Source organism: Anomaloglossus baeobatrachus, unplaced genomic scaffold, assembly GCF_048569485.1.
Source record: "Anomaloglossus baeobatrachus isolate aAnoBae1 unplaced genomic scaffold, aAnoBae1.hap1 Scaffold_3397, whole genome shotgun sequence".
Lineage (NCBI taxonomy): Eukaryota > Metazoa > Chordata > Amphibia > Anura > Aromobatidae > Anomaloglossus > Anomaloglossus baeobatrachus.
Window position 1 is genome coordinate 1 of NW_027442769.1, and position 72,089 is coordinate 72,089.

Here is a 72,089-nt window from a genome sequence, read left to right on the forward strand (position 1 = left end):
ACTGCCTGTATACAGGAGACCCCTGCAGGAGGAGATCAGGTGCTGCAGACACTATATTACTACCTGTATACAGGAGCCCCCTGCAGGAGGAGATCAGGTGCTGCAGACACTATATTACTACCTGTATACAGGAGCCCCCTGCAGGAGGAGATCAGGTGCTGCAGACACTATATTACTACCTGTATACAGGAGCCCCCTGCAGGAGGAGATCAGGTACTGCAGACACTATATTACTGCCTGTATACAGGAGACCCCTGCAGGAGGAGATCAGGTGCTGCAGACACTATATTACTACCTGTATACAGGAGACCCCTGCAGGAGGAGATCAGGTGCTGCAGACACTATATTACTGCCTGTATACAGGAGCCCCCTGCAGGAGGAGATCAGGTGCTGCAGACACTATATTACTACCTGTATACAGGAGACCCCTGCAGGAGGAGATCAGGTGCTGCAGACACTATATTACTGCCTGTATACAGGAGACCCCTGCAGGAGGAGATCAGGTGCTGCAGACACTATATTACTGCCTGTATACAGGAGCCCCCTGCAGGAGGAGATCAGGTGCTGCAGACACTATATTACTGCTTGTATACAGGAGCCCCCTGCAGGAGGAGATCAGGTGCTGCAGACACTATATTACTGCCTTGTATACAGGAGACCCCTGCAGGAGGAGATCAGGTGCTGCAGACACTATATTACTGCCTGTATACAGGAGACCCCTGCAGGAGGAGATCAGGTGCTGCAGTCACTATATTACTACCTGTATACAGGAGACCCCTGCAGGGGGAGATCAGGTGCTGCAGACACTATATTACTACCTGTATACAGGAGACCCCTGCAGGAGGAGATCAGGTGCTGCAGACACTATATTACTGCCTGTATACAGGAGCCCCCTGCAGGAGGAGATCAGGTACTGCAGACACTATATTACTACCTGTATACAGGAGCCCCCTGCAGGAGGAGATCAGGTGCTGCAGACACTATATTACTACCTGTATACAGGAGCCCCCTGCAGGAGGAGATCAGGTGCTGCAGACACTATATTACTACCTGTATACAGGAGCCCCCTGCAGGAGGAGATCAGGTGCTGCAGACACTATATTACTACCTGTATACAGGAGCCCCCTGCAGGAGGAGATCAGGTGCTGCAGATACTATATTACTACCTGTATACAGGAGCCCCCTGCAGGAGGAGATCAGGTGCTGCAGACACTATATTACTACCTGTATACAGGAGACCCCTGCAGGAGGAGATCAGGTGCTGCAGACACTATATTACTGCCTGTATACAGGAGCCCCCTGCAGGAGGAGATCAGGTGCTGCAGACACTATATTACTGCCTGTATACAGGAGACCCCTGCAGGAGGAGATCAGGTGCTGCAGACACTATATTACTGCCTGTATACAGGAGACCCCTGCAGGAGGAGATCAGGTGCTGCAGACACTATATTACTACCTGTATACAGGAGACCCCTGCAGGAGGAGATCAGGTGCTGCAGACACTATATTACTGCCTGTATACAGGAGCCCCCTGCAGGAGGAGATCAGGTGCTGCAGACACTATATTACTGCCTGTATACAGGAGCCCCCTGCAGGAGGAGATCAGGTGCTGCAGACACTATATTACTGCCTGTATACAGGAGCCCCCTGCAGGAGGAGATCAGGTGCTGCAGACACTATATTACTACCTGTATACAGGAGCCCCCTGCAGGAGGAGATCAGGTGCTGCAGACACTATATTACTGCCTGTATACAGGAGCCCCCTGCAGGAGGAGATCAGGTACTGCAGACACTATATTACTGCCTGTATACAGGAGCCCCCTGCAGGAGGAGATCAGGTGCTGCAGACACTATATTACTGCCTGTATACAGGAGCCCCCTGCAGGAGGAGATCAGGTACTGCAGACACTATATTACTGCCTGTATACAGGAGCCCCCTGCAGGAGGAGATCAGGTACTGCAGACACTATATTACTGCCTGTATACAGGAGCCCCCTGCAGGAGGAGATCAGGTGCTGCAGACACTATATTACTACCTGTATACAGGAGACCCCCCCTGCAGGAGGAGATCAGGTGCTGCAGACACTATATTACTGCCTGTATACAGGAGACCCCTGCAGGAGGAGATCAGGTGCTGCAGACACTATATTACTGCCTGTATACAGGAGCCCCCTGCAGGAGGAGATCAGGTGCTGCAGACACTATATTACTACCTGTATACAGGAGCCCCCTGCAGGAGGAGATCAGGTGCTGCAGACACTATATTACTGCCTGTATACAGGAGCCCCCTGCAGGAGGAGATCAGGTGCTGCAGACACTATATTACTACCTGTATACAGGAGACTCCTGCAGGAGGAGATCAGGTGCTGCAGACACTATATTACTGCCTGTATACAGGAGACCCCTGCAGGAGGAGATCAGGTACTGCAGACACTATATTACTACCTGTATACAGGAGACCCCTGCAGGAGGAGATCAGGTGCTGCAGACACTATATTACTGCCTGTATACAGGAGCCCCCTGCAGGAGGAGATCAGGTGCTGCAGACACTATATTACTACCTGTATACAGGAGCCCCCTGCAGGAGGAGATCAGGTGCTGCAGACACTATATTACTGCCTGTATACAGGAGACCCCTGCAGGAGGAGATCAGGTACTGCAGACACTGTATTACTACCTGTATACAGGAGCCCCCTGCAGGGGGAGATCAGGTGCTGCAGACACTATATTACTGCCTGTATACAGGAGCCCCCTGCAGGAGGAGATCAGGTGCTGCAGACACTATATTACTACCTGTATACAGGAGCCCCCTGCAGGAGGAGATCAGGTGCTGCAGACACTATATTACTGCCTGTATACAGGAGACCCCTGCAGGAGGAGATCAGGTGCTGCAGACACTATATTACTGCCTGTATACAGGAGCCCCCTGCAGGAGGAGATCAGGTGCTGCAGACACTATATTACTGCCTGTATACAGGAGACCCCTGCAGGAGGAGATCAGGTGCTGCAGACACTATATTACTACCTGTATACAGGAGACCCCTGCAGGAGGAGATCAGGTGCTGCAGACACTATATTACTACCTGTATACAGGAGCCCCCTGCAGGAGGAGATCAGGTACTGCAGACACTATATTACTGCCTGTATACAGGAGCCCCCTGCAGGAGGAGATCAGGTGCTGCAGACACTATATTACTACCTGTATACAGGAGCCCCCTGCAGGAGGAGATCAGGTGCTGCAGACACTATATTACTGCCTGTATACAGGAGACCCCTGCAGGAGGAGATCAGGTGCTGCAGACACTATATTACTGCCTGTATACAGGAGCCCCCTGCAGGAGGAGATCAGGTGCTGCAGACACTATATTACTGCCTGTATACAGGAGACCCCTGCAGGAGGAGATCAGGTGCTGCAGACACTATATTACTGCCTGTATACAGGAGCCCCCTGCAGGAGGAGATCAGGTGCTGCAGACACTATATTACTGCCTGTATACAGGAGCCCCCTGCAGGAGGAGATGAGGTGCTGCAGACACTATATTACTGCCTGTATACAGGAGCCCCCTGCAGGAGGAGATCAGGTGCTGCAGACACTATATTACTACCTGTATACAGGAGCCCCCCTGCAGGAGGAGATCAGGTACTGCAGACACTATATTACTGCCTGTATACAGGAGCCCCCTGCAGGAGGAGATCAGGTGCTGCAGACACTATATTACTACCTGTATACAGGAGACCCCTGCAGGAGGAGATCAGGTGCTGCAGACACTATATTACTGCCTGTATACAGGAGACCCCTGCAGGAGGAGATCAGGTACTGCAGACACTATATTACTGCCTGTATACAGGAGCCCCCTGCAGGAGGAGATCAGGTGCTGCAGACACTATATTACTGCCTGTATACAGGAGCCCCCTGCAGGAGGAGATCAGGTGCTGCAGACACTATATTACTACCTGTATACAGGAGCCCCCTGCAGGAGGAGATCAGGTACTGCAGACACTATATTACTGCCTGTATACAGGAGCCCCCTGCAGGAGGAGATCAGGTGCTGCAGACACTATATTACTACCTGTATACAGGAGACCCCTGCAGGAGGAGATCAGGTGCTGCAGACACTATATTACTGCCTGTATACAGGAGCCCCCTGCAGGAGGAGATCAGGTACTGCAGACACTATATTACTGCCTGTATACAGGAGACCCCTGCAGGAGGAGATCAGGTGCTGCAGACACTATATTACTACCTGTATACAGGAGACCCCTGCAGGAGGAGATCAGGTGCTGCAGACACTATATTACTACCTGTATACAGGAGCCCCCTGCAGGAGGAGATCAGGTGCTGCAGACACTATATTACTGCCTGTATACAGGAGACCCCTGCAGGAGGAGATCAGGTACTGCAGACACTATATTACTACCTGTATACAGGAGCCCCCTGCAGGAGGAGATCAGGTGCTGCAGACACTATATTACTGCCTGTATACAGGAGCCCCCTGCAGGAGGAGATCAGGTGCTGCAGACACTATATTACTGCCTGTATACAGGAGACCCCTGCAGGAGGAGATCAGGTGCTGCAGACACTATATTACTACCTGTATACAGGAGACCCCTGCAGGGGGAGATCAGGTACTGCAGACACTATATTACTGCCTGTATACAGGAGCCCCCTGCAGGAGGAGATCAGGTGCTGCAGACACTATATTACTACCTGTATACAGGAGACCCCTGCAGGAGGAGATCAGGTGCTGCAGACACTATATTACTACCTGTATACAGGAGCCCCCTGCAGGAGGAGATCAGGTGCTGCAGACACTATATTACTGCCTGTATACAGGAGCCCCCTGCAGGGGGAGATCAGGTACTGCAGACACTATATTACTGCCTGTATACAGGAGACCCCTGCAGGAGGAGATCAGGTGCTGCAGACACTATATTACTGCCTGTATACAGGAGCCCCCTGCAGGAGGAGATCAGGTGCTGCAGACACTATATTACTACCTGTATACAGGAGACCCCTGCAGGAGGAGATCAGGTGCTGCAGACACTATATTACTACCTGTATACAGGAGCCCCCTGCAGGAGGAGATCAGGTACTGCAGACACTATATTACTACCTGTATACAGGAGCCCCCTGCAGGAGGAGATCAGGTACTGCAGACACTATATTACTGCCTGTATACAGGAGACCCCTGCAGGAGGAGATCAGGTGCTGCAGACACTATATTACTACCTGTATACAGGAGCCCCCTGCAGGAGGAGATCAGGTGCTGCAGACACTATATTACTGCCTGTATACAGGAGACCCCTGCAGGAGGAGATCAGGTGCTGCAGACACTATATTACTACCTGTATACAGGAGACCCCTGCAGGAGGAGATCAGGTGCTGCAGACACTATATTACTGCCTGTATACAGGAGCCCCCTGCAGGAGGAGATCAGGTACTGCAGACACTATATTACTACCTGTATACAGGAGACCCCTGCAGGAGGAGATCAGGTGCTGCAGACACTATATTACTACCTGTATACAGGAGACCCCTGCAGGAGGAGATCAGGTACTGCAGACACTATATTACTGCCTGTATACAGGAGACCCCTGCAGGAGGAGATCAGGTGCTGCAGACACTATATTACTGCCTGTATACAGGAGACCCCTGCAGGGGGAGATCAGGTGCTGCAGACACTATATTACTACCTGTATACAGGAGCCCCATGCAGGAGGAGATCAGGTGCTGCAGACACTATATTACTACCTGTATACAGGAGCCCCCTGCAGGAGGAGATCAGGTACTGCAGACACTATATTACTACCTGTATACAGGAGACCCCTGCAGGAGGAGATCAGGTACTGCAGACACTATATTACTGCCTGTATACAGGAGCCCCCTGCAGGAGGAGATCAGGTGCTGCAGACACTATATTACTACCTGTATACAGGAGACCCCTGCAGGAGGAGATCAGGTGCTGCAGACACTATATTACTACCTGTATACAGGAGCCCCCTGCAGGAGGAGATCAGGTACTGCAGACACTATATTACTACCTGTATACAGGAGACCCCTGCAGGGGGAGATCAGGTGCTGCAGACACTATATTACTGCCTGTATACAGGAGACCCCTGCAGGAGGAGATCAGGTACTGCAGACACTATATTACTGCCTGTATACAGGAGACCCCTGCAGGAGGAGATCAGGTGCTGCAGACACTATATTACTACCTGTATACAGGAGCCCCCTGCAGGAGGAGATCAGGTGCTGCAGACACTATATTACTACCTGTATACAGGAGACCCCTGCAGGGGGAGATCAGGTGCTGCAGACACTATATTACTGCCTGTATACAGGAGACCCCTGCAGGAGGAGATCAGGTACTGCAGACACTATATTACTGCCTGTATACAGGAGACCCCTGCAGGAGGAGATCAGGTGCTGCAGACACTATATTACTACCTGTATACAGGAGCCCCCTGCAGGAGGAGATCAGGTGCTGCAGACACTATATTACTACCTGTATACAGGAGACCCCTGCAGGGGGAGATCAGGTGCTGCAGACACTATATTACTGCCTGTATACAGGAGACCCCTGCAGGAGGAGATCAGGTACTGCAGACACTATATTACTGCCTGTATACAGGAGACCCCTGCAGGAGGAGATCAGGTGCTGCAGACACTATATTACTACCTGTATACAGGAGCCCCCTGCAGGAGGAGATCAGGTACTGCAGACACTATATTACTACCTGTATACAGGAGACCCCTGCAGGAGGAGATCAGGTGCTGCAGACACTATATTACTGCCTGTATACAGGAGCCCCCTGCAGGAGGAGATCAGGTACTGCAGACACTATATTACTACCTGTATACAGGAGACCCCTGCAGGAGGAGATCAGGTGCTGCAGACACTATATTACTACCTGTATACAGGAGACCCCTGCAGGAGGAGATCAGGTGCTGCAGACACTATATTACTACCTGTATACAGGAGCCCCCTGCAGGAGGAGATCAGGTGCTGCAGACACTATATTACTACCTGTATACAGGAGACCCCTGCAGGGGGAGATCAGGTGCTGCAGACACTATATTACTGCCTGTATACAGGAGACCCCTGCAGGAGGAGATCAGGTGCGGCAGACACTATATTACTGCCTGTATACAGGAGACCCCTGCAGGAGGAGATCAGGTACTGCAGACACTATATTACTACCTGTATACAGGAGCCCCCTGCAGGAGGAGATCAGGTGCTGCAGACACTATATTACTGCCTGTATACAGGAGCCCCCTGCAGGAGGAGATCAGGTGCTGCAGACACTATATTACTACCTGTATACAGGAGCCCCCTGCAGGAGGAGATCAGGTGCTGCAGACACTATATTACTACCTGTATACAGGAGACCCCTGCAGGAGGAGATCAGGTACTGCAGACACTATATTACTACCTGTATACAGGAGCCCCCTGCAGGAGGAGATCAGGTGCTGCAGACACTATATTACTACCTGTATACAGGAGTCCCCTGCAGGAGGAGATCAGGTGCTGCAGACACTATATTACTACCTGTATACAGGAGACCCCTGCAGGAGGAGATCAGGTGCTGCAGACACTATATTACTGCCTGTATACAGGAGACCCCTGCAGGAGGAGATCAGGTGCTGCAGACACTATATTACTACCTGTATACAGGAGCCCCCTGCAGGAGGAGATCAGGTACTGCAGACACTATATTACTACCTGTATACAGGAGCCCCCTGCAGGAGGAGATCAGGTGCTGCAGACACTATATTACTGCCTGTATACAGGAGACCCCTGCAGGAGGAGATCAGGTGCTGCAGACACTATATTACTACCTGTATACAGGAGCCCCCTGCAGGAGGAGATCAGGTGCTGCAGACACTATATTACTACCTGTATACAGGAGACCCCTGCAGGAGGAGATCAGGTGCTGCAGACACTATATTACTGCCTGTATACAGGAGCCCCCTGCAGGAGGAGATCAGGTGCTGCAGACACTATATTACTACCTGTATACAGGAGACCCCTGCAGGAGGAGATCAGGTGCTGCAGACACTATATTACTACCTGTATACAGGAGCCCCCTGCAGGAGGAGATCAGGTACTGCAGACACTATATTACTGCCTGTATACAGGAGACCCCTGCAGGAGGAGATCAGGTGCTGCAGACACTATATTACTACCTGTATACAGGAGCCCCTGCAGGAGGAGATCAGGTACTGCAGACACTATATTACTACCTGTATACAGGAGCCCCCTGCAGGAGGAGATCAGGTGCTGCAGACACTATATTACTACCTGTATACAGGAGCCCCCTGCAGGAGGAGATCAGGTGCTGCAGACACTATATTACTACCTGTATACAGGAGCCCCTGCAGGAGGAGATCAGGTACTGCAGACACTATATTACTGCCTGTATACAGGAGCCCCCTGCAGGAGGAGATCAGGTGCTGCAGACACTATATTACTGCCTGTATACAGGAGCCCCCTGCAGGAGGAGATCAGGTGCTGCAGACACTATATTACTGCCTGTATACAGGAGCCCCCTGCAGGAGGAGATCAGGTGCTGCAGACACTATATTACTGCCTGTATACAGGAGCCCCCTGCAGGAGGAGATCAGGTACTGCAGACACTATATTACTACCTGTATACAGGAGCCCCCTGCAGGAGGAGATCAGGTGCTGCAGACACTATATTACTACCTGTATACAGGAGCCCCCTGCAGGAGGAGATCAGGTGCTGCAGACACTATATTACTACCTGTATACAGGAGACCCCTGCAGGAGGAGATCAGGTGCTGCAGACACTATATTACTGCCTGTATACAGGAGACCCCTGCAGGAGGAGATCAGGTGCTGCAGACACTATATTACTACCTGTATACAGGAGCCCCCTGCAGGAGGAGATCAGGTGCTGCAGACACTATATTACTACCTGTATACAGGAGACCCCTGCAGGAGGAGATCAGGTGCTGCAGACACTATATTACTACCTGTATACAGGAGCCCCCTGCAGGAGGAGATCAGGTACTACAGACACTATATTACTACCTGTATACAGGAGCCCCCTGCAGGAGGAGATCAGGTGCTGCAGACACTATATTACTGCCTGTATACAGGAGACCCCTGCAGGAGGAGATCAGGTGCTGCAGACACTATATTACTGCCTGTATACAGGAGACCCCTGCAGGAGGAGATCAGGTACTGCAGACACTATATTACTGCCTGTATACAGGAGACCCCTGCAGGAGGAGATCAGGTGCTGCAGACACTATATTACTGCCTGTATACAGGAGCCCCCTGCAGGAGGAGATCAGGTACTGCAGACACTATATTACTACCTGTATACAGGAGCCCCCTGCAGGAGGAGATCAGGTGCTGCAGACACTATATTACTACCTGTATACAGGAGCCCCCTGCAGGAGGAGATCAGGTGCTGCAGACACTATATTACTACCTGTATACAGGAGCCCCCTGCAGGAGGAGATCAGGTGCTGCAGACACTATATTACTACCTGTATACAGGAGCCCCCTGCAGGAGGAGATCAGGTGCTGCAGACACTATATTACTACCTGTATACAGGAGCCCCCTGCAGGAGGAGATCAGGTGCTGCAGACACTATATTACTGCCTGTATACAGGAGCCCCCTGCAGGAGGAGATCAGGTGCTGCAGACACTATATTACTACCTGTATACAGGAGCCCCCTGCAGGAGGAGATCAGGTGCTGCAGACACTATATTACTGCCTGTATACAGGAGACCCCTGCAGGAGGAGATCAGGTGCTGCAGACACTATATTACTACCTGTATACAGGAGCCCCCTGCAGGAGGAGATCAGGTGCTGCAGACACTATATTACTACCTGTATACAGGAGCCCCCTGCAGGAGGAGATCAGGTGCTGCAGACACTATATTACTACCTGTATACAGGAGCCCCCTGCAGGAGGAGATCAGGTGCTGCAGTCACTATATTACTACCTGTATACAGGAGCCCCCTGCAGGAGGAGATCAGGTGCTGCAGACACTATATTACTACCTGTATACAGGAGCCCCCTGCAGGAGGAGATCAGGTGCTGCAGACACTATATTACTGCCTGTATACAGGAGCCCCCTGCAGGAGGAGATCAGGTGCTGCAGACACTATATTACTGCCTGTATACAGGAGCCCCCTGCAGGAGTACCATGGTAAGAGAATAACAGGGGAAACCATCAGTAATGTGACCGAATATTCACATAAAGGAGTACATGACCTCCAATGGTAGATGGAAGGAGTACCATGGTAAGAGGATAACAGAGGAAACCATCAGTAATGTGACCGAGTATACACATAAAGGAGTACATGACCTCCAATGGTAGATGGAAGGAGTACCATGGTAAGAGAATAACAGGGGAAACCATCAGTAATGTGACCGAGTATACACATAAAGGAGTACATGACCTCCAATGGTAGATGGAAGGAGTACCATGGTAAGAGAATAACAGGGGAAACATCAGTAATGTGACCGAGTATACACATAAAGGAGTACATGACCTCCAATGGTAGATGGAAGGAGTACCATGGTAAGAGAATAACAGAGGAAACCATCAGTAATGTGACCGAGTATACACATAAAGGAGTACATGACCTCCAATGGTAGATGGAAGGAGTACCATGGTAAGAGGATAACAGGGGAAACCATCAGTAATGTGACCGAGTATACACATAAAGGAGTACATGACCTCCAATGGTAGATGGAAGGAGTACCATGGTAAGAGAATAACAGGGGAAACATCAGTAATGTGACCGAGTATACACATAAAGGAGTACATGACCTCCAATGGTAGATGGAAGGAGTACCATGGTAAGAGAATAACAGGGGAAACCATCAGTAATGTGACCGAGTATACACATAAAGGAGTACATGACCTCCAATGGTAGATGGAAGGAGTACCATGGTAAGAGAATAACAGGGGAAACATCAGTAATGTGACCGAGTATACACATAAAGGAGTACATGACCTCCAATGGTAGATGGAAGGAGTACCATGGTAAGAGAATAACAGGGGAAACCATCAGTAATGTGACCGAGTATACACATAAAGGAGTACATGACCTCCAATGGTAGATGGAAGGAGTACCATGGTAAGAGAATAACAGGGGAAACCATCAGTAATGTGACCGAGTATACACATAAAGGAGTACATGACCTCCAATGGTAGATGGAAGGAGTACCATGGTAAGAGGATAACAGGGGAAACCATCAGTAATGTGACCGAGTATACACATAAAGGAGTACATGACCTCCAATGGTAGATGGAAGGAGTACCATGGTAAGAGAATAACAGGGGAAACATCAGTAATGTGACCGAGTATACACATAAAGGAGTACATGACCTCCAATGGTAGATGGAAGGAGTACCATGGTAAGAGAATAACAGGGGAAACATCAGTAATGTGACCGAGTATACACATAAAGGAGTACATGACCTCCAATGGTAGATGGAAGGAGTACCATGGTAAGAGAATAACAGGGGAAACATCAGTAATGTGACCGAGTATACACATAAAGGAGTACATGACCTCCAATGGTAGATGGAAGGAGTACCATGGTAAGAGAATAACAGGGGAAACCATCAGTAATGTGACCGAGTATACACATAAAGGAGCACATGACCTCCAATGGTAGATGGAAGGAGTACCATGGTAAGAGAATAACAGGGGAAACATCAGTAATGTGACCGGGAATACACATAAAGGAGTACATGACCTCCAATGGTAGATGGAAGGAGTACCATGGTAAGAGAATAACAGGGAAAACCATCAGTAATGTGACTGAGTATACACATAAAGGAGTACATGACCTCCAATGGTAGATGGAAGGAGTACCATGGTAAGAGAATAACAGGGGAAACCATCAGTAATGTGACCGAGTATACACATAAAGGAGTACATGACCTCCAATGGTAGATGGAAGGAGTACCATGGTAAGAGGATAACAGGGGAAACCATCAGTAATGTGACCGAGTATACACATAAAGGAGTACATGACCTCCAATGGTAGATGGAAGGAGTACCATGGTAAGAGAATAACAGGGGAAACCATCAGTAATGTGACCGAGTATACACATAAAGGAGTACATGACCTCCATTGGTAGATGGAAGGAGTACCATGGTAAGAGGATAACAGGGGAAACCATCAGTAATGTGACCGAGTATACACATAAAGGAGTACATGACCTCCAATGGTAGATGGAAGGAGTACCATGGTAAGAGAATAACAGGGGAAACCATCAGTAATGTGACCGAGTATACACATAAAGGAGTACATGACCTCCAATGGTAGATGGAAGGAGTACCATGGTAAGAGAATAACAGGGGAAACATCAGTAATGTGACCGAGTATACACATAAAGGAGTACATGACCTCCAATGGTAGATGGAAGGAGTACCATGGTAAGAGAATAACAGGGGAAACCATCAGTAATGTGACCGAGTATACACATAAAGGAGTACATGACCTCCAATGGTAGATGGAAGGAGTACCATGGTAAGAGGATAACAGAGGAAACCATCAGTAATGTGACCGAGTATACACATAAAGGAGTACATGACCTCCAATGGTAGATGGAAGGAGTACCATGGTAAGAGAATAACAGGGGAAACCATCAGTAATGTGACCGAGTATACACATAAAGGAGTACATGACCTCCAATGGTAGATGGAAGGAGTACCATGGTAAGAGAATAACAGGGGAAACCATCAGTAATGTGACCGAGTATACACATAAAGGAGTACATGACCTCCAATGGTAGATGGAAGGAGTACCATGGTAAGAGAATAACAGGGGAAACCATCAGTAATGTGACCGAGTATACACATAAAGGAGTACATGACCTCCAATGGTAGATGGAAGGAGTACCATGGTAAGAGAATAACAGGGGAAACCATCAGTAATGTGACCGAGTATACACATAAAGGAGTACATGACCTCCAATGGTAGATGGAAGGAGTACCATGGTAAGAGAATAACAGGGGAAACATCAGTAATGTGACCGAGTATACACATAAAGGAGTACATGACCTCCAATGGTAGATGGAAGGAGTACCATGGTAAGAGAATAACAGGGGAAACCATCAGTAATGTGACCGAGTATACACATAAAGGAGTACATGACCTCCAATGGTAGATGGAAGGAGTACCATGGTAAGAGAATAACAGGGGAAACATCAGTAATGTGACCGAGTATACACATAAAGGAGTACATGACCTCCAATGGTAGATGGAAGGAGTACCATGGTAAGAGAATAACAGGGGAAACCATCAGTAATGTGACCGAGTATACACATAAAGGAGTACATGACCTCCAATGGTAGATGGAAGGAGTACCATGGTAAGAGGATAACAGGGGAAACCATCAGTAATGTGACCGAGTATACACATAAAGGAGTACATGACCTCCAATGGTAGATGGAAGGAGTACCATGGTAAGAGAATAACAGGGGAAACCATCAGTAATGTGACCGAGTATACACATAAAGGAGTACATGACCTCCAATGGTAGATGGAAGGAGTACCATGGTAAGAGGATAACAGGGGAAACCATCAGTAATGTGACCGAGTATACACATAAAGGAGTACATGACCTCCAATGGTAGATGGAAGGAGTACCATGGTAAGAGAATAACAGGGGAAACATCAGTAATGTGACCGAGTATACACATAAAGGAGTACATGACCTCCAATGGTAGATGGAAGGAGTACCATGGTAAGAGAATAACAGGGGAAACATCAGTAATGTGACCGAGTATACACATAAAGGAGTACATGACCTCCAATGGTAGATGGAAGGAGTACCATGGTAAGAGAATAACAGGGGAAACATCAGTAATGTGACCGAGTATACACATAAAGGAGTACATGACCTCCAATGGTAGATGGAAGGAGTACCATGGTAAGAGAATAACAGGGGAAACCATCAGTAATGTGACCGAGTATACACATAAAGGAGTACATGACCTCCAATGGTAGATGGAAGGAGTACCATGGTAAGAGGATAACAGGGGAAACCATCAGTAATGTGACCGAGTATACACATAAAGGAGTACATGACCTCCAATGGTAGATGGAAGGAGTACCATGGTAAGAGAATAACAGGGGAAACATCAGTAATGTGACCGAGTATACACATAAAGGAGTACATGACCTCCAATGGTAGATGGAAGGAGTACCATGGTAAGAGAATAACAGGGGAAACATCAGTAATGTGACCGGGAATACACATAAAGGAGTACATGACCTCCAATGGTAGATGGAAGGAGTACCATGGTAAGAGAATAACAGGGGAAACATCAGTAATGTGACCGGGAATACACATAAAGGAGCACATGACCTCCAATGGTAGATGGAAGGAGTACCATGGTAAGAGAATAACAGGGGAAACATCAGTAATGTGACCGGGAATACACATAAAGGAGTACATGACCTTCAATGGTAGATGGAAGGAGTACCATGGTAAGAGAATAACAGGGAAAACCATCAGTAATGTGACTGAGTATACACATAAAGGAGTACATGACCTCCAATGGTAGATGGAAGGAGTACCATGGTAAGAGAATAACAGGGGAAACCATCAGTAATGTGACTGAGTATACACATAAAGGAGTACATGACCTCCAATGGTAGATGGAAGGAGTACCATGGTAAGAGAATAACAGGGGAAACCATCAGTAATGTGACCGAGTGTACACATAAAGGAGTACATGACCTCCAATGGAAGATGGAAGGAGTACCATGGTAAGAGAATAACAGGGGAAACCATCAGTAATGTGACCGAGTATACACATAAAGGAGTACATGACCTCCAATGGTAGATGGAAGGAGTACCATGGTAAGAGAATAACAGGGGAAACATCAGTAATGTGACTGAGTATACACATAAAGGAGTACATGAAGGACGTTAAGGGCGGCTTCTCACTTGTGAGTTTCTCGCAGTAGAGCAATGTGAGACAATGTCGCACTGGAATCGGACACATGTCAGTGAATGATTCAGTCTCATCTGTGATTTTTTCTCAGTCCGGATCGGATGCTGTTTTTTTGCGAGTTTCTCCAATGCAAGTCTATGGGAGCGTGTAAATAATGGGATGTCACGGGGCGGCACTCACCATCCTAGTGACATGCGATTTTCTAAATACATTTCTCGCATGTTTCCTAAAACACTGTAAACGAGCGATGTCTCACAATGTCTGTCAATCACTATTCTCTGTCACTCGGTCTCTCCCTCTCGGTCTCTATTCTCTCTCTGTCGGTCCGTCACTATCTCTGTCCCTCTCTCACAGTCTGTCGGTCAGTTTCCCCTCCTCTCTCATACTCACCGATCCCCGATCCCCGGCGCTGCACGGCGTTCACACTGCTTCGGCTGCTTTTACTATTTTGAAAAAGCCGGCCGCTCATTAAACAATCTCCTATTCCCTGCTTTCCCCGCCCACCGGCGCCTATGATTGGTTACAGTGAGACACGCCCCCACGCTGAGTGACAGGTGTCACACTGCACCCAATCACAGCAGCCGGTGGGCGTGTCTATACTGTGCAGTAAAATAAATAAATAAATAATTAAAAAAAATGGCGTGCGGTTCCCCCCAATTTTAATACCAGCCAGATAAAGCCATACAGCTGAAGGCTGGTATTCTCAGGATGGGGAGCTTCACGTTATGGGGAGCCCCGCACCCTAACAATATCAGCCAGCAGCCGTCCAGAATTGCCGCATACATTAGATGCGACAGTTCTGGGACTGTACCCGGCTCTTCCCGATTTGCCCTGGTGCGTTGGCAATCGGGGTAATAAGGAGTTAATGGCAGCCCATAGCTGCCACTAAATCCTAGATTAATCATGTCAGGCGTCTCCCCGAGATTCCTTCCATGATTAATCTGTAAGTGACAATAAATAAACACACACACCCGAAAAAATCATTTATTAGAAATAAAAAACACAAACAAAGTCCCTTATCTCCAATTTATTACCCACAACAAAGCCCTCCATGTCTGGCGTAATCCACGGACTTCCAGCGTCGCGTCCAGCTCTGCTGCATGGAAGTGACAGGAGCTGCAGAAGACACCGCCGCTCCTGTCAGCTTCACACAGCAACTGAGGTGATTAGCGCAATCAGCTGAGCTGTCACTGAGGTTACTCGCTGTCACTGGATCCAGCAGTGGCCGCGGGTAACCTCAGTGACAGCAGCTGATCGCGCGGCTGTCTTCATTTGCTGTGTGAAGCTGACAGGAGCGGCGGTGTATTGTGCAGCTCCAGTCACCTCCATGCAGCAGAGCTGGAAGCGACGTTGGAGGTCCGTGTATTACGCTGGACATGGAGGCTTTGTCGGGGTTAATAAATTGGTAATAAGGGACTTTGTTTGTGTTTTTTATTTCTAATAAAGGATTTTTCGGGTGTGTGTGTTTTTTTACTGTCACTTACAGATTAATCATGGAAGGTGTCTCATAGACGCCTGACATGATTAATCTAGGACTTAGTGGCAGCTATGGGCTGCCAATAACTCCTTATTACCCCGATTTGCCAACGCACCAGGGCAAATCGGGAAGAGCCGGGTACAGCCCCAGAACTGTCGCATATAATGTATGCGGCAATTCTGGGCGGCTGCTGACTGATATTGTTAGGGTGGGGGGCTCCCCATAACGTGGAGCTCCCCATCCTGAGAATACCAGCCTTCAGCCGTATGGCTTTATCTGGCTGGTATTAAAATTGGGGGGGACCGCACGCCATTTTTTTAATTATTTATGTATTTATTTCACTGCACAGTATAGACACGCCCACCGGCTGCTGTGATTGGGTGCAGTGTGACACCTGTCACTCAGAGTGGGGGCGTGTCTCACTGTAACCAATCATAGGCGCCTGTGGGCGGGGAAAGTAGGGAATAGGAGATTGTTTAATGGGCGGCCGGCTTTTTCAAAAGAGGAGAAGCCGCCGAAGCAGTGTGAACGCCGTGCAGAGCCGCGCCGGGGATCGGGGAACGGTAAGTATGAGAGAGGGGGGGAAACTTCAGTCACTCGGGGGATTAGTGGTCACCGGTGAATCCTTCACAAGTGACCGCTTATCAGTACACGGCACAGACAGAGCCGCAGCATGACAATGAAGTGGGGAGAAGTTCACCCAAGTTGATTCTGATCGTGCGGCTCTGTCTCTGTCTGCTGTCAGCGGCCATGTAGCAGAGCTGAATGGCAGATGACATAGTAAAAAATACTACATCGTGTATACAGGCTGGTTGTCAGCAGTGATGTCATCAGCTGGGGGCGGGGCTGTATACAGGGTGTGGTCTCCTGTGTGATCTCATTATATCAGTGATGTCATCAGCAGGGGGCGGGGCTGTATACAGGGTGTGGTCTCCTGTGTGATCTCATTATATCAGTAATGTCATCAGCAGGGGGCGGGGCTGTATACAGGGTGTGGTCTCCTGTGTGATCTCATTATATCAGTGATGTCATCAGCAGGGGGCGGGGCTGTATACAGGGTGTGGTCTCCTGTGTGATCTCATTATATCAGTGATGTCATCAGCAGGGGGCGGGGCTGTATACAGGGTGTGGTCTCCTGTGTGATCTCATTATATCAGTGATGTCATCAGCAGGGGGCGGGGCTGTATACAGGGTGTGGTCTCCTGTGTGATCTCATTATATCAGTGATGTCATCAGCAGGGGGCGGGGCTGTATACAGGGTGTGGTCTCCTGTGTGATCTCATTATATCAGTGATGTCATCAGCAGGGGGCGGGGCTGTATACAGGGTGTGGTCTCCTGTGTGATCTCATTATATCAGTGATGTCATCAGCAGGGGGCGGGGCTGTATACAGGGTGTGGTCTCCTGTGTGATCTCATTATATCAGTGATGTCATCAGCAGGGGGCGGGGCTGTATACGGGGTGTGGTCTCCTGTGTGATCTCATTATATCAGTGATGTCATCAGCAGGGGGCGGGGCTGTATACGGGGTGTGGTCTCCTGTGTGATCTCATTATATCAGTGATATCAGCAGGGGGCGGGGCTGTATACAGGGTGTGGTCTCCTGTGTGATCTCATTATATCAGTGATGTCATCAGCAGGGGGCGGGGCTGTATACAGGGTGTGGTCTCCTGTGTGATCTCATTATATCAGTGATGTCATCAGCAGGGGGCGGGGCTGTATACAGGGTGTGGTCTCCTGTGTGATCTCATTATATCAGTGATGTCATCAGCAGGGGGCGGGGCTGTATACGGGGTGTGGTCTCCTGTGTGATCTCATTATATCAGTGATGTCATCAGTAGGGGGCGGGGCTGTATACTCGGTGTGGTCTCCTGTGTGATCTCATTATATCAGTGATGTCATCAGTAGGGGGCGGGGCTGTATACGGGGTGTGGTCTCGTCTCCAGTCACCGCTGACCTCCTGGACACCAGGTTAATGATTAGTTTGGACTTTCCGGTCAGGGTCAGTGTTCCTGGGTCGTCGTGTGATCGTCAGCTCTTGGGACCATGGCTCGCCTCCTGCTCTTGGCCGCTGAGCTCTGTCTCCTCAGTTTCTCCGCAGCAGGACGAGGTGCGTTTCTAATGTGACGTTTCTTCCCCCGGATCCTCCACAATGTACAGTGGATATAATAACCACGCGGCGTCTGCAGATGTTTCACCACATTCACCGGATGAACGACGAGCAGCGAAAACCAAAGAAATAGCCACAGAACGGACGAGAGACGCAGAGCGATGGCGAAACCGGGGAGAAAGTCCAAATATACACCCTAAAGGGCATCCAAACACATGTATCCAATCCTATCCTCTGTGATACTGTCTGCTGAGCTGTGTATCCAATCCTATCCTCTGTGATACTGTCTGCTGAGCCGTGTATCTAATCCTCTCCTGTGTGATACTGTCTGCTGAGCCGTGTATCTAATCCTCTCCTGTGTCATACTGTCTGCTGAGCTGTGTATCCAATCCTATCCTCTGTGATACTGTCTGCTGAGCCGTGTATCTAATCCTCTCCTGTGTGATACTGTCTGCTGAGCCGTGTATCTAATCCTCTCCTGTGTCATACTGTCTGCTGAGCTGTGTATCTAATCCTCTCCTGTGTGATACTGTCTGCTGAGCCGTGTATCTAATCCTCTCCTGGGTGATACTGTCTGCTGAGCCGTGTATCTAATCCTCTCCTGTGTGATACTGTCTGCTGAGCCGTGTATCTAATCCTCTCCTGTGTGATACTGTCTGCTGAGCTGTGTATCTAATCCTCTCCTGTGTGATACTGTCTGCTGAGCTGTATATCTAATCCTCTCCTCTGTGATACTGTCTGCTGAGCCGTGTATCTAATCCTCTCCTGTGTGATACTGTCTGCTGAGCCGTGTATCTAATCCTCTCCTGTGTCATACTGTCTGCTGAGCTGTGTATCTAATCCTCTCCTGTGTGATACTGTCTGCTGAGCCGTGTATCTAATCCTCTCCTGGGTGATACTGTCTGCTGAGCCGTGTATCTAATCCTCTCCTGTGTGATACTGTCTGCTGAGCCGTGTATCTAATCCTCTCCTGTGTGATACTGTCTGCTGAGCCGTGTATCTAATCCTCTCCTGTGTCATACTGTCTGCTGAGCCGTGTATCTAATCCTCTCCTGTGTCATACTGTCTGCTGAGCCGTGTATCTAATCCTCTCCTGTGTCATACTGTCTGCTGAGCTGTGTATCTAATCCTCTCCTGTGTGATACTGTCTGCTGAGCCGTGTATCTAATCCTCTCCTGGGTGATACTGTCTGCTGAGCCGTGTATCTAACCCTCTCCTGTGTGATACTGTCTGCTGAGCTGTGTATCTAATCCTCTCCTGTGTGATACTGTCTGCTGAGCCGTGTATCTAATCCTCTCCTGTGTGATACTGTCTGCTGAGCTGTGTATCCAATCCTATCCTCTGTGATACTGTCTGCTGAGCTGTGTATCTAATCCTCTCCAGTGTGATACTGTCTGCTGAGCTGTGTATCTAATCCTCTCCTGTGTGATACTGTCTGCTGAGCTGTGTATCTAATCCTCTCCTGTGTGATACTGTCTGCTGAGCTGTGTATCTAATCCTCTCCTGTGTCATACTGTCTGCTGAGCTGTGTATGTAATCCTCTCCTGTGTGATACTGTCTGCTGAGCTGTGTATCAAATCCTCTCCTGTGTGATACTATCTGCTGAGTTGTGTATCTAATCCTCTCCTGTGTGATACTGTCTGCTGAGCCGTGTATATAATCCTATCCTCTGTGATACTGTCTGCTGAGCCGTGTATCTAATCCTCTCCTGTATGATACTGTCTGCTGAGCCGTGTATCCAATCCTATCCTGTGTGATACTGTCTGCTGAGCTGTGTATCTAATCCTCTCCTGTGTGATACTGTCTGCTGAGCTGTGTATCCAATCCTATCCGGTGTGATACTATCTGCTGAGCTGTGTATCCAATCCTCTCCTGTGTGATACTGTCTGCTGAGCTGTGTATCCAATCCTATCCTCTGTGATACTGTCTGCTGAGCTGTGTATCTAATCCTCTCCAGTGTGATACTGTCTGCTGAGCTGTGTATCTAATCCTCTCCTGTGTGATACTGTCTGCTGAGCTGTGTATCTAATCCTCTCCTGTGTGATACTGTCTGCTGAGCTGTGTATCTAATCCTCTCCTGTGTGATACTGTCTGCTGAGCTGTGTATCTAATCCTCTCCTGTGTCATACTGTCTGCTGAGCTGTGTATGTAATCCTCTCCTGTGTGATACTGTCTGCTGAGCTGTGTATCTAATCCTCTCCTGTGTGATACTATCTGCTGAGTTGTGTATCTAATCCTCTCCTGTGTGATACTGTCTGCTGAGCCGTGTATATAATCCTATCCTCTGTGATACTGTCTGCTGAGCCGTGTATCTAATCCTCTCCTGTGTGATACTGTCTGCTGAGCCGTGTATCCAATCCTATCCTGTGTGATACTGTCTGCTGAGCTGTGTATCTAATCCTCTCCTGTGTGATACTGTCTGCTGAGCTGTGTATCCAATCCTATCCGGTGTGATACTATCTGCTGAGCTGTGTATCCAATCCTCTCCTGTGTGATACTGTCTGCTGAGCTGTGTATCCAATCCTCTCCTGTGTGATACTGTCTGCTGAGCTGTGTATCTAATCCTATCCTCTGTGATACTGTCTGCTGAGCCGTGTATCTAATCCTATCCTCTGTGATACTGTCTGCTGAGCTGTGTATCTAATCCTCTCCTGTGTGATACTATCTGCTGAGTTGTGTATCTAATCCTCTCCTGTGTGATACTGTCTGCTGAGCCGTGTATCTAATCCTCTCCTGTGTGATATTGTCTGCTGAGCCGTGTATCTAATCCTCTCCTGTGTGATACTGTCTACTGAGCCGTGTATCTAATCCTCTCCTGTGTGATACTGTCTGCTGAGCCGTGTATCTAATCCTCTCCTGTGTGATACTGTCTGCTGAGCCGTGTATCTAATCCTCTCCTGTGTGATACTGTCTGCTGAGCCGTGTATCTAATCCTCTCCTGTGTGATACTATCTGCTGAGCCGTGTATCTAATCCTCTCCTGGGTGATACTGTTTGCTGAGCCGTGTATCTAATCCTCTCCTGTGTGATACTGTCTGCTGAGCCGTGTATCTAATCCTCTCCTGTGTGATACTGTCTGCTGAGCCGTGTATCTAATCCTCTCCTGTGTGATACTGTCTGCTGAGCCGTGTATCTAATCCTCTCCTGTGTGATACTGTCTGCTGAGCTGTGTATGTAATCCTCTCCTGTGTGATACTGTCTGCTGAGCCGTGTATCTAAGCCTCTCCTGTGTGATACTGTCTGCTGAGCCGTGTATGTAATCCTCTCCTGTGTGATACGGTCTGCTGAGCCGTGTATCTAATCCTCTCCTGTGTGATACTGTCTGCTGAGCTGTGTATCTAATCCTCTCCTGTGTGATACGGTCTGCTGAGCCGTGTATCTAATCCTCTCCTGTGTGATACTGTCTGCTGAGCCGTATATCTAATCCTCTCCTGTGTGATACTGTCTGCTGAGCTGTGTATCTAATCCTCTCCAGTGTGATACTGTCTGCTGAGCCGTGTATCTAATCCTCTCCTGTGTGATACTGTCTGCTGAGCCGTGTATCTAATCCTCTCCTGTGTGATACTGTCTGCTGAGCCGTGTATCTAATCCTCTCCTGTGTGATACTGTCTGCTGAGCCGTGTATGTAATCCTCTCCTGTGTGATACTGTCTGCTGAGCCGTGTATCTAATCCTCTCCTGTGTGATACTGTCTGCTGAGCCGTGTATCTAATCCTCTCCTGTGTGATACTGTCTGCTGAGCCGTGTATCTAATCCTCTCCTGTGTGATACTGTCTGCTGAGCCGTGTATCTAATCCTCTCCTGTGTGATACAGTCTGCTGAGCCGTGTATCTAATCCTCTCCTGTGTGATACTGTCTGCTGAGCCGTGTATCTAATCCTCTCCTGTGTGATACAGTCTGCTGAGCCGTGTATCTAATCCTCTCCTGTGTGATACAGTCTGCTGAGCCGTGTATCTAATCCTCTCCTGTGTGATACTGTCTGCTGAGCCGTGTATCTAATCCTCTCCTGTGTGATACTGTCTGCTGAGCCGTGTATCTAATCCTCTCCTGTGTGATACTGTCTGCTGAGCCGTGTATCTAATCCTTTCCTGTGTGATACTGTCTGCTGAGCCGTGTATCTAATCCTCTCCTGTGTGATACTGTCTGCTGAGCCGTGTATCTAATCCTCTCCTGTGTGATACTGTCTGCTGAGCCGTGTATCTAATCCTTTCCTGTGTGATACTGTCTGCTGAGCTGTGTATCTAATCCTCTCCTGTGTGATACTGTCTGCTGAGCTGTGTATCTAATCCTCTCCTGTGTGATACTGTCTGCTGAGCTGTGTATCTAATCCTCTCCTGTGTGATACTGTCTGCTGAGCCGTGTATCTAATCCTGTCCTGTGTGATACTGTCTGCTGAGCTGTGTATCTAATCCTCTCCTGTGTGATACTGTCTGCTGAGCTGTGTATCTAATCCTCTCCTGTGTGATACTGTCTGCTGAGCTGTGTATCTAACCCTCTCCTGTGTGATACTGTCTGCTGAGCTGTGTATCTAATTCTCTCCTGTGTGATACTGTCTGCTGAGCTGTGTATCTAATCCTCTCCTGTGTGATACTGTCTGCTGAGCTGTGTATCTAATCCTCTCCTGTGTGATACTGTCTGCTGAGCTGTGTATCTAATCCTCTCCTGTGTGATACTGTCTGCTGAGCCGTGTATCTAATCCTCTCCTGTGTGATACTGTCTGCTGAGCCGTGTATCTAATCCTCTCCTGTGTGATACTGTCTGCTGAGCCGTGTATCTAATCCTCTCCTGTGTGATACTGTCTGCTGAGCTGTGTATCTAATCCTCTCCTGTGTGATACTGTCTGCTGAGCTGTGTATCTAATCCTCTCCTGTGTGATACTGTCTGCTGATCTGTGTATCTAATCCTGTCCTGTATGATACTGTCTGCTGAGCCATGTATCTAATCCTCTCCTGTGTGATACTGTCTGCTGATCTGTGTATCTAATCCTGTCCTGTGTGATACTGTCTGCTGAGCCGTGTATCTAATCCTCTCCTGTGTGATACCGTTGCTGAGCTGTGTATCTAATCCTCTCCTGTGTGATACTGTCTGCTGATCTGTGTATCTAATCCTGTCCTGTGTGATACTGTCTGCTGAGCCGTGTATCTAATCCTCTCCTGTGTGATACTGTCTGCTGAGCTGTGTATCTAATCCTCTCCTGTGTGATACTGTCTGCTGAGCTGTGTATCTAATCCTGTCCTGTGTGATACCGTTGCTGAGCTGTGTATCTAATCCTGTGATGTATGATTTGCAGTGTGTGGCCGGCCCCGTGAGGTGGACAGCGCCATCTTCAGGCCGGGACGAGTGGTCTATAACGCTCTAGATATCGTCACTTACTCCTGTGTTCCGGGATTTGTGAAGGCTTCTGGAAATGACAAAGCCGTGTGCCAGACCCTGGGGAACTGGGAGCACGCCACCCTGCGGTGCACGCGTGAGTACGGCCAGCCCCCTCATTTACATATAGAACTGTACTGCAACTGGCTCCTCCCCTATTTATATATAGAACCTGCTGTGTGCCAGGCTCTCCCCTTATTTACATATAGAACCTGCTGTGTGCCAGGCTCCTCCCCTCATTTACATATAGAACCTGCTCTGTGCCTGACTCCTCCCCTCATTTCAATATATAAACTGCTCTGATCCTGGCTCCTCCCCTTATTAACCTCTTGTTTGTCCCACAGGACGGCAGTGCCCTGTTCCCGCTGCCCCGGAGAATGGCTCCGTGTACTATAAGGAAATCACGTATCAGAGCGTCGCCAGCTTCTCGTGTGATGAAGGGTGAGACGCAGTCATGTGACCGTGAGCGCCCGCCACGGTGTATATAGGAGCCCACCACAGTATACAGCAGCATACCCCAGGACTGAGGAGTCTGGAGGGACGAGCGGAAGAGAGGAGTCTGGAGAAAGGGGCAAAAAAAGAAGTCTGGAGGGAGGAGTGGAAAAGAGGAGTCTGGAGGGTGGAGCAGAAGAGAGGAGTCTGGAGAGAGGGGCGGAAGAGAGGAGTCTGGTGGGAGGAGCAGAAGAGAGGAGTCTGGAGGGAGGAGCAGTAGAGAGGAGTCTGGAGGGAGGGGCGGAAGAGAGGAGTCTGGAGGGAGGGGCAGAAGGGAGGGGTTTGGAAAGAGGGGCGCAAGAGAGGAGACTGGAGGGAAGGGCGGAGGAGAGGAGTCTGGAGGGAAGGGCGGAGGAGAGGAGTCTGGAGGGAGGGGCAAAAAAAGGAGTCTGGAGGGAAGGGCGGAAGAGAGGAGTCTGGAGTGAGGAGCAGAAGAGAGGCATCTGGAGGGAGGGGCAAAAAAAAAGGAGTCTAGAGGGAGGGGCGGAAGAGAAGAGTCTGGAGGGAAGGGTGGAAAAGAGGAGTCTCGAGGGAGGGGCGGAGGAGAGGAGTCTGGAGGGAGGGGCAGAGGAGAGGAGTCTGGAGGGAGGGGCGGAGGAGAGGAGTCTAGAGGGAGGGGCGGAAGAGAAGAGTCTGGAGGGAGGGGTGGAAGGGAGGAGTCTGGAGGGAGGGGTGGAAGGGAGGAGTCTGGAGGGAGGGGTGGAAGGGAGGAGTCTGGAGGGAGGGGTGGAAGGGAGGAGTCTGGAGGGAGGGGCGGAATGGAGGAGTCTGGAGAAAGGGGCGGAGGAGAGAAGTCTGGATGGAGGGGCGGAAGAGATGAGTCTGTAGGGAGGGGTGGAGGGGAGGAGTCTGGAGGGAGGGGCGAAAGGGAGGAGTCTGGAGGGAGGGACAGAAGGGAGGAGTATGGAGGGAGGGGCGGATAAGAGGAGTCTGGAGGGAGAGGCGGAAGAAAGGAGTCTGGAGGGAGAGGCGGAAGACAGGACTCTGGATCAAGGAGCAGAAGAGATGCATCTGGAGGGAGGAGCGGAAGAGAGGAGTGTGGAAGGAAGGGTGGAGGAGAGGAGTCTGGAGGGAGGGGCAAAAAAAGGAGTCTGGAGGGAAGGGCGGAAGAGAGGCGTCTAAAGGGAGGAGCGGAAGAGAGGCGTCTGGAGGGAGGAGCGGAAGAGAGGCGTCTGGAGGGAGGAGCGGAAGAGAGGCGTCTGGAGGGAGGAGCGGAAGAGAGGCGTCTGGAGGGAGGAGCGGAAGAGAGGCGTCTGGAGGGAGGAGCGGAAGAGAGGAGTCTGGAGGGAGGAGCAGAAGAGAGGAGTCTGGAGGGAGGAGCAGAAGAGAGGCGTGTGGAGGGAAGGGCGGAGGAGAGGAGTCTGGAGGGAGGAGCGGAAGAGAGGCATCTGGAGGGAGGAGCGGAAGAGAGGAGTCTGGAGGGAGGAGCGGAAGAGAGGAGTCTGGAGGGAGGAGTGGAGGGGAGGAGTCTGGAGTGAGGAGCAGAAGAGAGGCATCTGGAGGGAGGGGCAAAAAAAGGAGTCTGGAGGGAAGGGCGGAAGAGGGGAGTCTGGGGGGAGGGGCAAAAAAATAAAGTCTGGAGGGAAGGGCGGAAAAGAGGAGTCTGGAGGGAGGGGTGGAGGAGAGGAGTCTGGAGGGAGGGGCGGAGGAGAGGAGTCTGGAGGGAGGGGCAGAAGAGGAGTCTAGAGGTAGGGGCGGAAGAGAGGAGTCTGGAGTGAGGGGCGGAATGGAGGAGTCTGGAGGGAGGTGTGGAAGGAAGGAGTCTGGAGGGAGGGGTGGAAGGGAGGAGTCTGGAGGGAGGGGCAGAAGGGAGGAGTCTGGAGTGTGGGGCGGAATGGAGGAGTCTGGAGGAAGGGGCTTAAGGGAGGGGTCTGGAGGAAGGGGCGGAAGGGATGAGTCTGGAGGGAAGGGCAAAAAAATAAAGTCTGGAGGGAAGGGAGGAAAAATGGAGTCTGGAGGGAGGGGTGGAGGAGAGGAGTCTGGCGGGAAGGGCGGAAGAGAGGAGTCTGGAGGGAAGGGCAAAAAAATAAAGTCTGGAGGGAAGGGCGGAAAAGAGGAGTCTGGAGGGAGGGGTGGAGGAGAGGAGTCTGGAGGGAGGGGCGGAGGAGAGGAGTCTGGAGGGAGGGGCAGAAGAGAGGAATCTAGAGGGAGGGGTGGAAGAGAGGAGTCTGGAATGAGGGTCGGAATGGAGGAGTCTGGAGGGAGGGGTGGAAGGAAGGAGTCTGGAGGGAGGGGTGGAAGGGAGGAGTCTGGAGGGAGGGGCAGAAGGGAGGAGTCTGGAGTGAGGGGCGGAATGGAGGAGTCTGGAGAAAGGGGCATAAGGGAGGGGTCTGGAGGGAGGGGCGGAAGGGATGAGCCTGCAGGGAGAGGCGGAAGGAAGGAATCTGGAGGGAGAGGTGGAAGAGAGGAGTCTGGAGGGAGGGGCAAAAGAGATGAGTCTGGATGGAGGGTGGAGGAGAGGAGTCTGGAGGGAGGGGCGGAAGAGAGGAGTCTAGAGGGAGGGGCGGAAGAGAGAAGTTTGAAGGGAGGGGCGGAGGGGACGAGTCTGGAGGGAGGGGCGGAATGCAGGAGTCTGGAGGGAGGGGCGGAAAGGAGTAGTCTGGAGGGAGGGGCAGAAGGGAGGAGTATGGAGGGAGGGGCAGATGAGATTAGTCTGGAGGGAGAGGCAGAAGATAGGAGTCTGGAGGGAGAGACAGAAGACAGGAGTCTGGAGGGAGGAGCAGAAAAGAGGAGTCTGGAGGGAGGAGCAGAAGAGAGGAGTCTGGAGGGAGGAGCAGAAGAGAGGAGTCTGGAGGGAAAAGCAGAAGAGAGGAGTCTGGAGGGAGGAGCAGAAGAGAGGAGTCTGGAGGGAGGAGCAGAAGAGAGGAGTCTGGAGGGACGAGCAGAAGAGAAGAGTTTGGAGGGAGGAGCAGAAGAGAGGAGTCTGGAGGGAGAAGCAGAAGAGAGGAGTTTGGAGGAAGGAGTGTTAGAGAGGAGTCTGGAGAGAGGGGCGGAAGAGAGTAGTCTGGAGGGAGGAGCAGAAGAGATGGATCTGGAGGGAGTGGCGAAAGAGAGGAGTGTGGAGGGAGGAGTGGAGGAGAGGAGTCTGGAGGGAGGGGCAAAAAAAAGGAGTCTGGAGGGAAGAGCGGAAGAGAGGAGTCTGTAGGGAGGGGCGGAAGAGAGGAGTCTGGAGGGAGGGGCGGAAGAGAGGAGTCTGGAGGGAGGGGCGGAAGAGAGGAGTCTGGAGGGAGGGGCGGAAGAGAGGAGTCTGGCGGGAGGGGCAGAAGAGAGGTGTCTGGAGGGAGGGGCAGATGAGATTAGTCTGGAGGGAGAGGCAGAAGACAGGAGTCTGGAGGTAGGAGCAGAAGAGAGGAGTCTGGAGGGAGGAGCAGAAGAGAGGAGTCTGGTGGGAGGGGCAGATGAGATTAGTCTGGAGGGAGAGGCAGAAGACAGGAGTCTGGAGGTAGGAGCAGAAGAGAGGAGTCTGGAGGAAGGAGTATTAGAGAGGAGTCTGGAGAGAGGAGCGGAAGAGAGTAGTCTGGAGGGAGGAGCAGAAGAGATGCATCTGGAGGGAGGGCAAAAAAAAAGAGTCTGGAGGGAGGAGCGGAAGAGAGGTGTCTGGAGGGAGGGGCGGAGGTGAGGAGTCTGGAGGGAGGGGCGGAAAAGAGGAGTCTGGAGGGAGGAGCAGAAGAGAGGTGTCTGGAGGGAGGGGCGGAAGAGAGGAGTCTAGAGGGAGGGGCAGAAGAGAGGAGTCTGGAGGGAGCGGCGGAACAGAGGAGTCTGGAGGGAGGGGCGGAAGAGAGGAGTCTGGAGGGAGGGGCGGAGGAGAGGAGTCTGGAGGGAGGGGCGGAAGAGAGGAGTCTGAAGGGAGGGGCGGAAGAGAGGAGTTTGAAGGGAGGGGCGGAAGAGAGGAGTTTGAAGGGAGGGGCGGAGGGGAGGAGTTTGAAGGGAGGGGCGGAGGGGAGGGGTCTGGAGGGAGGGGCGGAAGGAAGTAGTCTGGAGGGAGGGGTGGAAGGAAGTAGTCTGGAGGGAGGGGCGGAACGAAGTAGTCTGGAGGGAGGAGCGGAAAGGAGTAGTCTGGAGGGAGGGGCGGAAGAGATGAGTCTTGATGGAGGGTGGAGGAGAGGAGTCTGGAGGGAGGGGCGGAAGAGAGGAGTTTGAAGGGAGGGGCAGAAGAGAGGAGTCTGTAGGGAGGGGCAGAGGGGAAGCGTCTGGAGGGAGGGGCGGAAGAGAGGAGTCTGGAGGGAGGAGCAGAAGAGAGGAGTCTGGAGGGAGGAGCAGAAGAGAAGAGTTTGGAGGGAGGAGCAGAAGAGAGGAGTCTGGAGGGAGAAGCAGAAGAGAGGAGTTTGGAGGAAGGAGTGTTAGAGAGGAGTCTGGAGAGAGGGGCGGAAGAGAGGTGTCTGGATGGAGGGGCGGAAAAGAGGAGTTTGAAGGGAGGTGCAGAAGAGAGGAGTCTGTAGGGAGGAGCAGAGAGGAAGCGTCTGGAGGGAGGGGTGGAAGGGAAGAGTCTGGAGGGAGGGGCAGAAGGGAGGAGTATGGAGGGAGGGGCGGAAGACAGGAGTCTGGAGGGAGGAGCAGAAGAGATGCATCTGGAGGTAGGAGCAGAAGAGAGGCGTCTGGAGGGAGGAGCAGAAGAGAGGAGTCTGGAGGAAGGAGTGTTAGAGGGGAGTCTGGAGGGAGGGGCGGAAGAGAGGAGCCTGGAGGGAGGGGCAAAAAAAGGAGTCTGGAGGGAAGGGCGGAGGTGAGGAGTCTGGAGGGAGGGGCGGAGGTGAGGAGTCTGGAGGGAGGGGCGGAAGAGAGGAGCCTGGAGGTAGGGGCAAAAAAAGGAGTCTGGAGGGAAGGGCGGAGGTGAGGAGTCTGGAGGGAGGGGCGGAAGAGAGGAGCCTGGAGGTAGGGGCAAAAAAAGGAGTCTGGAGGGAGGGGCGGAGGTGAGGAGTCTGGAGGGAGGGGCGGAAGAGAGGAGCCTGGAGGTAGGGGCAAAAAAAGGAGTCTGGAGGGAAGGGCGGAGGTGAGGAGTCTGGAGGGAGGGGCGGAGGTGAGGAGTCTGGAGGGAGGGGCGGAAGAGAAGAGTCTGGAGGGAGGGGCGGAAGAGAGGAGTCTGGAGGGAGGGGCGGAAGAGAGGAGTCTGGAGGGAGGGGCGGAAGAGAGGAGTCTGGAGGGAGGGGCGGAGGAAGAGAAGAGTCTGGAGGAAGAGAGGAGTCTGGAGGGAGGAGCAGGGAGGAGAGGAGTCTGGAGGGAGGAGTTGTCTGGAGGGAGGAGCAGAAGAGAGGTGTCTGGAGGGAGGAGCAGGGAGGGGAGGAGTCTGGAGGGAGGAGTTGTCTGGAGGGAGGAGCAGAAGAGAGGAGTCTGGAGGGAGGAGCAGGGAGGAGAGGAGTCGTCTGGAGGGAGGAGCAGAAGAGAGGAGTCTGGAGGGAGGAGCAGGGAGGAGAGGAGTCTGGAGGGAGGAGCAGAAGAGAGGAGTCTGGAGGGAGGAGCAGGGAGGAGAGTAGTCTGGAGGGAGGAGTTGTCTGGAGGGAGGAGCAGAAGAGAGGTGTCTGGAGGGAGGAGCAGGGAGGGGAGGAGTCTGGAGGGAGGAGTTGTCTGGAGGGAGGAGCAGAAGAGAGGTGTCTGGAGGGAGGAGCAGGGAGGGGAGGAGTCTGGAGGGAGGAGTTGTCTGGAGGGAGGAGCAGAAGAGAGGAGTCTGGAGGGAGGAGCAGAAGAGAGGAGTCTGGAGGGAGGAGCAGGGAGGAATGTGCCGTCACACTGTAACAAATCCTCAGCTGTTTGCTCTTCCAGGCATCGTCTTCTGGGCTCCAATGAGACTGAGTGTTTGGTGAGTGGAGGCTGGAGCGCCCCTCCCCCCGCCTGTGAGAGTAAGTCTCGGGGTTACATAGGTGTAGTTTGGGGCGTCCGGCGGTCCTGGGCTAAACATGGTTACTTCCCCTTTAAGAGGTGACGTGCCCGTACCCCGAGATCCCGAGACTGGGGCGCCTGGAGTTCTACGAGCCGCGGAGAGGGAACGTCTCCACCTTCCGGGACGTGGTGCGCTACGGCTGCGACCCCCACTACGCTCTGATCGGAAACGAGACCGCGATGTGCCGCGCCAACGCCACCTGGAGCCACGTCCCTGAATGCCGGGGTAAGAGGGGCTGTCAGGAGACTGGGAAAGCTGGGTGACCGCCGCCCACTAACTCCGACCTCCCCTGCAGAGGTGACGTGTCAGCGGCCCGCCGAGATCCCCAACGGCTTCACGAGCTTCGCCCCGTACCGCAGGTACCACTACCGGGAGGCGGTGACGTACGGGTGCAACCCGCCATACACCCTGGAGGGGCCCCGCGCCTCCTACTGCGACAAGGACGGAGAGTGGACCCCGAAGCCGCTGTGCCAAGGTGAGATCCACCACCACCGCACTGCGCCGCACCACCGCCGCACCACACCACCCCACCACCCCACCACACCACACCACTCCACCACACCACACCACCGCACCACACCACTCCACCGCACCACACCACCACACCACTCCACCACACCACACAACTCCACCGCACCGCACAACACCACCGCCGCACCACACCACCACACCACTCCACCACACCACCGCCGCACCACACAACTCCACTCCACCGCACCACACCACCACACCACTCCACCACACCACACCACACAACTCCACCGCACCACACCACACCACCGCCGCACCACACCACCACACCACCACACCACCACACCACCGCCGCACCACACAACTCCACTCCACCGCACCACACCACCACACCACTCCACCACACCACACCACACAACTCCACCGCACCGCACCACACCACTCCACCACACCACTCCACCGCACCACTCCACCGCACCACTCCACCGCACCACTCCACTTCACTGCACCACACCACTCCACCGCACACCACTCCACCGCACACCACTCCACCGCACACCACTCCACCGCACCACACCACCACACCACTCCACCGCACCACACCACTCCACCGCACCACACCACCACACCACTCCACCACACCACACAACTCCACCGCACCGCACAACACCACCGCCGCACCACACCACCACACCACTCCACCACACCACCGCCGCACCACACAACTCCACTCCACCGCACCACACCACCACACCACTCCACCACACCACACCACACAACTCCACCGCACCGCACCACACCACCGCCGCACCACACCACCACACCACCACACCACCACACCACCGCCGCACCACACAACTCCACTCCACCGCACCACACCACCACACCACTCCACCACACCACACCACACAACTCCACCGCACCGCACCACACCACTCCACCACACCACTCCACCGCACCACTCCACCGCACCACTCCACCGCACCACTCCACTTCACTGCACCACACCACTCCACCGCACACCACTCCACCGCACACCACTCCACCGCACACCACTCCACCGCACCACACCACCACACCACTCCACCGCCGCACCACAACACTCCACCGCCGCACCACACCACCGCCACACCACTCCACACCACCGCACCACTCCACTGCACCACACCACTCCACCACACCACCGCACCACACCACTTCACTGCACCACACCACTCCACCGCACCACACCACCGCACCACTCCACCGCCGCACCACACCACTCCACCGCACCACACCACTCCACCGCACCACACCACTCCACCGCACCACACCACTCTACCGCACCACACCACTCTACCGCACCACCACACCAAGGCACTACACCACCAGCAGCAACGCACCACACCACCACCAACGCACTACATCACCGCCACCAACTCACCACACCACCGCCACCAACGCACAACACCACCGCATTACACCATCGCCACCACACCACCGCCACAAACGCACCACACCACCGCCACCAACGCAGCACACCACTGCTACCAACGCACCACACCACCGCACCACACCATCGCCACCAACGCACCACACCACCAATGCACCACACAACAACACCGCACCACACCACCGAAACCACACCACCGCCACCAACGCAGCACATTACTGCTACCAACGCACCACACCACCGCACCACACGACCGCCACCAACGCACCACACCACCGCCCCACACCACCGCACCACTACAGTACTACCACACAACGCCATCGCCACCACTGCACCACACCACCGCTACTAATGCACCACACCACCACCACCAAAGCACCACGCAACCATCACCACCACTGCACCATACCACCACACCGTGCCACGCAACTGCCGCACCACCACACCACACCATCGCCAACACCACACCACCAACGCACCGCACCACACCACCACCAGCAACGCACCACACCACCAACACACTACATCACCGCCACCAACTCACCACATCACCGCATCACACCCCGCCACCAACGCACCACACCACACCACCGCATCACACCACCGCCACCACCGCACCACACCACCTCCACCAACGCACCACACCACCGCACCACACCACCGCCACCAACGCACCATACCACCAACGCACCACACCACCGCACCACACCAACGCACCACGTCACTGCCACCACCTCACCGCACCAATGCACTACACCACCACCACACCACACCATGCCACCGCCACCACTTCATAGTGTCACTATGATTACAGCTCCTTGTCACGTGCCCACGCCAAAGGCCAACGTCCTGCACAACGGGCGGAAGACACGTGTGGACGAGATCTCTCGGCAGCAGATCCAGCATGGAGACGTCATCACCTATTACTGCAAGAACAAGACCGAGAACTGCGCCTACAGCGTGCCGAGCCGGTGCCACGACGCCAACTTCACCGTGCCCGCCTGCTACAAGAGTGAGTGCCCCTCAGAGAAGCCGGGCGACAGCCAACATGGCCACATCGAGCTATTGTCACCCAGCATTCCCCGGCTCCTGTCCGGCTCCCCACCACCATGCCATTATCCAGACCACCACTGGGAAGAGTGTGAGGCAATGAGCTGCAGCTCCATCTCCCCCCTCCTCCGAAACCCGGCGGTGTCCGCAGAGGGCAACTAATTGTGCCGAGATCACAGCACCATCCACCGCCATCCCCTGCACCGACAATGCACTCACCCCAACCCATCCACCCCCATCCCCTGCACTGACACTACACTCACCCCAACCCATCCACCCCCATCCCCTGCACTGACACTACACTCACCCCCAACCCATCCACCCCCATCCCCTGCACTGACACTACACTCACCCCCAACCCATCCACCCCCATCCCCTGCACTGACACTACACTCACCCCCAACCCATCCACCCCATCCCCTGCACTGACACTACACTCACCCCAACCCATCCACCCCCATCCCCTGCACTGACACTACACTCACCCCAACCCATCCACCACCATCCCCTGCACTGACACTACACTCACCCCCAACCCATCCACCCCCATCCCCTGCACTGACACTACACTCACCCCCAACCCATCCACCCCCATCCCCTGCACTGACACTACACTCACCCCAACCCATCCACCCCCATCCCCTGCACTGACACTACACTCACCCCAACCCATCCACCACCATCCCCTGCACTGACACTACACTCACCCCCAACCCATCCACCCCCATCCCCTGCACTGACACTACACTCACCCCCAACCCATCCACCCCCATCCCCTGCACTGACACTACACTCACCCCAACCCATCCACCCCCATCCCCTGCACTGACACTACACTCACCCCCAACCCATCCACCCCCATCCCCTGCACTGACACTACACTCACCCCAACCCATCCACCGCCATCCCCTGCACTGACACTACACTCACCCCCAACCCATCCACCACCATCCCCTGCACTGACACTACACTCACCCCAACCCATCCACCACCATCCCCTGCACTGACACTACACTCACCCCCAACCCATCCACCCCGATCCCCTGCACTGACACTACACTCACCCCCAACCCATCCACCACCATCCCCAGCACTGACACTACACTCACCCCAACCCATCCACCACCATCCCCTGCACTGACACTACACTCACCCCAACCCATCCACCACCATCCCCTGCACTGACACTACACTCACCCCCAACCCATCCACCACCATCCCCTGCACTGACACTACACTCACCCCCAACCCATCCACCCCCATCCCCTGCACTGACACTACACTCACCCCAACCCATCCACCCCCATCCCCTGCACTGACACTACACTCACCCCAACCCATCCACCCCCATCCCCTGCACTGACACTACACTCACCCCCAACCCATCCACCCCCATCCCCTGCACTGACACTACACTCACCCCCAACCCATCCACCCCCATCCCCTGCACTGACACTACACTCACCCCCAACCCATCCACCCCCATCCCCTGCACTGACACTACACTCACCCCAACCCATCCACCCCCATCCCCTGCACTGACACTACACTCACCCCAACCCATCCACCACCATCCCCTGCACTGACACTACACTCACCCCCAACCCATCCACCACCATCCCCTGCACTGACACTACACTCACCCCAACCCATCCACCACCATCCCCTGCACTGACACTACACTCACCCCCAACCCATCCACCCCCATCCCCTGCACTGACACTACACTCACCCCCAACCCATCCACCCCCATCCCCTGCACTGACACTACACTCACCCCCAACCCATCCACCCCCATCCCCTGCACTGACACTACACTCACCCCAACCCATCCACCACCATCCCCTGCACTGACACTACACTCACCCCAACCCATCCACCCCCATCCCCTGCACTGACACTACACTCACCCCAACCCATCCACCCCCATCCCCTGCACTGACACTACACTCACCCCCAACCCATCCACCCCCATCCCCTGCACTGACACTACACTCACCCCAACCCATCCACCACCATCCCCTGCACTGACACTACACTCACCCCCAACCCATCCACCCCCATCCCCTGCACTGACACTACACTCACCCCCAACCCATCCACCCCCATCCCCTGCACTGACACTACACTCACCCCAACCCATCCACCCCCATCCCCTGCACTGACACTACACTCACCCCCAACCCATCCACCCCCATCCCCTGCACTGACACTACACTCACCCCAACCCATCCACCGCCATCCCCTGCACTGACACTACACTCACCCCCAACCCATCCACCACCATCCCCTGCACTGACACTACACTCACCCCAACCCATCCACCCCCATCCCCTGCACTGACACTACACTCACCCCCAACCCATCCACCCCCATCCCCAGCACTGACACTACACTCACCCCCAACCCATCCACCCCCATCCCCTGCACTGACACTACACTCACCCCAACCCATCCACCACCATCCCCTGCACTGACACTACACTCACCCCCAACCCATCCACCCCCATCCCCTGCACTGACACTACACTCACCCCAACCCATCCACCCCCATCCCCTGCACTGACACTACACTCACCCCAACCCATCCACCCCCATCCCCTGCACTGACACTACACTCACCCCCAACCCATCCACCCCCATCCCCTGCACTGACACTACACTCACCCCCAACCCATCCACCCCCATCCCCTGCACTGACACTACACTCACCCCACCCCATCCACCACCATCCCCTGCACTGACACTACACTCACCCCACCCCATCCACCACCATCCCCTGCACTGACACTACACTCACCCCCAACCCATCCACCCCCATCCCCTGCACTGACACTACACTCACCCCAACCCATCCACCACCATCCCCTGCACTGACACTACACTCACCCCCAACCCATCCACCACCATCCCCTGCACTGACACTACACTCACCCCCAACCCATCCACCCCCATCCCCTGCACTGACACTACACTCACCCCCAACCCATCCACCCCCATCCCCTGCACTGACACTACACTCACCCCAACCCATCCACCCCCATCCCCTGCACTGACACTACACTCACCCCAACCCATCCACCACCATCCCCTGCACTGACACTACACTCACCCCCAACCCATCCACCCCCATCCCCTGCACTGACACTACACTCACCCCCAACCCATCCACCCCCATCCCCTGCACTGACACTACACTCACCCCCAACCCATCCACCCCCATCCCCTGCACTGACACTACACTCACCCCAACCCATCCACCACCATCCCCTGCACTGACACTACACTCACCCCCAACCCATCCACCACCATCCCCTGCACTGACACTACACTCACCCCAACCCATCCACCACCATCCCCTGCACTGACACTACACTCACCCCAACCCATCCACCACCATCCCCTGCACTGACACTACACTCACCCCCAACCCATCCACCCCCATCCCCTGCACTGACACTACACTCACCCCCAACCCATCCACCCCCATTCCCTGCACCGACAATACACTCACCCCCAACCCATCCACCCCCATCCCCTGCACTGACACTACACTCACCCCCAACCCATCCACCACCATCCCCTGCACTGACACTACACTCACCCCAACCCATCCACCACATCCCCTGCACTGACACTACACTCACCCCCACCCATCCACCACCATCCCCTGCACTGACACTACACTCACCCCCAACCCATCCACCCCCATCCCCTGCACTGACACTACACTCACCCCAACCCATCCACCCCCATCCCCTGCACTGACACTACACTCACCCCAACCCATCCACCCCCATCCCCTGCACTGACACTACACTCACCCCAACCTTCACATCACTTTTATTTTTTGTTTTCCTCCAGAACCCGGACTCATCTCCGTATTCTCCACGGACCCCTCAAAGATGACGCCGTGTCCCCATGAAAGGAAGCAGCGCTGAGAAAACCTGACCAATGACCCCACCGGGCTGTAATAACCTGTCTGTAATCCCAATATAAAGGAATAAACCAGAGGAGGCGCTACTACTGTATACACAACGCAAGATCTCCAGTGCTGAAACACTCTGTGCTGCCCTACTGCTATATCACTACATACCAGCGCTGTCCTCTCCTGAAATACTCTGTGCTGCTGGGACCTGCTCCTTCCTCTATGTATCTCTGTGACCTCCTATAAGATCAGTGCTCTCCTCTCCTGAAATACTCTGTGCTGCTGGGTCCTGCTCCTTCCTCTATGTATCTCTGTGTCCTCCTATAAGATCAGTGCTCTCCTCTCCTGAAATACTCTGTGCTGCTGGGTCCTGCTCCTTCCTCTATGTATCTGTGTCCTTCTATAAGATCAGTGCTCTCCTCTCCTGAAATACTCTGTGCTGGGACCTGCTGCTTCCTCTGTGCCTCTGTGACTCTGGAGTAGGCCCTTGTTAGGGATCGGAGGGGATGAGCACTTAGTCATCCCCACTAAGCCCTGTAAAGGACACAGGGATAATAATCAGGGGGCAGTGAGGGAATAACGTATCCGCAGGTGACTCGGGAACTGCAGGAACATGCACTTGTCTGTGAGGTGAGTACAAGCCGCTGCTCGCACTGAACACTTGTTCCGGGTATTGGACCTCTCATCAGCGCAGAGTAAGGGAAGTGCTGATGATTAACAGCTGAAAAGGTGAGGAACTCCGCAGGGTCCTAAAGAGAAAGGGATATGTGGCGCCCCTGAGCTGGTCAGGCAGCAGTGAGTACTGCAGCCAGGCTGGGTCAGTACAGCACAGGTAATTCAGAGGGTGACCGGGGTGTGGACGCACAGGCGCATAGTAACCAGGTCTCCCACATGGACCTGTGAGGAGACCCCTGGGGAATCCAGGAGGGGGCGCGGCCTCCGTCTCCACTCACGGGGTGTGGTAGAGAGGCTGGTTGCTAGGTTACGGAGGCTGGCACAGAGGGGAGCAGTGAGTCAGTCACTGCAGGAGGGAACCTGAGGCTGCCACTAGTCACACACCGCAGGCGCAGTGGCGGGGGAGAGCGGTTACAGGAGGGAACCTGAGGCTGCAACTAGTCACACACCGCAGGCGCAGTGGCGGGGGAGAGCGGTCACAGGAGGGAACCTGAGGCTGCCACTAGTCACACACCGCAGGCGCAGTGGCGGGGGAGAGCGGTTACAGGAGGGAACCTGAGGCTGCCACTAGTCACACACCGCAGGCGCAGTGGCGGGGGAGAGCGGTCACAGGAGGGAACCTGAGGCTGCCACTAGTCACACACCGCAGGCGCAGTGGCGGGGGAGAGCGGTTACAGGAGGGAACCTGAGGCTGCAACTAGTCACACACCGCAGGCGCAGTGGCGGGGGAGAGCGGTCACAGGAGGGAACCTGAGGCTGCCACTAGTCACACACCGCAGGCGCAGTGGCGGGGGAGAGCGGTCACAGGAGGGAACCTGAAGCTGCCACTAGTCACACACCGCAGGCGCAGTGGCGGGGGAGAGCGGTTACAGGAGGGAACCTGAGGCTGCCACTAGTCACACACCGCAGGCGCAGTGGCGGGGGGAGAGCGGTTACAGGAGGGAACCTGAGGCTGCCACTAGTCACACACCGCAGGCGCAGTGGCGGGGGGAGAGCGGTTACAGGAGGGAACCTGAGGCTGCCACTAGTCACACACCGCAGGCGCAGTGGCGGGGGAGAGCGGTTACAGGAGGGAACCTGAGGCTGCCACTAGTCACACACCGCAGGCGCAGTGGCGGGGGGAGAGCGGTTACAGGAGGGAACCTGAGGCTGCCACTAGTCACACACCGCAGGCGCAGTGGCGGGGGAGAGCGGTTACAGGAGGGAACCTGAGGCTGCCACTAGTCACACACCGCAGGCGCAGTGGCGGGGGAGAGCGGTCACAGGAGGGAACCTGAGGCTGCCACTAGTCACACACCGCAGGCGCAGTGGCGGGGGAGAGCGGTTACAGGAGGGAACCTGAGGCTGCCACTAGTCACACACCGCAGGCGCAGTGGCGGGGGAGAGCGGTCACAGGAGGGAACCTGAGGCTGCCACTAGTCACACACCGCAGGCGCAGTGGCGGGGGAGAGCGGTTACAGGAGGGAACCTGAGGCTGCCACTAGTCACACACCGCAGGCGCAGTGGCGGGGGAGAGCGGTTACAGGAGGGAACCTGAGGCTGCCACTAGTCACACACCGCAGGCGCAGTGGCGGGGGAGAGCGGTTACAGGAGGGAACCTGAGGCTGCCACTAGTCACACACCGCAGGCGCAGTGGCGGGGGAGAGCGGTTACAGGAGGGAACCTGAGGCTGCCACTAGTCACACACCGCAGGCGCAATGGCGGGGGAGAGCGGTTACAGGAGGGAACCTGAGGCTGCCACTAGTCACACACCGCAGGCGCAGTGGCGGGGGAGAGCGGTCACAGGAGGGAACCTGAGGCTGCCACTAGTCACACACCGCAGGCGCAGTGGCGGGGGGAGAGCGGTTACAGGAGGGAACCTGAGGCTGCCACTAGTCACACACCGCAGGCGCAGTGGCGGGGGAGAGCGGTCACAGGAGGGAACCTGAGGCTGCCACTAGTCACACACCGCAGGCGCAGTGGCGGGGGAGAGCGGTTACAGGAGGGAACCTGAGGCTGCCACTAGTCACACACCGCAGGCGCAGTGGCGGGGGGAGAGCGGTTACAGGAGGGAACCTGAGGCTGCCACTAGTCAGACACCGCAGGCGCAGTGGCGGGGGAGAGCGGTTACAGGAGGGAACCTGAGGCTGCCACTAGTCACACACCGCAGGCGCAGTGGCGGGGGAGAGCGGTTACAGGAGGGAACCTGAGGCTGCCACTAGTCACACACCGCAGGCGCAGTGGCGGGGGAGAGCGGTTACAGGAGGGAACCTGAGGCTGCCACTAGTCACACACCGCAGGCGCAGTGGCGGGGGAGAGCGGTTACAGGAGGGAACCTGAGGCTGCCACTAGTCACACACCGCAGGCGCAGTGGCGGGGGAGAGCGGTTACAGGAGGGAACCTGAGGCTGCCACTAGTCACACACCGCAGGCGCAGTGGCGGGGGAGAGCGGTTACAGGAGGGAACCTGAGGCTGCCACTAGTCACACACCGCAGGCGCAGTGGCGGGGGAGAGCGGTTACAGGAGGGAACCTGAGGCTGCCACTAGTCACACACCGCAGGCGCAGTGGCGGGGGAGAGCGGTTACAGGAGGGAACCTGAGGCTGCCACTAGTCACACACCGCAGGCGCAGTGGCGGGGGAGAGCGGTTACAGGAGGGAACCTGAGGCTGCCACTAGTCACACACCGCAGGCGCAGTGGCGGGGGAGAGCGGTCACAGGAGGGAACCTGAGGCTGCCACTAGTCACACACCGCAGGCGCAGTGGCGGGGGAGAGCGGTCACAGGAGGGAACCTGAGGCTGCCACTAGTCACACACCGCAGGCGCAGTGGCGGGGGAGAGCGGTCACAGGAGGGAACCTGAGGCTGCCACTAGTCACACACCGCAGGCGCAGTGGCGGGGGAGAGCGGTCACAGGAGGGAACCTGAGGCTGCCACTAGTCACACACCGCAGGCGCAATGGCGGGGGAGAGCGGTCACAGGAGGGAACCTGAGGCTGCCACTAGTCACACACCGCAGGCGCAGTGGCGGGGGAGAGCGGTCACAGGAGGGAACCTGAGGCTGCCACTAGTCACACACCGCAGGCGCAGTGGCGGGGGAGAGCGGTCACAGGAGGGAACCTGAGGCTGCCACTAGTCACACACCGCAGGCGCAGTGGCGGGGGAGAGCGGTCACAGGAGGGAACCTGAGGCTGCCACTAGTCACACACCGCAGGCGCAGTGGCGGGGGAGAGCGGTTACAGGAGGGAACCTGAGGCTGCCACTAGTCACACACCGCAGGTGCAGTGGCGGGGGAGAGCGGTTACAGGAGGGAACCTGAGGCTGCCACTAGTCACACACCGCAGGCGCAGTGGCGGGGGGAGAGCGGTTACAGGAGGGAACCTGAGGCTGCCACTAGTCACACACCGCAGGCGCAGTGGCGGGGGGAGAGCGGTTACAGGAGGGAACCTGAGGCTGCCACTAGTCACACACCGCAGGCGCAGTGGCGGGGGAGAGCGGTCACAGGAGGGAACCTGAGGCTGCCACTAGTCACACACCGCAGGCGCAGTGGCGGGGGAGAGCGGTTACAGGAGGGAACCTGAGGCTGCCACTAGTCACACACCGCAGGCGCAGTGGCGGGGGAGAGCGGTTACAGGAGGGAACCTGAGGCTGCCACTAGTCACACACCGCAGGCGCAGTGGCGGGGGAGAGCGGTTACAGGAGGGAACCTGAGGCTGCCACTAGTCACACACCGCAGGCGCAGTGGCGGGGGGAGAGCGGTTACAGGAGGGAACCTGAGGCTGCCACTAGTCACACACCGCAGGCGCAGTGGCGGGGGAGAGCGGTTACAGGAGGGAACCTGAGGCTGCCACTAGTCACACACCGCAGGCGCAATGGCGGGGGAGAGCGGTTACAGGAGGGAACCTGAGGCTGCCACTAGTCACACACCGCAGGCGCAGTGGCGGGGGAGAGCGGTTACAGGAGGGAACCTGAGGCTGCCACTAGTCACACACCGCAGGCGCAGTGGCGGGGGAGAGCGGTTACAGGAGGGAACCTGAGGCTGCCACTAGTCACACACCGCAGGCGCAGTGGCGGGGGAGAGCGGTTACAGGAGGGAACCTGAGGCTGCCACTAGTCACACACCGCAGGCGCAGTGGCGGGGGAGAGCGGTTACAGGAGGGAACCTGAGGCTGCCACTAGTCACACACCGCAGGCGCAGTGGCGGGGGAGAGCGGTCACAGGAGGGAACCTGAGGCTGCCACTAGTCACACACCGCAGGCGCAGTGGCGGGGGAGAGCGGTCACAGGAGGGAACCTGAGGCTGCCACTAGTCACACACCGCAGGCGCAGTGGCGGGGGAGAGCGGTCACAGGAGGGAACCTGAGGCTGCCACTAGTCACACACCGCAGGCGCAGTGGCGGGGGAGAGCGGTTACAGGAGGGAACCTGAGGCTGCCACTAGTCACACACCGCAGGCGCATTGGCGGGGGAGAGCGGTTACAGGAGGGAACCTGAGGCTGCCACTAGTCACACACCGCAGGCGCAGTGGCGGGGGAGAGCGGTTACAGGAGGGAACCTGAGGCTGCCACTAGTCACACACCGCAGGCGCAGTGGCGGGGGAGAGCGGTTACAGGAGGGAACCTGAGGCTGCCACTAGTCACACACCGCAGGCGCAATGGCGGGGGAGAGCGGTTACAGGAGGGAACCTGAGGCTGCCACTAGTCACACACCGCAGGCGCAGTGGCGGGGGAGAGCGGTTACAGGAGGGAACCTGAGGCTGCCACTAGTCACACACCGCAGGCGCAGTGGCGGGGGAGAGCGGTTACAGGAGGGAACCTGAGGCTGCCACTAGTCACACACCGCAGGCGCAGTGGCGGGGGAGAGCGGTTACAGGAGGGAACCTGAGGCTGCCACTAGTCACACACCGCAGGCGCAGTGGCGGGGGAGAGCGGTTACAGGAGGGAACCTGAGGCTGCCACTAGTCACACACCGCAGGCGCAGTGGCGGGGGAGAGCGGTTACAGGAGGGAACCTGAGGCTGCCACTAGTCACACACCGCAGGCGCAGTGGCGGGGGAGAGCGGTTACAGGAGGGAACCTGAGGCTGCCACTAGTCACACACCGCAGGCGCAGTGGCGGGGGAGAGCGGTTACAGGAGGGAACCTGAAGCTGCCACTAGTCACACACCGCAGGCGCAGTGGCGGGGGAGAGCGGTTACAGGAGGGAACCTGAAGCTGCCACTAGTCACACACCGCAGGCGCAGTGGCAGGGGAGAGCGGTTACAGGAGGGAACCTGAGGCTGCCACTAGTCACACACCGCAGGCGCAGTGGCGGGGGAGAGCGGTTACAGGAGGGAACCTGAAGCTGCCACTAGTCACACACCGCAGGCGCAGTGGCGGGGGAGAGCGGTTACAGGAGGGAACCTGAGGCTGCCACTAGTCACACACCGCAGGCGCAGTGGCGGGGGAGAGCGGTTACAGGAGGGAACCTGAGGCTGCCACTAGTCACACACCGCAGGCGCAGTGGCGGGGGAGAGCGGTTACAGGAGGGAACCTGAAGCTGCCACTAGTCACACACCGCAGGCGCAGTGGCGGGGGAGAGCGGTTACAGGAGGGAACCTGAGGCTGCCACTAGTCACACACCGCAGGCGCAGTGGCGGGGGGAGAGCGGTTACAGGAGGGAACCTGAGGCTGCCACTAGTCACACACCGCAGGCGCAGTGGCGGGGGAGAGCGGTTACAGGAGGGAACCTGAAGCTGCCACTAGTCACACACCGCAGGCGCAGTGGCGGGGGAGAGCGGTTACAGGAGGGAACCTGAGGCTGCCACTAGTCACACACCGCAGGCGCAGTGGCGGGGGAGAGCGGTTACAGGAGGGAACCTGAGGCTGCCACTAGTCACACACCGCAGGTGCAGTGGCGGGGGAGAGCGGTCACAGGAGGGAACCTGAGGCTGCCACTAGTCACACACCGCAGGTGCAGTGGCGGGGGAGAGCGGTCACAGGAGGGAACCTGAGGCTGCCACTAGTCACACACCGCAGGCGCAATGGCGGGGGAGAGCGGTCACAGGAGGGAACCTGAGGCTGCCACTAGTCACAAACCGCAGGCGCAGTGGCGGGGGAGAGCGGTCACAGGAGGGAACCTGAGGCTGCCACTAGTCACACACCGCAGGCGCAGTGGCGGGGGAGAGCGGTTACAGGAGGGAACCTGAGGCTGCCACTAGTCACACACCGCAGGTGCAATGGCGGGGGAGAGCGGTTACAGGAGGGAACCTGAGGCTGCCACTAGTCACACACCGCAGGCGCAATGGCGGGGGAGAGCGGTTACAGGAGGGAACCTGAGGCTGCCACTAGTCACACACCGCAGGCGCAGTGGCGGGGGAGAGCGGTTACAGGAGGGAACCTGAGGCTGCCACTAGTCACACACCGCAGGCGCAGTGGCGGGGGAGAGCGGTTACAGGAGGGAACCTGAGGCTGCCACTAGTCACACACCGCAGGCGCAGTGGCGGGGGAGAGCGGTTACAGGAGGGAACCTGAGGCTGCCACTAGTCACACACCGCAGGCGCAGTGGCGGGGGAGAGCGGTTACAGGAGGGAACCTGAGGCTGCCACTAGTCACACACCGCAGGCGCAGTGGCGGGGGAGAGCGGTTACAGGAGGGAACCTGAGGCTGCCACTAGTCACACACCGCAGGCGCAGTGGCGGGGGAGAGCGGTTACAGGAGGGAACCTGAGGCTGCCACTAGTCACACACCGCAGGTGCAGTGGCGGGGGAGAGCGGTTACAGGAGGGAACCTGAGGCTGCCACTAGTCACACACCGCAGGCGCAGTGGCGGGGGAGAGCGGTTACAGGAGGGAACCTGAGGCTGCCACTAGTCACACACCGCAGGCGCAGTGGCGGGGGAGAGCGGTTACAGGAGGGAACCTGAGGCTGCCACTAGTCACACACCGCAGGCGCAGTGGCGGGGGAGAGCGGTCACCCTGCATTGCCACCTGAAAACCACCTGAGGCCGGAGTGCAGAGCGGGGGCTGAGTACGGGGACTGCCAGGCGAGGACCAGGCCCGCACGGGGAACAGGTCCCCACAGCAGGGGCCCATTCAGTTGTCCTGCTCAACCTGCAGGTGGGGCACTTCATACCCTCCACCAAAACACCACAGAGTCCACAGCCACGAGAGGGCCCATAGATCACAAGAGGCAGCAGCCGGAGTGACCTGGTCCAGGCTACAAGCCCTTCACCACCACAGAGTCCACAGCCACGAGAGGGCCCATAGATCACAAGAGGCAGCAGCCGGAGTGACCTGGTCCAGGCTACAAGCCCTTCACCACCACAGAGTCCACAGCCACGAGAGGGCCCATAGATCACAAGAGGCAGCAGCCGGAGTGACCTGGTCCAGGCTACAAGCAGACGAGCCGGAACGAGGAGAACAGGCGGAGGCGACTTCCCTGGGTCACCCCCCGTAGGACTACAAGTCTAGGTCACCACAAACACAGGAGGGCTAGGAAGCAAGTCACAGCCACCCTCACACGTCAGCCTGAAGGAGCCTGGTCCCCTCCTGGAGGACCACCGCATCGCCCGGGTACTCCCCTCCTGGAGGACCACCGCATCGCCCGGGTACTCCCCTCCTGGAGGACCACCGCATCGCCCGGGTACTCCCCTCCTGGAGGACCACCACATCGCCCGGGTACTCCCCTCCTGGAGGACCACCGCATCGCCCGGGTACTCCCCTCCTGGAGGATCACCGCATCGCCCGTGTACTCCCCTCCTGGAGGACCACCGCATCGCCCGGGTACTCCCCTCCTGGAGGACCACCGCATCGCCCGGGTACTCCCCTCCTGGAGGACCACCGCATCGCCCGGGTACTCCCCTCCTGGAGGATCACCACATCGCCCGTGTACTCCCCTCCTGGAGGACCACCGCATCGCCCGGGTACTCCCCTCCTGGAGGACCACCGCATCGCCCGGGTACTCCCCTCCTGGAGGACCACCGCATCGCCTGGGTACTCCCCTCCTGGAGGACCACCGCATCGCCCGGGTACTCCCCTCCTGGAGGATCACCACATCGCCCGTGTACTCCCCTCCTGGAGGACCACCGCATCGCCCGGGTACTCCCCTCCTGGAGGACCACCGCATCGCCCGGGTACTCCCCTCCTGGAGGATCACCACATCGCCCGTGTACTCCCCTCCTGGAGGACCACGGCATTGCCCGGGTACTCCCCTCCTGGAGGACCACGGCATTGCCCGGGTACTCCCCTCCTGGAGGATCACCACATCGCCCGTGTACTCCCCTCCTGGAGGACCACCGCATCGCCCGTGTACTCCCCTCCTGGAGGACCACCGCATCGCCCGGGTACTCCCCTCCTGGAGGACCACGGCATTGCCCGGGTACTCCCCTCCTGGAGGACCACGGCATTGCCCGGGTACTCCCCTCCTGGAGGATCACCACATCGCCCGTGTACTCCCCTCCTGGAGGACCACCGCATCGCCCGTGTACTCCCCTCCTGGAGGACCACCGCATCGCCCGGGTACTCCCCTCCTGGAGGACCACCGCATCGCCCGGGTACTCCCCTCCTGGAGGATCACCACATCGCCCGGGTACTCCCCTCCTGGAGGACCACGGCATTGCCCGGGTACTCCCCTCCTGGAGGACCACGGCATTGCCCGGGTACTCCCCTCCTGGAGGATCACCACATCGCCCGTGTACTCCCCTCCTGGAGGACCACCGCATCGCCCGGGTACTCCCCTCCTGGAGGACCACGGCATAGCCCGGGTACTCCCCTCCTGGAGGACCACCGCATCGCCCGGGTACTCCCCTCCTGGAGGACCACGGCATTGCCCGGGTACTCCCCTCCTGGAGGAGCACCGCATCGCCCGGGTACTCCCCTCCTGAAGTGAGTAAAACCCTGAAAGACATTGCTGTTTGTGTGTGAGTTTTTCTGCCACGTGTGGTACCACCCATCTTCACCAGACCCTGGGGCCAGGCTCACTCTCGGGAGGCCACATGTCACGCTCCCGCCATCACGGCACCGCTCCTTACCCACTGATCCGGTCGCACCTCCACTGCACTGCTCCTTACCCTCTGATCCCGTCCACGTGCCCACCGGTCACGGCTGCCGCTCGTGCTCCCCGGAGTCCTGTCCCCGGTCTCTTGAGTCTGACTCTGATTCCTGGGCTCATGCATGTGTATAGGACCGCACCGCGCCCACTCTCCTGGTGTTATAGGCCCAGCGCTGCTGCAGCAGGATATGACCTGAGGCTATGCTGGGTATATAGGACCGGGCCGCGCCCACTCTCCTGGTGTTATAGGCCCAGCACTGCTGCAGCAGGATATGACCGGAGGCTATGCTGGGTGTATAGGACCGGGCCGCGCCCACTCACCTGGTGTTATAGGCCCAGCACTGCTGCAGCAGGATATGACCGGAGGCTATGCTGGGTATATAGGACCGCACCGCGCCCACTCACCTGGTGTTATAGGCCCAGCACTGCTGCAGCAGGATATGACCTGAGGCTATGCTGGGTATATAGGACCGCACCGCGCCCACTCACCTGGTGTTATAGGCCCAGCACTGCTGCAGCAGGATATGACCGGAGGCTATGCTGGGTATATAGGACCGCACCGCGCCCACTCACCTGGTGTTATAGGCCCAGCACTGCTGCAGCAGGATATGACCGGAGGCTATGCTGGGTATATAGGACCGCACCGCGCCCACTCACCTGGTGTTATAGGCCCAGCACTGCTGCAGCAGGATATGACCTGAGGCTATGCTGGGTATATAGGACCGCACCGCGCCCACTCTCCTGGTGTTATAGGCCCAGCACTGCTGCAGCAGGACATGACCTGAGGCTGTGCTGGGTATATAGGACCGCACCGCGCCCACTCTCCTGGTGTTATAGGCCCAGCACTGCTGCAGCAGGATATGACCTGAGGCTATGCTGGGTGTATAGGACCGGGCCGCGCCCACTCACCTGGTGTTATAGGCCCAGCACTGCTGCAGCAGGATATGACCGGAGGCTATGCTGGGTATATAGGACCGCACCGCGCCCACTCACCTGGTGTTATAGCCCAGCACTGCTGCAGCAGGATATGACCTGAGGCTATGCTGGGTATATAGGACCGGGCCGCGCCCACTCACCTGGTGTTATAGCCCAGCACTGCTGCAGCAGGATATGACCGGAGGCTATGCTGGGTATATAGGACCGCACCGCGCCCACTCACCTGGTGTTATAGGCCCAGCACTGCTGCAGCAGGATATGACCGGAGGCTATGCTGGGTATATAGGACCGGGCCGCGCCCACTCACCTGGTGTTATAGGCCCAGCACTGCTGCAGCAGGATATGACCGGAGGCTATGCTGGGTATATAGGACCGGGCCGCGCCCACTCTCCTGGTGTTATAGCCCAGCACTGTTGCAGCAGGATATGACCTGAGGCTATGCTGGGTATATAGGACCGGGCCGCGCCCACTCACCTGGTGTTATAGGCCCAGCACTGCTGCAGCAGGATATGACCGGAGGCTATGCTGGGTATATAGGACCGCACCGCGCCCACTCTCCTGCTCTTATAGCCCAGCACTGCTGCAGCAGGATATGACCTGAGGCTATGCTGGGTATATAGGACCGGGCCGCGCCCACTCACCTGGTGTTATAGGCCCAGCACTGCTGCAGCAGGATATGACCGGAGGCTATGCTGGGTATATAGGACCGCACCGCGCCCACTCTCCTGGTGTTATAGGTCCAGCACTGCTGCAGCAGGATATGACCGGAGGCTATGCTGGGTATATAGGACCGCACCGCGCCCACTCTCCTGGTCTTATAGGCCCAGCACTGCTGCAGCAGGATATGACCTGAGGCTGTGCTGTGTATATAGGACCGCACCGCGCCCACTCTCCTGGTGTTATAGGCCCAGCACTGCTGCAGCAGGATATGACCGGAGGCTATGCTGGGTATATAGGACCGGGCCGCGCCCACTCTCCTGCTCTTATAGCCCAGCACTGCTGCAGCAGGATATGACCTGAGGCTGTGCTGGGTATATAGGACCGGGCCGCGCCCACTCTCCTGCTCTTATAGCCCAGCACTGCTGCAGCAGGACATGACCTGAGGCTGAGCTGGGTATATAGGACCGCACCGCGCCCACTCACCTGGTGTTATAGGCCCAGCGCTGCTGCAGCAGGATATGACCGGAGGCTATGCTGGGTATATAGGACCGCACCGCGCCCACTCTCCTGGTGTTATAGCCCAGCACTGCTGCAGCAGGATATGACCGGAGGCTGTGCTGGGTATATAGGACCGGGCCGCGCCCACTCACCTGGTGTTATAGGCCCAGCACTGCTGCAGCAGGATATGACCGGAGGCTATGCTGGGTATATAGGACCGCACCGCGCCCACTCTCCTGGTGTTATAGGCCCAGCACTGCTGCAGCAGGATATGACCTGAGGCTATGCTGGGTATATAGGACCGCACCGCGCCCACTCACCTGGTGTTATAGGCCCAGCACTGCTGCAGCAGGATATGACCTGAGGCTATGCTGGGTATATAGGACCGGCCTTTCCATGTGGGCGGGGCCTGATCATCATGTCTTGTAAGCCTTGTCTTGGAAGCTCGGTGCTCAGGTCCCCGGTGCCGTGTCCTGTGATCAATACCATTGCCGGACATTCCTACCCGTCCCCTGTGCCTGATTCCTGCACTGTCTCCAGGACCTCTGAAGCCTCAGTGACTCTGTGCTACCCGTCCCCTGTGCCTGATTCCTGCGCTGTCTCCAGGACCTCTGAAGCCTCAGTGACTCTGTGCTACCCGTCCCCTGTGCCTGATTCCTGCACTGTCTCCAGGAACTCTGAAGCCTCAGTGACTCTGTGCTACCCGTCCCCTGTGCCTGATTCCTGCACTGTCTCCAGGAACTCTGAAGCCTCAGTGACTCTGTGCTACCCGTCCCCTGTGCCTGATTCCTGCGCTGTCTCCAGGACCTCTGAAGCCTCAGTGACTCTGTGCTACCCGTCCCCTGTGCCTGATTCCTGCGCTGTCTCCAGGACCTCTGAAGCCTCAGTGACTCTGTGCTACCCGTCCCCTGTGCCTGATTCCTGCACTGTCTCCAGGACCTCTGAAGCCTCAGTGACTCTGTGCTACCCGTCCCCTGTGCCTGATTCCTGCGCTGTCTCCAGGACCTCTGAAGCCTCAGTGACTCTGTGCTACCCGTCCCCTGTGCCTGATTCCTGCACTGTCTCCAGGACCTCTGAAGCCTCAGTGACTCTGTGCTACCCGTCCCCTGTGCCTGATTCCTGCGCTGTCTCCAGGACCTCTGAAGCCTCAGTGACTCTGTGCTACCCGTCTCCTGTGCCTGATTCCTGCACTGTCTCCAGGACCTCTGAAGCCTCAGTGACTCTGTGCTACCCGTCCCCTGTGCCTGATTCCTGCACTGTCTCCTGGACCTCTGAAGCCTCAGTGACTCTGTGCTACCCATCCCCTGTGCCTGATTCCTGCACTGTCTCCAGGACCTCTGAAGCCTCAGTGACTCTGTGCTACCCGTCCCCTGTGCCTGATTCCTGCACTGTCTCCAGGACCTCTGAAGCCTCAGTGACTCTGTGCTACCCGTCCCCTGTGCCTGATTCCTGCACTGTCTCCAGGACCTCTGAAGCCTCAGTGACTCTGTGCTACCCGTCCCCTGTGCCTGATTCCTGCACTGTCTCCAGGACCTCTGAAGCCTCAGTGACTCTGTGCTACCCGTCCCCTGTGCCTGATTCCTGCACTGTCTCCAGGAACTCTGAAGCCTCAGTGACTCTGTGCTACCCGTCCCCTGTGCCTGATTCCTGCTCTGTCTCCAGGACCTCTGAAGCCTCAGTGACTCTGTGCTACCCGTCCCCTGTGCCTGATTCCTGTACTGTCTCCAGGAACTCTGAAGCCTCAGTGACTCTGTGCTACCCATCCCCTGTGCCTGATTCCTGCACTGTCTCCAGGACCTCTGAAGCCTCAGTGACTCTGTGCTACCCGTCCCCTGTGCCTGATTCCTGCTCTGTCTCCAGGAACTCTGAAGCCTCAGTGACTCTGTGCTACCCGTCTCCTGTGCCTGATTCCTGCACTGTCTCCAGGACCTCTGAAGCCTCAGTGACTCTGTGCTACCCGTCCCCTGTGCCTGATTCCTGCGCTGTCTCCAGGACCTCTGAAGCCTCAGTGACTCTGTGCTACCCGTCCCCTGTGCCTGATTCCTGCGCTGTCTCCAGGACCTCTGAAGCCTCAGTGACTCTGTGCTACCCGTCCCCTGTGCCTGATTCCTGCACTGTCTCCAGGACCTCTGAAGCCTCAGTGACTCTGTGCTACCCGTCCCCTGTGCCTGATTCCTGCACTGTCTCCAGGAACTCTGAAGCCTCAGTGACTCTGTGCTACCCGTCCCCTGTGCCTGATTCCTGCACTGTCTCCAGGACCTCTGAAGCCTCAGTGACTCTGTGCTACCCGTCCCCTGTGCCTGATTCCTGCGCTGTCTCCAGGACCTCTGAAGCCTCAGTGACTCTGTGCTACCCGTCTCCTGTGCCTGATTCCTGCACTGTCTCCAGGACCTCTGAAGCCTCAGTGACTCTGTGCTACCCGTCCCCTGTGCCTGATTCCTGCACTGTCTCCAGGAACTCTGAAGCCTCAGTGACTCTGTGCTACCCGTCCCCTGTGCCTGATTCCTGCACTGTCTCCAGGACCTCTGAAGCCTCAGTGACTCTGTGCTACCCGTCCCCTGTGCCTGATTCCTGCGCTGTCTCCAGGACCTCTGAAGCCTCAGTGACTCTGTGCTACCCGTCCCCTGTGCCTGATTCCTGCACTGTCTCCAGGAACTCTGAAGCCTCAGTGACTCTGTGCTACCCGTCCCTCTGTGCCTGATTCCTGCACTGTCTCCAGGAACTCTGAAGCCTCAGTGACTCTGTGCTACCCGTCCCCTGTGCCTGATTCCTGCGCTGTCTCCAGGACCTCTGAAGCCTCAGTGACTCTGTGCTACCCGTCCTCTGTGCCTGATTCCTGCACTGTCTCCAGGAACTCTGAAGCCTCAGTGACTCTGTGCTACCCGTCCCTGTGCCTGATTCCAGCACTGTCTCCAGGAACTCTGAAGCCTCAGTGACTCTGTGCTACCCGTCCCCTGTGCCTGATTCCTGCGCTGTCTCCAGGAACTCTGAAGCCTCAGTGACTCTGTGCTACCCGTCCCCTGTGCCTGATTCCTGCGCTGTCTCCAGGAACTCTGAAGCCTCAGTGACTCTGTGCTACCCGTCCCCTGTGCCTGATTCCAGCACTGTCTCCAGGAACTCTGAAGCCTCAGTGACTCTGTGCTACCCGTCCCCTGTGCCTGATTCCTGCGCTGTCTCCAGGAACTCTGAAGCCTCAGTGACTCTGTGCTACCCGTCCCCTGTGCCTGATTCCTGCGCTGTCTCCAGGAACTCTGATGGTTTAGGTGTCCCCCTAAACCTCAGTGGTGGTCACCCCCTGACCGCAATTACCGAGAGTGGCGTCACGAATTCCCCATTGAAGTTAACCTATCTGTGACCAGAAGATTTCCAAGCCCGTGGAGACCCTGCGGCGTCCTGCATCAGAAGGTCATGCGGGGCTCCACAGATGTACCCCGAACAGGGAAAAAGGGAAAGTCATAGACCAGCTTGTGCAGCCAAACACTGCGACCTGCTATAGCCGGACACCACAGGACTGGCTGTTACCCATGACCGTTCGCTAATAAAGTTTGTTGAAAGACTGAAGCGCAGCCAATGGACAAGCTTTATTGCATGTGGACGAGGCCTGGACACTGCTGGGAACAGTAAAGAAAAGGAAAACATGCCGTGGGCTCCCACCTATTATTGACAACCAGTGACGGTAAAGCAGACAACTATGGGCACAACCCTCCGCTGTCTGCTTTACCTCCGCTGTCTGCTTTACCTCCGCTGTCTGCTTTACCTCCGCTGTCTGCTTTACCTCGGCTGTCTGCTTTACCTCCGCTGTCTGCTTTACCTCCGCTGTCTGCTTTACCTCCGCTGTCTGCTTTACCTCGGCTGTCTGCTTTACCTCCGCTGTCTGCTTTACCTCCGCTGTCTGCTTTACCTCGGCTGTCTGCTTTACCTCCGCTGTCTGCTTTACCTCCGCTGTCTGCTTTACCTCCGCTGTCTGCTTTACCTCGGCTGCTTATCAACACTAGATGGCACAAACCAGCCGGGGAGGGTCACTGGACAACCAGCTGCTCGTGGACCGAGTCTGAGATGGGCTGTGCCACCTTCTCTGTGAGAGCATTCAGGCGGTCATCAGCTTCCACCACTGCCTGAAACCCCTGACTAGACGTGGCCTGAATAGACGAGACTGCCACGTTTTCTGTCAGTTCCCCGGGACCTGCGTCCTGGCCTCCGCCTGACTTGGCCGCCACCTGGTCAGAAGGGGAGGAGCTATCGCACCTCCGGGAGGCGCCTTGGGCTCCAGCACTTCCACTGCAGGTGATAGCGGTTGCGTCCGCTGTTTCCGTGGGTCATGCCTGTTTCACCTCCGTTCCTGACCAAGTTGCCTGTTCAGGCGGACTACTCTGACGTCCTGACACCCCGTATCAAGGTGAAGGTACCCCGCAAAGAGATTGTACCTGGGAGCTGTTCTCCTTCTGAGACACCCCAATCTCAACTGAGTTTTCCCTCTGCAGCGTTAGCAGAAGCCTCCTGTGAGGTCTCACCCAGGGACCCTACATTCCTGGTGACAGCCCCCACCTCACGCACTGGTACTCTCCCTGTAGCACACTGCTGTGAGGTCTCACCCAGGGGCCCTACATTCCTGGTGACAGCCCCCACCTCACGCACTGGTACTCTCCCTGTAGCACACTACTGTGAGGTCTCACCCAGGGACCCTACATTCCTGGTGACAGCCCCCACCTCACACACTGGTACTCTCCCTGTAGCACACTACTGTGAGGTCTCACCCAGGGACCCTACATTCCTGGTGACAGTCCCCACCTCACGCACTGGTACTCTCCCTGTAGCACACTACTGTGAGGTCTCACCCAGGGACCCTACATTGCTGGTGACAGCCCCCACCTCACGCACTGGTTCTCTCCCTGTAGCACACTGCTGTGAGGTCTCTCCCAGGGACCCTACATTCCTGGTGACAGCCCCCACCCCACGCACTGGTTCTCTCCCTGTAGCACACTGCTGTGAGGTGTCACCCAGGGACCCTACATTCCTGGTGACAGCCCCCACTTCACGCACTGGTTCTCTCCCTGTAGCACACTACTGTGAGGTCTCACCCAGGGACCCTACATTCCTGGTGACAGCCCCCACCTCACGCACTGGTACTCTCCCTGTAGCTCACTACCATGAGGTCTCACCCAGGGACCCTACATTCCTGGTGACAGCCCCCACCTCACGCACTGGTACTCTCCTTGTAGCACACTGCTGTGAGGTCTCACCCAGGGACCCTACATTCCTGGTGACAGCCCCCACCTCACGCACTGGTACTCTCCCTGTAGCTCACTACCATGAGGTCTCACCCAGGGACCCTACATTCCTGGTGACAGCCCCCACCTCACGCACTGGTACTCTCCCTGTAGCACACTGCTGTGAGGTCTCACCCAGGGACCCTACATTCCTGGTGACAGCCTCCACCTCACGCACTGGTACTCTCCTTGTAGCACACTGCTGTGAGGTCTCACCCAGAGGCCCTACATTCCTGGTGACAGCCCCCACCTCACGCACTGGTACTCTCCTTGTAGCACACTGCTGTGAGGTCTCACCCAGGGACCCTACATTCCTGGTGACAGCCCCCACCTCACGCACTGGTACTCTCCCTGTAGCACACTGCTGTGAGGTCTCACCCAGGGACCCTACATTCCTGGTGACAGCCTCCACCTCACGCACTGGTATTCTCCCTGTAGCACACTACTGTGAGGTCTCACCCAGGGGCCCTACATTCCTGGTGACAGCCCCCACCTCACGCACTGGTACTCTCCCTGTAGCACACTGCTGTGAGGTCTCACCCAGGAACCCTACATTCCTGGTGACAGCCCCCACCTCACGCACTGGTGCTCTCCCTGTAGCACACTGCTGTGAGGAGTCACCCAGGGACCCTACATTCCTGGTGACAGCCCCCACCTCACGCACTGGTACTCTCACTGTAGCACACTGCTGTGAGGTCTCACCCAGGGGTCCTACATTCCTGGTGACAGCCCCCACCTCACGCACTGGTACTCTCCCTGTAGCACACTGCTGTGAGGTCTCACCCAGGGACCCTACATTCCTGGTGACAGCCCCCACCTCACGCACTGGTACTCTCCCTGTAGCACACTGCTGTGAGGTCTCACCCAGGGACCCTACATTCCTGGTGACAGCCCCCACCTCACGCACTGGTATTCTCCCTGTAGCACACTGCTGTGAGGTCTCACCCAGGGACCCTACATTCCTGGTGACAGCCCCCACCTCACGCACTGGTATTCTCCCTGTAGCACACTACTGTGAGGTGTCTCCCAGGGGCCCTACATTCCTGGTGACAGCCCCCACCTCACGCACTGGTACTCTCACTGTAGCACACTGCTGTGAGGTCTCACCCAGGGGCCCTACATTCCTGGTGACAGCCCCCACCTCACGCACTGGTACTCTCCCTGTACCACACTGCTGTGAGGTCTCACCCAGGGGCTTTACATTCCTGGTGAGAGCCCCCACCTCACGCACTGGTACTCTCCCTGTAGCACACTTCTGTGAGGTCTCACCCAGGGACCCTACATTCCTGGTGACAGCCCCCACTTCACGCACTGGTACTCTCCCTGTAGCACACTGCTGTGAGGTCTCACCCAGGGGCCCTACATTCCTGGTGACAGCCCCCACCTCACGCACTGGTACTCTCCCTGTAGCACACTACTGTGAGGTCTCACCCAGGGACACTACATTCCTGGTGACAGCCCCCACCTCACGCACTGGTACTCTCCCTGTAGCACACTGCTGTGAGGTCTCACCCAGGGACCCTACATTCCTGGTGACAGCCCCCACCTCACGCTCTGGTACTCTCCCTGTAGCACACTACTGTGAGGTCTCACCCAGGGACCCTACATTCCTGGTGACAGCCCCCACCTCACGCACTGGTACTCTCCCTGTAGCACACTACTGTGAGGTCTCACCCAGGGACCCTACATTCCTGGTGACAGCCCCCACCTCACGCACTGGTATTCTCCCTGTAGCACACTACTGTGAGGTGTCTCCCAGGGGCCCTACATTCCTGGTGAGAGCCCCCACCTCACGCACTGGTACTCTCCCTGTAGCACACTGCTGTGAGGTCTCACCCAGGGGCCCTACATTCCTGGTGACAGCCCCCACCTCACGCACTGGTACTGTCCCTGTAGCACAATGCTGTGAGGTCTCACCCAGGGACCCCACATTCCTGGTGACAGCCCGCACCTCACGCACTGGTACTCTCCCTGTAGCACACTGCTGTGAGGTCTCACCCAGGGACCCTACATTCCTGGTGACAGCCCCCACCTCACGCACTGGTACTCTCCCTGTAGTACACTGCTGTGAGGTCTCACCCAGGGGCCCTACATTCCTGGTGACAGCTCCCACCTCACGCACTGGTACTCTCACTGTAGTACACTGCTGTGAGGTCTCACCCAGGGGCCCTACATTCCTGGTGACAGCTCCCACCTCACGCACTGGTACTCTCCCTGTAGCACACTGCTGTGAGGTCTCACCCAGGGACCCCACATTCCTGGTGACAGCTCCCACCTCACGCACTGGTACTCTCACTGTAGTACACTGCTGTGAGGTCTCACCCAGGGGCCCTACATTCCTGGTGACAGCCCCCACCTCACGCACTGGTACTCTCCCTGTAGCACACTACTGTGAGGTGTCTCCCAGGGGCCCTACATTCCTGGTGACAGCCCCCACCTCACGCTCTGGTACTCTCCCTGTAGCACACTGCTGTTAGGTCTCACCCAGGGACCCTACATTCCTGGTGACAGCCCCCACCTCACGCACTGGTACTCTCACTGTAGTACACAGCTGTGAGGTCTCACCCAGGGACCCTACATTCCTGGTGACAGCCTCCACCTCACGCACTGGTACTCTCCCTGTAGCACACTGCTGTGAGGTCTCACCCAGGGACCCTACATTCCTGGTGACAGCCCCCACCTCACGCACTGGTACTCTCACTGTAGTACACAGCTGTGAGGTCTCACCCAGGGACCCTACATTCCTGGTGACAGCCCCCACCTCAAGCACTGGTACTCTCCCTGTAGCACACTGCTGTGAGGTCTCACCCAGGAGCCCTACATTCCTGGTGACAGCCTCCACCTCACACACTGGTACTCTCCCTGTAGCACACTATCATGAGGTCTCACTCAGGGACCCTACATTCCTGGTGACAGCCCCCACCTCACGCACTGGTACTCTCCCTGTAGCACACTACTGTGAGGTCTCACCCAGGGGCCCTATATTCCTGGTGACAGCCCCCACCTCACGCACTGGTACTCTCCCTGTAGCACACTGCTGTGAGGTCTCACCCAGGGACCCTACATTCCTGTTGACAGCCCCCACCTCACGCACTGGTACTCTCCCTGTAGCACACTACTGTGAGGTCTCACCCAGGGACCCTACATTCCTGGTGACAGCCCCCACCTCACGCACTGGTACTCTCCCTGTAGCACACTGCTGTGAGGTCTCACCCAGGGACCCTACATTTCTGGTGACAGCTCCCACCTAACGCACTGGTACTCTCCCTGTAGCACACTACTGTGAGGTCTCACCCAGGGGCCCTACATTCCTGGTGACAGCCCCCACCTCACGCACTGGTACTCTCCCTGTAGCACACTACTGTGAGGTCACACCCAGGGGCCCTACATTCCTGGTGACAGCCCCCACCTCACGCACTGGTACTCTCCCTGTAGCACACTATCATGAGGTCTCACCCAGGGGCTTTACATTCCTGGTGACAGCCCCCACCTCACGCACTGGTACTCTCCCTGTAGCACACTGCTGTGAGGTCTCACCCAGGAGCCCTACATTCCTGGTGACAGCCCCCACCTCACGCACTGGTACTCTCCCTGTAGCACACTATCATGAGGTCTCACTCAGGGACCCTACATTCCTGGTGACAGCCTCCACCTCACGCACTGGTACTCTCCCTGTAGCACACTGCTGTGAGGTCTCACCCAGGGACCCCTACATTCCTGGTGACAGCCCCCACCTCACGCACTGGTACTCTCACTGTAGTACACAGCTGTGAGGTCTCACCCAGGGGACCCTACATTCCTGGTGACAGCCCCCACCTCAAGCACTGGTACTCTCCCTGTAGCACACTGCTGTGAGGTCTCACCCAGGAGCCCTACATTCCTGGTGACAGCCTCCACCTCACGCACTGGTACTCTCCCTGTAGCACACTATCATGAGGTCTCACTCAGGGACCCTACATTCCTGGTGACAGCCCCCACCTCACGCACTGGTACTCTCCCTGTAGCACACTACTGTGAGGTCTCACCCAGGGGCCCTATATTCCTGGTGACAGCCCCCACCTCACGCACTGGTACTCTCCCTGTAGCACACTGCTGTGAGGTCTCACCCAGGGACCCTACATTCCTGTGACAGCCCCCACCTCACGCACTGGTACTCTCCCTGTAGCACACTACTGTGAGGTCTCACCCAGGGACCCTACATTCCTGGTGACAGCCCCCACCTCACGCACTGGTACTCTCCCTGTAGCACACTGCTGTGAGGTCTCACCCAGGGACCCTACATTTCTGGTGACAGCTCCCACCTCACGCACTGGTACTCTCCCTGTAGCACACTACTGTGAGGTCTCACCCAGGGGCCCTACATTCCTGGTGACAGCCCCCACCTCACGCACTGGTACTCTCCCTGTAGCACACTACTGTGAGGTCACACCCAGGGGCCCTACATTCCTGGTGACAGCCCCCACCTCACGCACTGGTACTCTCCCTGTAGCACACTATCATGAGGTCTCACCCAGGGGCTTTACATTCCTGGTGACAGCCCCCACCTCACGCACTGGTACTCTCCCTGTAGCACACTGCTGTGAGGTCTCACCCAGGAGCCCTACATTCCTGGTGACAGCCCCCACCTCACGCACTGGTACTCTCCCTGTAGCACACTATCATGAGGTCTCACCCAGAGGCCCTACTTTCCTGGTGACAGCCCCCACCTCACGCACTGGTACTCTCCCTGTAGCACACTATCATGAGGTCTCACCCAGGGGCTTTACATTCCTGGTGACAGCCCCCACCTCACGCACTGGTACTCTCCCTGTAGCACACTACTGTGAGGTCTCACCCAGGGGCCCTACATTCCATGTGACAGCCTCCACCTCACGCACTGGTACTCTCCCTGTAGCACACTGCTGTGAGGTCTCACCCAGGGACTCTACATTCCTGGTGACAGCCCCCACCTCACGCACTGGTACTCTCACTGTAGTACACAGCTGTGAGGTCTCACCCAGGGACCCTACATTCCTGGTGACAGCCCCCACCTCACGCACTGGTACTCTCCCTGTAGCACACTACTGTGAGGTCTCACCCAGGGGCCCTACATTCCATGTGACAGCCCCCACCTCACGCACTGGTACTCTCCCTGTAGCACACTATCATGAGGTCTCACCCAGAGGCCCTACATTCCTGGTGACAGCCTAGAATATATAGTATAGAGTTAAAACACATAAACACTGAAAAGATTATTCAAGTATAAACAAAGACCCCACACGACCGCGATCACCAACTTATAGATTAAAAATAAATCCTCAAAGTTCCGATGTGATCCAGTGGTGACGCCCATCGATTTCTATGTAGCTTCACTCTGAGAACATTCTCGCAATGATGCTCCTAAGGTCAGCAGTAGGTATGGAGCTTCACACGAGAGTACCTGCCGCTGACCGCAAGTAACCTATAGTGTGCCGCTCCCACGCCTGTAGCAGCCGGACCCGCTGTGTGGCTCGAGGGATCCTCCGGACCTGGGGGTCACGCGGACACGCCAAATGAAAAGGGGATGTAGTTGTACGGGCTTGGCCGTATTCAGTTCGTGACACCACCCACGGTGTGTGGTGAAGTGGGACACCACCGCTGCTGTTGTGGGATACCCGGGGGAGATGTAATGGCAGCCGGATGTTAACCCCTCCGTGGGTAGGGATGGTTGCCCCGGGGCCCAGTGTCTCTGCAGGGTATGGCGGTGGCAGGGACTTGCGCGCCCGGACGTACCAGGGGATGTTGAGTTACTCACAAGTAAATGAATCACACAAGTCTTTTGGTAAACCAAGGTGCTGGTGGCCGGCCGCCACGGCCGATTGTACTCTGGTCCCCCACCCGGGCTGGTGGTCGCCATCTTTTCCTCTGCACTAGTTTTGTTGTTTGTTTGGTCTTCCCGGTACGGAACACGGGAGTCCGCTCCCGGCTTGTTGTGTACCTGAGGAGCCTTGCCCGTCTGACGCTGACCCGTGGGATCTACAGGCCCTGGCGGTGGCCCTATCCCTCTCTGTGGGTGGTTGTCTACTTTTCGGGACTTTGGTTGGGACAAGACCTAAAATCCTACCCTCAATCGGTTGATTAGCTAGGCCGTTGGTTCCGGTCCTGGCTTCAGGGTCCGAGTACCCCCTCTGTGTACGGTTTCCGGTCAGGTCTCTGGTGTCGGTACCGGCGGGCTCCAACCCTGTCCCGGTTCACCTCGAATCTCCAGCTGCCGTCTTCCCGTCGCCTGCCGACGAAGACCACAATCTACCATCTAGCCAAGGTATCAGGGCTCCGACCCTGGCACCGTTCAACTTGAGATTCTCCTCCGCTGGAGCTACACCTAGCCCCAGCCTTCACTCCTCTCAACTTGAACTCGAACTTCAACCTAACTTGTTTTTCCGCCCCGGGCTGTTTAGACCCCTAGGTGGGCGTTTCCTAACCACCTGGTCCCACCCACTGGTGTGCCTGTCCTGCCCTGAGGGGGGTGACTAGGGTTTTAGGTTGGCTGTATGTTACCTAGGTGAGGGATGGTGTTATGTGGGGGCTTAATGTGTGACTACCTGGTTTTGCCAGGGCGTCACAATAGCACCTCACCACCACTGGCGCTCCTGCCTCACCACCACCGGAGCTCCTGCCTCACCACTACCGGAACTCCTGCCTCACCACTACCGGAACTCCTGCCTCACCACCACCGGAGCTCCTGCCTCACCACCACCAGAGCTCCTGCCTCACCATCACCAGAGCTCCCGCCTCACCACCACCAGAGCTCCCGCCTCACCACCACCAGAGCTCCCGCCTCACCACCACCAGAGCTCCCGCCTCACCACCACCAGAGCTCCTGTCTCACCACCACCAGAGCTCCCGCCTCACCACCACCAGAGCTCCCGCCTCACCACCACCAGAGCTCCTGCCTCACCACCACCAGAGCTCCTGTCTCACCACCACCAGGGCTCCTGCCTCACCACCACCAGAGCTCCTGCCTCACCACCACTCGAGCTCCTGTGAGCGTAGGCCTGCTGGGCTATGGGCCGTTTGTCCAGATGTAATAGGATTATCTGTGTGTGTAAATAATCAAAATATAGATGTCGTTGCATAATTATCTGTATGTCTGTATGACAATCACACAGACGCCATTATAACTTTAAGATGTGTGATCAGGAATGTGTTAACTGGATAATCAAGCCAAAATGAACAATGAACAATGAGGTATTTGGAATATACTGAGAGAATCTGTAATCAGTTAGATCTCGCCATGTGAAATATGGGATGTGAGATGTGGGAGGTTGACTCCTCGTTCTTGCTCAGCAACGTGTTAACAAAGAAGTATTTTCAGAAGCTGGTTTAAGCTGGTATTAGGAAGCCAGAAAAAGGCTGATGAAGTACTGTATGAACATTGCTGGATATCTCTGACCAATCAGGGACAATGTTGAACTGAATAACTGTGTGTATTTTACAATATATGGATCAGAAGACCAATGAGCTTCTCCCGAAGTCTCTGTGTGGTTATTGCTTCTCATACATACATCTGCGCAGATCGATTTGAACTCCGTCTCTGGGACCCTGAAAAACCCAATTTGCTGTTTTCCCTAAATTCCCAACCTTAACACTCCCACATCAGCACCACTAGAGCTCCCGCCTCACCACCAGCAGAGGTCCCGCCTCATCACCACTGGAGCTCCCGCTTCATCACCACCGGAGCTCCCTCCTCATCACCACCAGAGCTCCCCCCTCATCACCACCAGAGCTCCCCCCTCATCACCACCAGAGCTCCCGCCTCATCACCACTGGAGCTCCCGCCTCATCACCACCGGAGCTCCCTCCTCATCACCACCAGAGCTCCCTCCTCATCACCACCGGAGCTCCCTCCTCATCACCACCAGAGCTCCCTCCTCATCACCACCAGAGCTCCCGCCTCATCACCACCAGAGCTCCCCCCTCACCACCACCAGAGCTCCCTCCTCATCACCACCAGAGCTCCCGCCTCATCACCACCAGAGCTCCCACCTCATCACCACCAGAGCTCCCCCCTCATCACCACCAGAGCTCCCGCTTCATCACCACCGGAGCTCCCTCCTCATCACCACCAGAGCTCCCTCCTCATCACCACCAAAGCTCCCTCCTCATCACCACCAGAGCTCCCCCCTCATCACCACCAGAGCTCCCGCCTCATCACCACCGGAGCTCCCGCCTCATCACCACCGGAGCTCCCTCCTCATCACCACCAGAGCTCCCTCCTCATCACCACCGGAGCTCCCCCCTCACCACCACCAGAGCTCCCGCCTCATCACCACCAGAGCTCCCCCCTCACCACCACCAGAGCTCCCTCCTCATCACCACCAGAGCTCCCTCCTCATCACCACCAGAGCTCCCGCCTCATCACCACCAGAGCTCCCCCCTCACCACCACCAGAGCTCCCGCCTCATCACCACCAGAGCTCCCCCCTCATCACCACCAGAGCTCCCCCCTCATCACCACCAGAGCTCCCCCCTCATCACCACCAGAGCTCCCGCCTCATCACCACCAGAGCTCCCGCCTCATCACCACCAGAGCTCCCGCCTCATCATCACCAGAGCTCCCGCCTCATCACCACCAGAGCTCCCGCCACATCACCACCAGAGCTCCTTCCTCATCATCACCAGAGCTCCTTCCTCATCACCACCAGAGCTCCCTCCTCATCACCACCAGAGCTCCCGCCTCATCACCACCAGAGCTCCCGCCTCATCACCACCAGAGCTCCCCCCTCACCACCACCAGAGCTCCCTCCTCATCACCACCAGAGCTCCTTCCTCATCATCACCAGAGCTCCCGCCTCATCACCACCAGAGCTCCCCCCTCACCACCACCTGAGCTCCCGCCTCATCACCACCAGAGCTCCCGCCTCATCACCACCAGAGCTCCCGCCTCATCACCACCAGAGCTCCCCCCTCACCACCACCAGAGCTCCCGCCTCATCACCACCAGAGCTCCCGCCTCATCACCACCAGAGCTCCCGCCTCATCACCACCAGAGCTCCCGCCTCATCACCACCAGAGCTCCCCCCTCACCACCACCAGAGCTCCCGCCTCATCACCACCAGAGCTCCCGCCTCATCACCACCAGAGCTCCCTCCTCATCACCACCAGAGCTCCTGCCTCATCACCACCAGAGCTCCCTCCTCATCACCACCAGAGCTCCCCCCTCATCACCACCAGAGCTCCCACCTCATCACCACCAGAGCTCCCCTCTCATCACCACCAGAGCTCCCCCCTCATCACCACCAGAGCTCCCTCCTCATCACCACCGGAGCTCCCCCCACATCACCACCAGAGCTCCCGCCTCATCACCACCAGAGCTCCCTCCTGACCACCACCAGAGCTCCCTCCTCATCACCACCAGAGCTCCCTCCTCATCACTACCAGAGCTCCCGCCTCATCACCACCAGAGCTCCCCCCTCATCACCACCAGAGCTTCCGCCTCATCACCACCAGAGCTCCCTCCTCATCACCACCAGAGCTCCCGCCTCATCACCACCAGAGCTCCCTCCTCATCACCACCAGAGCTCCCGCCTCATCACCACCAGAGCTCCCGCCTCATCACCACCAGAGCTCCCACCTCATCACCACCAGAGCTCCAATCTCACCTCCACCAGAGCTCCCGCCTCACCACCACCAGAGCTCCTCCCTCATCACCACCAGAGCTTCCGCCTCATCACCACCAGAGCTCCCTCCTCATCACCACCAGAGCTCCCGCCTCATCACCACCAGAGCTCCCTCCTCATCACCACCAGAGCTCCCCCCTCATCACCACCAGAGCTCCCGCCTCATCACCACCAGAGCTCCCACCTCATCACCACCAGAGCTCCCCCCACATCACCACCAGAGCTCCCGCCTCATCACCACCGGAGCTCCCCCCACATCACCACCAGAGCTCCCTTCTCATCACCACCAGAGCTCCCGCCTCATCACCACCAGAGCTCCTCCCTCATCACCACCAGAGCTTCCGCCTCATCACCACCAGAGCTCCCTCCTGACCACCACCAGAGCTCCCTCCTCATCACCACCAGAGCTCCCTCCTCATCACTACCAGAGCTCCCGCCTCATCACCACCAGAGCTCCCCCCTCATCACCACCAGAGCTTCCGCCTCATCACCACCAGAGCTCCCTCCTCATCACCACCAGAGCTCCCGCCTCATCACCACCAGAGCTCCCTCCTCATCACCACCAGAGCTCCCGCCTCATCACCACCAGAGCTCCCGCCTCATCACCACCAGAGCTCCCACCTCATCACCACCAGAGCTCCAATCTCACCTCCACCAGAGCTCCCGCCTCACCACCACCAGAGCTCCTCCCTCATCACCACCAGAGCTTCCGCCTCATCACCACCAGAGCTCCCTCCTCATCACCACCAGAGCTCCCGCCTCATCACCACCAGAGCTCCCTCCTCATCACCACCAGAGCTCCCCCCTCATCACCACCAGAGCTCCCGCCTCATCACCACCAGAGCTCCCACCTCATCACCACCAGAGCTCCCCCCACATCACCACCAGAGCTCCCGCCTCATCACCACCGGAGCTCCCCCCACATCACCACCAGAGCTCCCTTCTCATCACCACCAGAGCTCCCGCCTCATCACCACCAGAGCTCCAATCTCATCTCCACCAGAGCTCCCCCCTCATCACACCCAGAGCTACCCCCTCATCACCACCAGAGCTCCCCCCTCATCACCACCAGAGCTCCCTCCTTATCACCACCAGAGCTCCCCCCTCATCACCACCAGAGCTCCCGCCTCATCACCACCAGAGCGCTCGCCTCATCACCACCAGAGCTCCCGCCTCATCACCACCAGAGCTCCCTCCTCATCACCACCAGAGCTCCCTCCTCACCACCACCAGAGGTCCCGCCTCATCACCACCAGAGCTCCCGCCTCATCACCACCAGAGCTCCCGCCTCATCACCACCAGAGCTCCCCCCTCACCACCACCAGAGCTCCCGCCTCTTCACCATCAGAGCTCCCGCCTCATCACCACCAGAGCTCCCCCCTCACCACCACCTGAGCTCCCGCCTCATCACCACCAGAGCTCCCGCCTCATCACCACCAGAGCTCCCGCCTCATCACCACCAGAGCTCCCCCATCACCACCACCAGAGCTCCCGCCTCATCACCACCAGAGCTCCCGCCTCATCACCACCAGAGCTCCCCCCTCATCACCACCAGAGCTCCTGCCTCATCACCACCAGAGCTCCCTCCCCATCACCACCGGAGCTCCCTCCTCATCACCACCAGAGCTCCCGCCTCATCACCACCAGAGCTCCCCCCTCATCACCACCAGAGCTCCTGCCTCATCACCACCAGAGCTCCCTCCCCATCACCACCGGAGCTCCCTCCTCATCACCACCAGAGCTCCCTCCTCATCACCACCAGAGCTCCCACCTCATCACCACCAGAGCTCCCTCCTCATCACCACCAGAGCACCCTCCTCATCACCACCAGAGCTCCCGCCTCATCACCACCAGAGCTCCCGCCTCATCACCATCAGAGCTCCCGCCTCATCACCACCAGAGCTCCCCCCTCATCACCACCAGAGCTCCCGCCTCATCACCACCAGAGCTCCCTCCTCATCACCACCAGAGCTCCCCCCTCATCACCACCAGAGCTCCCGCCTCATCACCACCAGAGCTCCCGCCTCATCACCACACCACCAGAGCTCCCGCCTCATCACCACCAGAGCTCCCGCCTCATCACCACCAGAGCTCCCACCTCATCACCACCAGAGCTCCCCCCACATCACCACCAGAGCTCCCTTCTCATCACCACCAGAGCTCCCGCCTCATCACCACCAGAGCTCCCCCCTCATCACCACCAGAGCTCCCTCCTCATCACCACCAGAGCTCCCTCCTCACCACCACCAGAGCTCCCTCCTCACCACCAGAGCTCCCGCCTCATCACCACCAGAGCTCCCACCTCATCACCACCAGAGCTCCCTCCTCCTCACCACCAGAGCTCCCTCCTCATCACCACCAGAGCTCCCCCCTCATCACCACCAGAGCTCCCCCCTCATCACCACCAGAGCTCCCCCCTCATCACCACCAGAGCTCCCCCCTCATCACCACCAGAGCTCCCTCCTCATCACCACCAGAGCTCCCTCCTCATCACCACCAGAGCTCCCGCCTCATCACCACCAGAGCTCCCTCCTCATCACCACCAGAGCTCCCTTCTCATCACCACCAGAGCTCCCGCCTCATCACCACCAGAGCTCCCTTCTCATCACCACCAGAGCTCCCGCCTCATCACCACCAGAGCTCCCTTCTCATCACCACCAGAGCTCCCTCCTCATCACCACCAGAGCTCCCTCCTCATCACCACCAGAGCTCCTGCCTCATCACCACCAGAGCTCCCTCCTCATCACCACCGGAGCTCCCTCCTCATCACCACCAGAGCTCCCGCCTCATCACCACTAGAGCTCCCGCCTCACCACCACCAGAGCTCCCCCCTCATCAGCACCAGAGCTCCCGCCTCATCACCACCAGAGCTCCCCCCTCATCACCACCAGAGCTCCCTCCTCATCACCACCAGAGCTCCCGCCTCATCACCACTAGAGCTCCCGCCTCATCACCACCAGAGCTCCCCCCTCATCAGCACCAGAGCTCCCCCCTCATCACCACCAGAGCTCCCTCCTCATCACCACCAGAGCTCCTGCCTCATCACCACCAGAGCTCCCCCCTCACCACCACCAGAGCTCCCGCCTCATCACCACCAGAGCTCCCGCCTCATCACCACCAGAGCTCCCCCCTCATCACCACCAGAGCTCCCGCCTCATCACCACCAGAGCTCCCGCCTCATCACCACCAGAGCTACCGCCTCATCACCACCAGAGCTCCCTCCTCATCACCACCAGAGCTCCCGCCTCACCACCACCAGAGCTCCCTCCTCATCACCACCAGAGCTCCCGCCTCATCACCACCAGAGCTCCCTCCTCATCACCACCAGAGCTCCCTCCTCATCACCACCAGAGCTCCCCCCTCATCACCACCAGAGCTCCCCCCTCACCACCACCTGAGCTCCCGCCTCATCACCACCAGAGCTCCCCCCTCACCACCAGAGCTCCCTCCTCATCACCACCAGAGCTCTCGCCTCATCACCACCAGAGCTCCCTCCTCATCACCACCAGAGCTCCCCCCTCATCACCACCAGAGCTCCCTCCTCACCACCACCAGAGCTCCCGCCTCATCACCACCAGAGCTCCCCCCTCATCACCACCAGAGCTCCTGCCTCATCACCACCAGAGCTCCCCCCTCATCACCACCAGAGCTCCCGCCTCATCACCACCAGAGCTCCCGCCTCATCACCACCAGAGCTCCCTCCTCATCACCACCAGAGCTCCACCCTCATCACCACCAGAGCTCCCTCCTCACCACCACCAGAGCTCCCCCCTCATCACCACCAGAGCTCCCTCCTCACCACCACCTGAGCTCCCGCCTCATCACCACCAGAGCTCCCGCCTCATCACCACCAGAGCTCCCTCCTCATCACCACCAGAGCTCCCCCCTCATCACACCCAGAGCTCCCCCCTCATCACCACCAGAGCTCCCGCCTCATCACTACCAGAGCTCCCCCCACATCACCACCAGAGCTCCCGCCTCATCACCACCAGAGCTCCCCCCTCATCACCACCAGAGCTCCCGCCTCACCACCACCAGAGCTCCCGCCTCATCACCACCAGAGCTCCCTCCTCATCACCACCAGAGCTCCCTCCTCATCACCACCAGAGCTCCCTCCTCATCACCACCAGAGCTCCCTCCTCATCACCACCAGAGCTCCCTCCTCACCACCAACAGAGCTCCCTCCTCATCACCACCAGAGCTCCCCCCTCATCACCACCAGAGCTCCCCCCTCACCACCACCAGAGCTCCCGCCTCATCACCACCAGAGCTCCCGCCTCATCACCACCAGAGCTCCTGCCTCATCACCACCAGAGCTCCCTCCTCATCACCACCGGAGCTCCCTCCTCATCACCACCAGAGCTCCCGCCTCATCACCACTAGAGCTCCCGCCTCACCACCACCAGAGCTCCCCCCTCATCAGCACCAGAGCTCCCGCCTCATCACCACCAGAGCTCCCCCCTCATCACACCCAGAGCTCCCCCCTCATCACCACCAGAGCGCCCTCCTCATCACCACCAGAGCTCCCCCCTCATCACCACCAGAGCTCCCTCCTCATCACCACCAGAGCTCCCCCCTCATCACCACCAGAGCTCCCTCCTCACCACCACCAGAGCTCCCTCCTCATCACCACCAGAGCTCCCGCCTCACCACCACCAGAGCTCCCCCCCTCATCACCACCAGAGCTCCCTCCTCACCACCACCAGAGCTCCCTCCTCATCACCACCAGAGCTCCCGCCTCACCACCACCAGAGCTCCCCCCTCATCACCACCAGAGCTCCCTCCTCACCACCACCAGAGCTCCCTCCTCATCACCACCAGAGCTCCCTCCTCACCACCACCAGAGCTCCCCCCTCATCACCACCAGAGCTCCCTCCTCATCACACCCAGAGCTCCCTCCTCATCACACCCAGAGCTCCCCCCTCATCACCACCAGAGCTCCAATCTCACCTCCACCAGAGCTCCCTCCTCATCACACCCAGAGCTCCCCCCTCATCACCACCAGAGCTCCCTCCTCATCACCACCAGAGCTCCCCCCTCATCACACCCAGAGCTCCCCCCTCATCACCACCAGAGCTCCAATCTCACCTCCACCAGAGCTCCCTCCTCATCACCACCAGAGCTCCCTCCTCATCACACCCAGAGCTCCCTCCTCATCACCACCAGAGCTCCCTCCTCATCACCACCAGAGCTCCCTCCTCATCACCACCAGAGCTCCCTCCTCATCACCACCAGAGCTCCCCCCTCATCACCACCAACAGAGCTCCCTCCTCATCACCACCAGAGCTCCCCCCTCATCACCACCAGAGCTCCCTCCTCATCACCACCAGAGCTCCCGCCTCATCACCACCAGAGCTCCCTCCTCATCACCACCAGAGCTCCCCCCTCACCACCACCAGAGCTCCCTCCTCACCACCACCAGAGCTCCCCCCTCATCACCACCAGAGCTCCCCCCTCATCACACCCAGAGCTCCCTCCTCATCACCACCAGAGCTCCCCCCTCATCACCACCAGAGCTCCCTCCTCATCACCACCAGAGCTCCCGCCTCATCACCACCAGAGCTCCCCCCTCACCACCACCAGAGCTCCCCCCTCATCACCACCAGAGCTCCCCTCCTCATCACCACCAGAGCTCCCCCCTCATCACCACCAGAGCTCCCCCCTCATCACACCCAGAGCTCCCCCCTCATCACCACCAGAGCTCCCCCCTCATCACCACCCGGAGCTCCCTCCTCATCACACCCAGAGCTCCCCCCTCATCACCACCAGAGCTCCCCCCTCATCACCACCAGAGCTCCCTCTCATCACCACCAGAGCTCCCTCCTCATCACCACCAGAGCTCCCTCCTCATCACCACCAGAGCTCCCCCCTCATCACACCCAGAGCTCCCTCCTCACCACCACCAGAGCTCCCGCCTCATCACCACCAGAGCTCCCGCCTCATCACCACCAGAGCTCCCTCCTCATCACCACCAGAGCTCCCCCCTCATCACCACCAGAGCTCCCTCCTCATCACCACCAGAGCTCCCCCCTCATCACACCCAGAGCTCCCTCCTCATCACACCCAGAGCTCCCTCCTCATCACCACCAGAGCTCCCCCCTCATCACACCCAGAGCTCCCCCCTCATCACCACCAGAGCTCCCCCCTCATCACCACCAGAGCTCCCTCCTCATCACCACCAGAGCTCCCCCCTCATCACCACCAGAGCTCCCGCCTCATCACCACCAGAGCTCCCTCCTCATCACCACCAGAGCTCCCCCCTCATCACCACCAGAGCTCCCCCCTCATCACCACCAGAGCTCCCCCCTCACCACCACCAGAGCTCCCTCCTCATCACCACCAGAGCTCCCCCCTCCTCACCACCAGAGCGCCCTCCTCACCACCCCTTTCTCACAATGGAGACAGAATATTATGGTGCTGTGCTGCGCTGCGTTGCGCTGCGCTGCGTTGCGCTGTGCTGTGTTGTGCTGTGTTGTGCTGTGCTGTATTGTGCTGTACTGTGCTGTGCTGCGCTGTGCTGTGCTGTGTTGTGCTGTGCTGTACTGTACTGTGCTGCGTTGTGCTGTGCTGTGTTGTGCTGTGTTGTGCTGCGCTGTACTGTGTTGTGCTGTGCTGTATTGTGCTGTACTGTGCTGTGCTGTGCTGCGCTGTGTTGTGTTGTGCTGTGCTGTACTGTACTGTGCTGCGTTGTGCTGCGCTGTACTGTGTTGTGCTGTGCTGTGTTGTGCTGTGCTGTGCTGTACTGTACTGTGCTGCGTTGTGCTGTGCTGTGTTGTGCTGTGTTGTGCTGCGCTGTACTGTGTTGTGCTGTGCTGTATTGTGCTGTACTGTGTTGTGCTGTACTGTGCTGTGCTGTGCTGTGCTGTGTTGTGTTGTGTTGTGTTGTGCTGTGTTGTGCTGTGCTGTGTTGTGCTGTGCTGTATTGTGCTGTACTGTGTTGTGCTGTACTGTGCTGTGCTGTGCTGTGCTGTGTTGTGTTGTGTTGTGCTGTGTTGTGCTGTACTGTGCTGCGTTGTGCTGTGCTGTGTTGTGCTGTGTTGTGCTGTGTGTTGTGCTGTGTTGTGCTGTACTGTGCTGTGTTGTGTTGTGCTGTGCTGTGTTGTGCTGTGTTGTGCTGTGCTGTGCTGTGCTGTGCTGTGTTGTATTGTGCTGTGCTGTGTTGTGCTGTGTTGTGCTGTGCTGTGTTGTGTTGTGTTGTGCTGTGCTGTGCTGTGTTGTGCTGTGCTGCGTTGTGCTGTGCTGTGTTGTGCTGTGTTGTGTTGTGCTGTGCTGTGCTGTGCAGTGCTGTGCTGTGTGTTGTGTTGTGTTGTGCTGTGTTGTGCTGCGTTGTGCTGTGTGTTGTGCTGTGTGTTGTGCTGTGTTGTGCTGTGCTGTGTTGTGCTGTGCTGTGTTGTGCTGTGTTGTGTTGTGCTGTACTGTGTTGTGCTGTGTTGTGCTGTGCTGTGTTGTGCTGTGTTGTGCTGTGTTGTGCTGTGCTGTGTTGTGCTGTGTTGTGCTGTGCTGTGCTGTACTGTGCTGTGCTGTGCTGTGCTGTGTTGTGCTGTACTGTGCTGTGCTGTGCTGTGCAGTGCTGTGTTGTGCTGTGCTGTACTGTGCTGTGCTGTGCTGTGTTGTGCTGTGCAGTGCTGTGCTGTGTGTTGTGTTGTGCTGTGCTGTGCTGTGCTGCGCTGTGCTGTGCTGTGCTGTGCTGTGTTGTGCTGTGCAGTGCTGTGCTGTGTGTTGTGTTGTGCTGTGCTGTGCTGTGCTGCGCTGTGCTGTGCTGTGCTGTGTTGTGCTGTGTTGTGCTGTGCTGTACTGTGCTGTGCTGTGCTGTGCTGTGTTGTGCTGTACTGTGCTGTGCTGTGCTGTGCTGTGCAGTGCTGTGTTGTGCTGTACTGTGCTGTGCTGTGCTGTGTTGTGCTATGCTGTGTTGTGCTGTGCTGTACTGTGCTGTGCTGTGCTGTGTTGTGCTGTGCAGTGCTGTGCTGTGTTGTGCTGTGTGTTGTGTTGTGCTGTGCTGTGCTGTGCTGTGCAGTGCTGTGCTGTGTTGTGCTGTGTGTTGTGTTGTGTTGTGTTGTGCTGTGCAGTGTTGTGCTGTGTGTTGTGTTGTGCTGTGCTGTGCTGTGCTGCGCTGTGCTGTGTGCTGTGTTGTGCTGTGCAGTGCTGTGCTGTGTGTTGTGCTGTGCTGTGCTGTGTTGTGCTGTGTTGTGTTGTGCTGTGCTGTGTTGTGCTGTGCAGTGCTGTGCTGTGTGTTGTGTTGTGCTGTGCTGTG

The 72,089-nt window shown here is 57.0% G+C and overlaps 1 protein-coding gene across 3 annotated transcripts; it reads left to right on the forward strand.

Annotated features, from left to right (window-relative positions):
• The first annotated feature begins 18,392 nt into the window (after positions 1–18,392).
• LOC142271876 (beta-2-glycoprotein 1-like) lies at positions 18,393–37,256 on the forward strand. 3 transcript variants are annotated; one of them, XM_075332483.1, is made up of 8 exons: positions 18,393–18,553; positions 23,842–24,018; positions 24,266–24,362; positions 30,168–30,244; positions 30,322–30,510; positions 30,581–30,760; positions 33,003–33,200; positions 37,103–37,256. In XM_075332483.1, the coding sequence occupies exons 1-8, from the start codon at positions 18,490–18,492 to the stop codon at positions 37,177–37,179; spliced, it is 1,059 nt and encodes a 352-aa protein (XP_075188598.1). In that variant the 5' UTR covers positions 18,393–18,489; the 3' UTR covers positions 37,180–37,256. The 3 variants fall into 3 exon arrangements, with proteins under 3 accessions (XP_075188598.1, XP_075188597.1, XP_075188599.1); XM_075332482.1 differs by lacking the exon at positions 18,393–18,553 and adding an exon at positions 18,560–18,770; XM_075332484.1 differs by lacking the exons at positions 18,393–18,553; positions 33,003–33,200 and adding an exon at positions 18,560–18,770.
• Positions 37,257–72,089: the final 34,833 nt, after the last annotated feature.

Bases quoted from the DNA above. Each gene is read 5' to 3' on its own strand.
- LOC142271876 (XM_075332482.1), top strand. From the start codon at position 18,596: ATGTACAGTGGATATAATAACCACGCGGCGTCTGCAGATGTTTCACCA. The intron at 24,363-30,167 runs GTGAGACGCAGT...TTGCTCTTCCAG, and splicing joins AGCTTCTCGTGTGATGAAGG to GCATCGTCTTCTGGGCTCCA. The intron at 30,511-30,580 runs GTAAGAGGGGCT...CCTCCCCTGCAG, and splicing joins CCACGTCCCTGAATGCCGGG to AGGTGACGTGTCAGCGGCCC.